Source organism: Carcharhinus amblyrhynchos, chromosome 16 (assembly GCF_965287045.1).
Source record: "Carcharhinus amblyrhynchos chromosome 16, sCarAmb.v2.hapA, whole genome shotgun sequence".
In the NCBI taxonomy this organism is placed as follows: Eukaryota; Metazoa; Chordata; class Chondrichthyes; order Carcharhiniformes; family Carcharhinidae; genus Carcharhinus; species Carcharhinus amblyrhynchos.
The window spans coordinates 15382216-15454304 of NC_137339.1; the positions used below are offsets into that span (position 1 = coordinate 15382216).

The window sequence follows — 72089 nt, forward strand, 5'->3', positions numbered from 1 at the left end:
CATTTGGAATAGAGGTACTCCTTTTAGAGCATTTCCTTTGAAGTCATTTCTTTGATCTTTTCATTTTTTTGCATTGGAAATAATGTCCTGGCGAACAAAATCGAAATGTTTCAAAACTTTTACTACATGCTGTAAATAAAAGATTGATCTTTATAGACTCAGCGTGTATCATGCTAGTTATTTAAATATAAGCAGATTCCTGTGAATAATTTTTTTTATGGGGCAAAGAACAAGTAGAACTGGCCCAGGCTTTTCCTCATAAAATGTCAGTGACTTTACTGAGAAAGATCATTGTGATCGCTAAATTGCCTTGGAATGGGCTTTTGTCCTCAAACATTCCTTGATGAGAATTCTGGATAACCAAAGCAACTATCACATGAAAGCAGTTTGGTATAAATTAAAGCACGTATCTGCTAGCTGACGATACTGTAGTCAAAGGGAAAATTAGAATAAAGTAATCCCGATTTTCCTCAAAAATTGGATAAGCCGTTGGACTTACTCCTTAGAACATGAGACAAATTTCTCAGGAACCTTTCCATGGTTAACTCGCCAGGGACCCGGGTTCGATTTCTGCTTGGGTTGCTGTCAATGCAGAGTCTGCAATTTCTCCTTGTCTGTGTGGATTTCCCCCGGATGCTCTGGTTTCCTCCCACAATCAGAAAGGCGTGCTGGTTAGGTGCATTGGCCATGCTAAATTCTTCTTCAGGGTAACCGAACAGGCACCGGAGTGTGGCGACTGGGGGATTTTCACAGTAACTTCAATACAGTGTTAGCCAATATTGGAACAACAATGATTCAGTGACAGTCACAAGCCCAGAGTGGGATTTTCCGGCCACGCTCTCTTCAAAACTGGAGAATCTCGCCCAGGATCAATGGACTTTTCCATGGGTCGTACCCCTGCCTGACAATTCTCACGGTGGGCGGGATGGGAGAATTCTGGCGGAAATGTCTAATACCAGGGGACATGCACTTAAGGTAAGAGAGGGAAAGTTCAAAGGAGATGTGAGGGGCAAGTTTTTTACACAGAGAGTGGTAGGTGTCTACCAGGGGTGGTGGTGCAGGCGGATACAACAGGGGTGTTTAAGGGGCCTTTAGATAAGCACACGCATATGCAAGGAACAGAGGGATAGGGACCAAGGGCAGGCAGAAGGGGTTAGTTTAATCTGGCGTTATGTTTGGCACAACATCGTCAGCTGAAGGGCCTATTTCTGTACTCTTCAATGTTCTAATTCCCATGAGCTGCTAGGGACATTTGACCTCTTTGGGGATGCTTTGAGGACACCCCTGAAGTGGTCCTGCTAGTAGTCTCCTGTTGTGACTGCATTCTGAATGGAGGAGTTGATTCGGGAGTCTGGTATCAGACATACAAATGTTCTGCCCAGTAGAACTGCTTTTAAGTAATCAACACCTTGGTGTTTGCTCGAGACATGAAGTTACTGTTGGAACACCTTTCTTGCCACTGGATTAGAGGATTAGAGAAGAACCATCAGTGGAACACCCCCGCTTAAGGTTTCCAAAGCATGGGGTGCACAGGGAACACTGCTACCAAGTAATTAATGACCTTTGTCTTGAGTTTGAGATTCTCAGATATTCTTTTCCTCAAGTTAGCTGAAGGCTCAGATGGCACGTTGGAGATGATGATGAATTTCATCATCTATGTCTCTCTTTGTTGAGAAAGGGTAATGGAAAATGGTTTACATTGTCCAGGATCTCGCTGTTGATCATATTCAATGGAAGTTGTGGGATGGAGGAATGTTATGCTGTTGGAAGAGGGCCTCATTTTTCCAGGTGGTCAGTGAAAGACCCATTTTCCTTCTGACATAGGTCAGATATGGTTGTGACATTGCACCAATCCTCTTCTTCATCCTCCTTGCTTCACCCCACCTCCCGCAAACTATCTGCACGTGGAAATGTTTTACAGAATAGCAACGTCAATAGCATTACAATGACAACTTCAGGTACATGGATCATAGAGGTAGCACAATGTTCCCACAACTGGGGTAGACTCGGAAAATCTCTGTCCTCTCCTGCAGCTGGGATTCTCCAGTGCCTCTGAATGTAAATGGAATTTTGGTTAGAATATCAAATTCCCCGTTCTCACTTGCAGCAGGGTGACCATGGACAAATCAGAGAATCCCGCCCAGAATCTCTGACATGGTCAGTTTCAACTTTCTTGAAGTGACCCTGCGAGAGACTATGAAGGAGAGATTCCAAAGACCCCCATAGGCAGCCATTGTTCCATTCCTTGGAATGTGCTTTCCTTTCAAAGAACTAGGCAAAGTGAAGCTATAAAGATCAAAAACCAACATTTTGCATCAGGCGTTGGTGAGGCCACACCTGGAGTATTGTGTGCAGTTTTGGTGTCCTTATCTGAGGAATGACGTCTTTGCTATAGAGGGAATACAGTAATGGTCTACTAGGCTGATTCCTGGGATAGTAAATCTGTCATATGAGGAGAGATTACGTCGGTTAGGATTATATTGACTGGAGTTTTGAAGGGTGAGAGGGGATCTCAGAGAAATTTTCAAAATTCTAACAGGGTTAGACAGGGTAGATTCAGAAAGTATGTTCCCAATGGTGGGGGAGTCCAGAACTACGGGTCATAGTTTGAGGATGAGGGGTAAACCTCTTGGAACTGAGGTGAGGAAAAATTTCTTCACCCAGAGAGTGGTGAATCGGTGGTGAATTGTGGTGAGAGTGAATCTGTGAATTGTGGTGAATCTGTGGTGAGAGTGGTGAATTCACTATGACAGAAAGTAGTAGAGGTCAAGATTTCAAGAAGATATTAGATATAGCTTCTTAGGGCTAAAAGGATCAAGGGATATGCGGGGGGAGGGGGGAATCAGGATATTGAGTTCAATAATCAGCCATGATCAAAATGAATGGTAGAGCAGACTGGAAGGGCTGAATGGCCTACTCCTGCTTCTAGTTTCTATATTTCTGTTTCTGTGTTTTCTGTGAGTGTATATGTTCGACCTTCCTCGAGGATATATATTTTGTGCCCTGAATCTTTAAATCTTCTATTTTTAAATAGAAAGGATTGTCCAATGTGGCAACTAAACAAACCTACTTTATTGTCATTTTTCTTTAAGTATCTTCTGCTCTTCTTTGGAAAGTGTGGACCAGGATGCATTTTAGCTGATGCATTCAGCTATTCCAAGGCTCCTGCCTGTATCTGGTCATTAAACTAACCCACATTAAGATTGAAAGAACGCAGAATATGTGCATTTCAAAACAAGTGTCAGAGAGTGCATGACTTTCTCATTAATAATCTTAAATTGTTTGTTTTTCCACTTGAATAAGGTTTGTAAATTTTTGGAGTGTTGATACTCACAAATCTCCTCGAAACGTGAAACAAACAACTCTTGTTACTTTTATTCCATTCCAGCACTACTTCCTTATGTTTTTAAAAGATCATTTACAGGATGCGGTGTCGCTGGCTATGCCAATACTCATTACCCATTTCTAAATGCCCTGAGAAGGTGATGCCTTCTTGAACCACTGCAGTCTGTGTGGTATAGTTACACACACAGTGTTCCTAGGGAGGGCGTCCCAGGATTTTGACCCAGTGACAACGGAGGAATGGAGATATATTTCCAAGTCAGGGTGGTGAATGACCTGAAAGGGAACTTCCAGGTGGTGGTATACCCTTGTGTCTGCTACCTTTGTCTTTCTAATTGGTAACAGTCGTGGGTTTTGAAGGTGCTGTCTCAGTGCACTTTGTAGATTGTGCTGCTGCTGTTCATTGGTGGCAGAGAGAATGAGTGGCTGTGGAAGGGGTTCCAATTAAGTTTTGTCTTGGATGGTGTCACACTTCTTGAGTGTTGTCTATGAATTTCCACTAAAAGTGTAGAAATTTAGCCTCTGAGAAATTGAACAGAATAGAGCTTGCATATGCTATTCACAAAAGGTGGTCCATATTGGTTTCGAACACTCATAGACAACAGGAAGAACCATTCAAGCAAACTTGTGCTAGTGCCCTTTTGTACAGAAACACTATTATTGGACAACTTCCTGGCTGTCGTAAATAACCGTTCCACTGGGAACATTTTAGAGGAAAGCTGAATGAAATATAGTTTGTCGCAACAGGATCTTCATAAATTTAAAATAAAAAATATGACATCAGACAAAAATACCACTGCTGTGTGCTGTTTACTGTAAAAATTAAAATGAACGCCCATTTGCTTTTACTCAGAATTCTGGCCCAAATTCTACACGTTCTTTGGTGAATAGCTGTGATATAACAAAACTCATAGGTTCAATTCAAAAAAACATACTGACATAAAATGCTATTGCTTCTTAGCACAATATGTTAAGTGATTACCCAATGAGCTTATCAACTGGAGATACAATTAATGCGATAGTTGTTGGAGAACACTTAGGTACAAATTATTGTTTAATGATCCAGTTAAGAGCTTAAATTAGAGGGGTCTGTGAATGGACAATATATTATTTAGATTAATTGTATGAATCGCTCCTCACAAAATCCATTGCCCATGCAGTTAAGAAAATAACGTTAGATTAATCTGATTTTACGGGATAATTGCTTGCAAATTCATAAAAATATCTTTTATTCAAAATTGTGCATTCATCCTGATGGGTTCAAGTGTCATACTGGCACACATTTTATTCCTACAAGATACCTCAGTGGAAGGGGAGTCCAGCTTGGACCCAGACTGGGATCAAAGCCTGAATCTCACAAGTCAGAAATAACAAGGATTTGTTTTGTTTTAATTTTTCAAAGTGGCCCTTTTGTACAGGAGCTGCAGAAGTTTACGTTTAACTTTATTTATTATTGTCATAAGTAGGCTTACATTAACACTGCAATAAAATTACCGTAAATAGGCAGCGAGGTAGAAATTAGTATGTTCTTGTTTTCTGACTGCCTGCTTCCAGGCTGCATTCTCCACTTTCTGCTCTCGTTTTTGGGAGTGTTTGGCAGTGGGGCCAACATTCTTTGGGGTAGACATTGAACCAATTGTTGCATCAATTAGTCTTAAAACAGTGCACAGGACCTATTTTTTGGTAAAATATTGCCTTCTGCCTATGAGACAGGGGAACATGCAACAATATATTGGCATTAGTGGAGGCCCAAGCACTTGTTGTGTCCACCTGGAGGAATTGGCATGTTAGATGCCAGTTTTAGGCCCAGAAGAGAATTTGGGCGGCAGAGTATGAAGCAGGGCTTTGTCTTTGGCACTCAACTTTCTACAGTGATTCCATTGTCAAAGCAATGGAAAATGATGACTTGTTTACTGTTAAGTCTTCCTTTATAAATAGAAGAACTGGTACTAAATAAGCCGTAATGGGTCTTTGATTGCTTCCCTAATGTAATCCATAGTTCCCTGTCCCTTGACAGTTAAATATTGTTAGAAATATAAAGTTTTATAAGCTGATTATTTTCAGACCATCTCTTTAATTCAAGGAAAATTGGAGAAGTTAAGAGGATCATGTGATTTGCTTTGAATTCTGTCTGACAACAAACCTAGGTATTTGATTGCTATATGGGGAGGCAGGCTTAGGTTAACTGAGATTTAGTGGGAGCAAGGTGTGAAAGGTTTACACCAGAAAACAAAGGCAAGAACAGCTGTGTTGACTGTGGATAGACTTTCAGTTTCTGGACCAAAAAGGAGAGAGAGGAAGAGGTCTCATGGCGAAACAAAGGTTGCAGCTGATGTGATGAGAGAGACAAAGCTATCAGTTCTTTGCAAGCTATCAGGGCAGGATGAAGGAGGAAGGGCAGTCTCTGGCAGAAGAGACACATCTCTTAGCTCTCCAAAGAGCTTTGAAAACTTACCATAGTGAAGGCAAGAGGACAAATCACCAGACAAGAACTCACTGCTGGTCATCAGTTTGGAACCTCTCTGATTACCGAGGGAAGTACCTTTTGACAGTCACTCAGTGTTACCATTTGGTAAAATGGGGTAGAAATGAACCTGTTGGAAGTTGGGAGTGGCTGTTTCCTACAACGTCATTCATTCTGTAAAGCGCGTGTTGTAATGTATATTGTAATGTACATAATGTAGTGTAATAGATAAGTATCCAGCACGGGGTTATCGGTCCTGTTAAAACATTAATAAGAGTTAACCTTTTTGTTGTTTAGAATATTCATTGTTGAATAGGTAGTGTTTAGTCAATGTTAATTTTTCTTAGTTTGTTACAGTAAAATCTTAAAATTGAAATCTTGGTATGCAATTTCTTTATGGTTAACACTGAGAATTCAAATCTCCCTCACTTAAAGTTGTGAGTCTCTGTGGGGATTGTAACAGCTGTGGCCTAAAATTTGAGGCAAGTAGACAGGCAAACTACCTCCATATGTCAAAATTCACAACCTGATTATGATAATGAGACCTCAGATCCAACTGGTGACCAGCTCCAGCCTCCTGGTTCAGACATGTGCAATGTGTGCCATCAGTTATGAGCTCAAAAATTGACCATAACGATTGTTTTATCTCTATGACAGGCTACTTCCTTTCACATGTTTGACTTCCAATATTGGTTCCCCTTGCTCTCACTTCCATGTTTTAACTTTCAGAGCAGGTCATGAAGATGCTGGAGTGAATTTTACCATCCAGCCCACCACGGGAATCGGAATGGGCAAGGGGCAGACAATAGAAATGTCCGTTGACTTGGGGTCGGATTTTCCGGTTTTGGGGCGGGTGAGGCTGGAAAATTCTGCCTGTTAAAATTAAAATCAATAGATAACGAAACATCTCAAAGTTAAGTAGGAATGCAGAAAGCCTAATTTTTAAAGCATTAATCCTTATCCACTGGGGCATTTTATTTTACATTCACAGCTATAGGTAATGAGGTGTGGATTTCGTGGGTATGCCTAACTTAACTCTTAAGGAAGCGAGAATCAGTCTCCATCCTTCAACACTTCACACAAGTTCTGGTATCAGGTTGCAGATATGTAAGTAGACGTTACAGGAATAGCGTAAATGTATGCTTATTCTTTCTTTTCTCTTGCACAACTCTCTTTTTAAGAGGCAAAATAACCTCAATTCAGTCTCCATTGAGAGACTATTTCCATAATATTATAAATTCCTACTTGATCTGCCATTCAAACAAACTGAGTGCTCTCATCTGCAACCTGAACTCTAAATGAACCTACGATTAATTTCAAGAGTACCGAGCAATTACATCTCGTTTTAAAGGGACAGGCAACTACAGCTGATGATTTTTACAATGTGATTTTCCTTTCTTATAAAGCAATACAGTCTCTGATTTTAAAAAAGTCAGTACCATGAGATATTTTCCGGTTTTTCATGTCTCGTATGTCCTTCACGTGCCAGTGTCCCCGTGTCAGATTGTCAGTTTGTTACAAATGTGAAGTATGATTTTGGATGACTGCGTGTCCATCTTGTTAGTGAGTAGGGCACATGATCTGCTAAACGTGCATCTTTGCTTATACTGTCTCCGTTTTCCTTAGTATAACAGGAAATGAAAAATTTGCAACTACTGGGGTTAGGTGGATTTGCCATGCTAAATTATCCCCGCCTTTAATGTCCCAAGTTATGGTAATTAGGTGGATTAGCCATGGTAAATGAGGGGGGTTACGGAGATGATTGTAAGCCTGGGTAGGATGCTCTGTCGGAGAGTTGGTGTAGACTTGATGGACCGAATGGCTTCCTTCTGCACTGTCAGGATTCTATGAATCCATGGTACCAATTCCAAACTCTTGAGGCCATGTTCTTGGCCTCCAGTAATTCCAATTCTTTTCCCGTATCTAGTGGTGCATAAGGCAGGTTTTCATCTATTTCCACAGCTAGTTATTCCTGGAAGAAGTCGCTAATCTGTCACCAGAGGCTTAAAACTTGTGGGGACCCACAAGCAAGAGTGGCTGACCAGGAATCTTTCCCGCTTTTACCACCAGCCATTGGTGTGCTGGAAGGATTTGCAGGTTTATACTCAACCTGTTTGATCGTGTTATGAATGCCCCTTCCTTGGCCATCAAGCCCTGAGGTGGGGCTCGAACCTGGAGCTTCTGGCTTAGAGACAGGGATGTTACCCACTGTGCCACAAGACTTGGCCACCAGTTAGCCTGATTTCTACCCCTCCAGTAACCTGGATATCAATTTTTTCCTTTACCTCATTGAGTGTTTTTGAGGCAAAGATGGATAAATTTTTGAAGAGTAAAGGAATTAAGGATTATGGTGAATGGGTGGGTAAGTGAAGCTGAGTCCATGAAACGTTCAGCCATGATTTTATTGAATGGAAGAGCAGGCTCGAAGGGCCAGATGGCCTACTCCTGCTTCTAGTTCTTATGTTCTTATGTTTTCGTGCAGAAGCGGTGGAAGCTGTGGAAATTCTGGAACTGGCTTCCAATTCTTTTCCAGGTGGACACTGAGATTTCCAGAGCCAGACAGACTTTTTTCCTCCACCACTGCACCATTTGCTTTACATGCAAATGCGCTCTAGGCCCCAGGGACCTTACTTGGAATACATTTCATAAACGTATGTTCAAATTCATTCAGCTTCTTTCCCTCATCACCACATCCTTGCACCTCAATAACTCTCCGCCACCCCTATTCATCATTTACAATCCAGGTGACATAGAGTCTTCTGGATTTCCACCCTTTTCGGAATGCTGACTGGGGAACCAATTCCCTAATTGCTGAACTTTGCAATGGCTCTTTGCCAGAAGCATAGCTTTATCATCCTGTCTCTCATCTCCCCAACCAATCAGGGAGGGTGGGTGTAGAATGGCGGGTGGATCTTCTGCTCCTGCCAATGCCAAAGGGTTTTCCCATTGGCTGAGCCTCATGCCACTGGGGAACCCGTGCCAGGGGTACGCCATTGACTGGACCAGAAGATTCTATCAGCATGAAGAGCTGGAGAATTCTGGTCATGGAAAATAAGTTGCTGTCATTGTTGTTTCTCACTGCCTCTGTTAACCGTAGCCAAGCCTCCTTCGGGTCAATAATAGAAGCTGAAGTGACAAGTACAATGTCTTTGTTCAGTAAGCGTCCTTTCCGTATGTATCACAGCTTACTATGGCTCCTGCTGTAACCAAGACCGTAAGAAGCTACAATGGGTTGTGAACGTAGCCCAATCCATCATGTCAAACAGCCTCCCATCCATTGACTCCATCTGCACTTCCTGCTGCCTCGGGAATGAAAATGTCTGAAGGCATGTACCAACAGACTCAATAACAGCTTCTCCCCTGCTTTCCCTACTTAGGACATTTGAATGGTCCTATCACATATTAAGCTGATCTTTCTCTTCACTCTACCTGTAGCTGCAACACTATATTCTATCCTTTTCCTTTTCCCCTATGTACTCTATGTTGTACCTGTATAGTGGGCAAGAAACAATACATCTCACTGTATCCCAGTACGTGTGACAATAATAAATCAAATCAAATTCATTCAAATTAGAAGAAAGTGTGCACAAATATCAGAGTCTCATCTGGTAACCGGAGAAGTCTAAAGAATGTAGAGATTAAAAAATGAAAGGGTTTCACAAATCTTTTCAACACAAGAATGGCTCAAGTTGTTTGGTAATTAGTTATTGCATCCTTGCTATTTGAAGAAAAGGCAGCAATCCAATGTAGAAACCACCAGCCAGTTTAACTTTAGCTATTGGGAATCTAGGAGGCAATGGTGAGAGATGCATTCTGCAGACATTTGTCACAACTCATTTTGATAAAGAGGCAAAATGAATTTAAGAAAGGCTAATCACTGTTGATGCCTCATCAAATGTGAATAAAGGAAGATTTGGTGAATAATAGTTTTACTTAGAAAAGATTTGATGGGACTTCGCTCTGGACTGTTGCCAAATTGCTGGGTAATACATGATTGTGGAATCTTCTGTCATGAATAAGAAATTGTTGAGTTGGAATTTATGAATCGCTTGCCTTGGAATTTGTCGAAGACTTTCTGTCTCTTCTCGCCCAACAATAAATTTACATTTCCTCCATGAACTGTCTCATCCACTCAGAATCTAAGCAAGAAAGATGATCAGCAAAATATAATTTAGTTAGGAGTAGTTGGACTGAAAATTAGGAAAATATTACAGTGAATCCAATGACCTGGGTTCCAGGTAGGTTAGAAAACTCAATGACCTCTCAACTGTAAATACTGAGTTCTCTGCCTCAATTATAATAATTAATGCTAATTAATAATAATCTAATAAAGAAGGAATAGCACAATATGTTGCTCAGATGGAGTATACAGAGATTACCGAGCTCTTTCATGCACCATGAGCTCCACAGGTAATGGATCGCACATCAACCACCTCAGAGCCCATCAAACTGCAACTGAAACAAGTTACCCTCAATCTCAAGGGACTGCCTCAGAAGGCAAATAGAATGTGAATTTGAGCTTAAAGTTTATTTATTAGTGTTACAAGCAGGCTTACATTAACACTGCAATGAAGTTACTGTGAAAATCCCCTAGTCGCCACACTCCAGCGCCTGTTCAGGCACACTGAGGGAGAATTTAGTATGGCCAATGTACCTAACCAGCGCGTCTTTTGGACTGTGGGAGGAAACCGGAGGAAATCAACGCAGACATGGGGAGAACATGCAGACTCCGCACAGACAGTGACCCAAGCTGGGAATCGAACCTGCTTTCCTGGCACTGTGAGACAGCAGTGCTAAGCACTGTGCGCCTTTAATACTGTATAAAATTGAGTACTACAGGTTCCACCTATTTTGAAAGTATAAACTTTCCAAATCCACTTTCAGAGTAAGGTAATCCATGTATAATATTCTTTGACATATAATAAACCTTGCTCGGTTTATTCAAATTGCCTTTGGTGTTGAATTTCTTACCTGACTAACTTTCTTAGATAGGTAGCAGATCTAGCACATAGCAGCATTGGGTAGGTGTCTGTTTAAAAGGTTGAAACAAAGAATAAATCTGAAAAACTTTTTCCAAGATGTATTTGAAAGCAGATCAATTTATATTATAGGCTGGCTGATCTCCCACAATAGTAATTAGCAGGAAATGAACACAGATACAGCTATAGAGAAAATAGGAAAGGACTGAGGTGGGAATGCCTGTTTCATTCTATCCTTGAGGTGACTCTGGGTTGGATTTTACATGGAAATGTATTTTCCGCTCCCCACCCCCTCAATGGAAAAGTCCATTTTCAGCCAGCCAACTCAGAATCCTGCTGCCCTGCAGTGATAACACGTTGGGAGCAACCTTAACTGATTGAGGGCTGGACTTCCATCCCCATCTGGGAGGAAGTCCTGTCCCAGGCAACTGTTCACCAATCTAATTGGCCAGCAGTGCTGTAGCCCCAGTTACACCAGATCAAGCGATGGCCATTATTGGGATTAGAAGGGCAGGTTCCGAGAGAGCAGGATGATGGAGACTAGACTAGACTCCAAGGTAAGTTGTTTATTTTGAACAGATCTGACAGGGAGACCCCGTTAAGAGTGCTGAAGGGTTAGGGCTGCAATAGAGAGGCTGGGGGAAGGTTCATAAGGAGGGATTCTAATCTTGGGAGTGGGGTACCTCTGATGGGCACAGGGCTGCCACTCCAGAAGATATCCTTCTTGCCCTCCAGTACCTATGCAGTGAAGCTGCTGGGCTACCTGCCATGGCGCTGCCTTTCCCTGACTCATGTAAAGCAGCAGTAGAGGTTCTTCAGTGGTTATCAGTTGGTTACTTAAGAGAAACAATAGGCAAGTGGGTGGGTTGCCTGAAATCTTCCCCACCCACAAGAATATGAGATAGAGGTTGGAGTTGGGTGGGAAGGTGGGGCAAAGGCCAGCCACTTCATCTAATGAGCTACCCCACCTTCAAATACATCAGCTAACAGCAGTTAAATCCAGTCGACTGGATTCATTCCAGTGTTATCATCCCAAGGAAATCTAAGACATCTTCCCCTTACAGCAAATAAAATCCAATCCTACTAAAGGAAATAAATGACATTTTTCTTGTACTGACCGTGTACTTCAGCCCCTGCAGCACCCTTGGTCATGGACGGTCTCATTCTACTGGTGTGCGCCCACTCCATGGACAATTGGGGTGAAGGTAAGACCTTCGAAGAGAGGCAGTAAACCAGAGCAAGCACCTCTGTGCATTGCTTCCAATCTAAATCAAGGGATGAGCACCGTGGCCAGGCCCAGAAGCAGATGCACAAGTTTCTGGGTGGGGTCTTTTTATTTTGCAATGCATTTTATTGATATTTCTATTCTGAGCACAAGTAACACTGATCGCCTGATTAGCTTAAGTGAGTTTGGTTTTTGTAAATTGTTTAAAAATTAAAGTCCTGTTAATTTACTTAGAGTTACAGAGATATTGAATAATGAGGAAAATGAGTTGACCTTTAATTTTAAAATGCATTTGTCTCTAGAAAAAAATATGCAAAACATGTCAACGTAAAAATAATTGTTCCAAATATAACACCCAGCGGAGTTCAGTAAAAGATCTGTATTTATTGTCAGCCTTACAAGGATGAAACATTTGACAGCAAAAGTACTGAAAGTAATAATTTCCTTGTCCATATTAATCATAAACTAATTAGACTTTTGAAATGTGCACAATACTCTACTTAGATAAGATGTATAAAAACGTGCGATACAGTCAGTAACTTGAAAATCAGTACAGGAGTCATATTGTGATGTTCAAATCACTTCATCAGTTAATGCATTTTCTAAAACTAATCATCTCTCTTCAGATCTTTGTAGTTAGTTTATTATATGGTTGAATTATGGACGCAATTAGGCACCATATTTTGTGTAATTAAAAAAATACATTTGTCATATCATTCATCACCGGTAATCCAAGAGAACACATATTTTAACTCAGTACTAAGTCATCATGTTATTGTAAGTTGATAACCACAGTTCAGTATCTCTAACACATTGCTGGGGAATCAACTCCACCAGTTATAGCAACCGATTCTGTAATATTCACCGTTAATTTACCATGGCAACTTTGGTTTCTGCGATTTTCAATTGGCTAAATAAATATTCAGAATAAACTATAAGGCGTGAAGGAAGAATCACGTAATTAAGTTATTTTTAATGCAAATGATCAAGAATGGAGAGTAACTATCTTAATTTCTTTTGAGGTATCTTGTGTACAAATCGAGATTATTGTCTACCGTTTACAGAGTGAGTTCGCCATTGCAACTCAACTTAAAAGGTTTGTGAATCGATAAAAAACACCTGGTCATCTAGTTTGCTTTATAGCTTAGCTCTTAGAGAATAATTGCTAAAGACTGCGTCAAAATTACATTTTTATTCACAACATATTTTACATCAGCATCTCAAAGGCAATTACAGCTCATGTGTATTATTTTGGATACGCAAAACATTAGCATTGTTAAAATAACCTTTCTACAGTGTAATATACATGTCAAATGCTGTTTGATCCTTTCTTCTCATTAACCATCTATGTATATTTCTGCGTAGAGATTGGAAGCCTTGATTTTTTTAATATATATTTATAGATTATAGATGAATCAATTCATCTGTTTTCAAAAAGGCAAAATATTTTAAAAGTTCTATAACAAAAAAAAGGAACAGGCTACTTTCTTGGTACAGCATAACATTAAAATACTCCAAAGCAAAAGTGAAATATCTGTCCATCGAAAGAACCAATATTTCAACATAACATACAATAATTTCTGTTCACACTTTCCCTTTAAATTATTAAGTTATTCAGCCTTACAAGATCAGTCATTACTGCTGATCTAATGAAATTAATTGCACTCACGAATAGTTCACAAGAAGTCACTTTAAAACGGTTATGATTTCCTTCACGTTTGAGATGAAGAGCATATATTTCACTTGATCGCTTGTTGCCAGGGATGTTGAAATTTACTGATTCACAAATAAAGCTTGTACCTGAATCCGGAATCAAGAGATTTTTTTTGCTGGGATGATTGGATAACAAAAGTTTTTGTGGCATTTCACCAATTAGAAATATGCAATACAAATATGTGGGTTCAAGTTGCTTCTTTCAACTCCTTTGGGTAACTGGGTAGTCCACTCAGTGATAAAGGTAGAAAAGATGGACCAATAATTGTAAGACCACACTTTATGCCAGTGCCAAGGCACACCAAGAGTCTTGTCTGAGTGGAACATTAACTCCAGTCTGTGGGATCGCAGAGGTTGAGGTATAAGAATAATCTTCAGGTACATATTTCAGCTGTGAAGGACCACGGTTCAAGTCTTCTCGGCTTATCATAGCTGTGGGAGGAGCCTACAGAAGTAAGAATCATTAAACATGTTCCAATAGTGATATAAGAAACAATTTACAAAATATGCTCTCATCCCCATCCAACCAAGTTGTGTTCTTTGTATTTTGAAATGTAAGTTCTGCTTGTTACATCATTATTAAAGTGTTTTTCTGTGATCACGTTTTCAAGGATGTCCTTGCTACAGAGGGAGTACAGTGAAGGTTTACCAGGCTGATTCCTGGGATGGCAGGTCTATCACATGAGGAGAGATTAAATCAGTTAGGATTATGCTCACTGGAGTTTAGAGGAGTGAGAGTGGCTCTCATAGAAACTTATAAAATTCTAACAGGGTTAATAGATTCAGAAAGAATGTTCCCGATCGTGGGGGAGTTCGGAATTTGAGGTCATCTTTTAACGATAAGGCGTAAACCTTTCAGAACTGAGATGAGGAGAGATTTCTTCATCCAGAAAGTGATGAATGTGTGGAATTCACTGCCACAGAAAGTAACTGAGGCCAAAACGTTGTCTGACTTCAAGAAATTAGATATCTCTCTTGGGACTAAAGGATTAAGGGATATGGGAGGAAAGGGGGATCAGGATATTGAATTTGATGATCAGTCATGATCAAAATGAATGGCAGAACAGGCTTGAAGGGCCAAATAGACTACTTCTACTTCTAGTTTCTATACTTGGCTCTCATTTGTACTAAATCCATAAATGAAATAAAATTCAGTAATGATAATAAGATCTTTTCAGTTATGTGTAAGGAATCCGTGATTACTTATTTTACTCCAACTTCTATGCTGTCAATGTATCTCTCTACAGAGGCCACATGCTTAATTAAATTTAATACTAAAGTGTCATTACTTTACCTGAGAAACAGATACCACTGTTTGACCTGAATATGGAGATGAGGCCAGATCAGATTCAGTTTTGATAGTTGATGCATTTTCAGAGTTCGACATAGAAGATGGTGAGTTGGTTCCAGAAGCCATGCCTGGAGAAAAACAGAAATTGGTAATAATCAGCTTCCTATCAATATGATCCATATCAGAGACAATGAGATCTTGTTCAATTATTGAGATATTGGCCTGAACTTTTAGGATGGTGGTGACTCAGCCCCCTGCCACCTGGAGAGTCATTGACTCCAACAGCCTCCAACACAGTCATTACCACCAACTCCATCAAGCCATTTCACACTTAATAAGGGTTGATTAGCAAAAGGCGAGACTTCTGTTCTCTCTTGGGTGAAAGCTCCACCTTGGAGAGCTGCCAGATAATCTGATCGGCTGGCAGCTCTCGAGCACCCACCAAGCACAGCTTTGCAGTGGTCAGAAACAGCACTGCAGCAACGTGCCTGGGACTAAGTGCATGGAAACAAAGAGAGGAGGGTAGGGGACCACTGGGGATACCAGAGATAAGCCAAGGTAGGGTAGGGGGACATGAGAGATCCAGAGATCTCTGGGCCTTGAAGGGAGGGCACCCACAATCTGAAGGGGGCTTTTGATGGAGTTGCCACCACCTCCTCCTATCACCCCTCACCTTGCTGCCACAGATGTAGATTTGGTCACTTTTCTGTTTCTCTCCTGATCTGTCATTCAGCTGCTAATCTAAAAATTCATTCTGAGTGGGTAGGCCCACAAGTAGCCATCAAGTGGCAGCAGAGTAATTAGGGCAAAGACGGACTTGGGCAAGCTCCCCTGCAACCCCCTCACATCTGCCACCCCCACCCCCCGCCCCGACTGGTGTGTTTTGAGGTGGGGTGAGCACGTAAAATACTGGCCATTATTTCAATCAATGTGGAAATAACTTCTGCTGCTTCAGTAGAGACATGTTGGGTGATTAAATTGGTCAATGGCTGGAGTGCAGAATTAACTGGATGGTGAACTGGCAGTCTGTTTTACACTGTGTCCAATTATTCTCTTATCCACTGTGGAAAAGCTCTTTCTACCCAGTGAGTTGTTTTTGAAGTACACATCAGCAACCAATCTTGCATATAGCAAGACACGATAACCAGCAAGTGGGATGAATGATTAACTTGATGGCATTGGTGGAAGCAGGAATCTTGGGCAGCGCACCAGAAGAATCCCATGTTCTTATTCAAATGGTGCCCAGGAAGAAAGTAACTTCAACAATTCCCCACTCCCACTGGCAATCGTACTGAAGCCTTAGCACAGATGATGTGCTCAAGTGGGATTTAACTGCACAACTGGCTGATTCAAGGCGCAAAATGCTCGCAATGAAGTCAACCTAACGATCCAACAATTAATCAGTAAAGACGTCTAACTTTTTTCTTACTCAGCTAAAAGAGTTAACAGTAAAATGTTCCCTGAAGCAGTAACATGACAATCTTGGCACTATCATAATGTGAGTGTGATTTCTAAACTTATTGCACATATTGGCTGCCACATTCTTAAAGTCTTGTCACCTCAAGCAAGAAAAAAACATTTTACTCCTGTCCACCGACAAGACGGAGAGATTCGCCTGTCTACACATCCAGGTGTTCCAATATTTACTCCAGGAAATGTGCAACAATCATAACTATGGAGGGACTTTTATGGAGCCCACCAAGCGAGAAACATGACATGAGTTAATTAGATGGGACGAGAAATCTCGATTCCCTGAAGTCAGGTTGAGATGCAGAGATGAAAGTCAGTGGTGTGTTTGCAACGTGTCGACTCTCACGCTCGTACTTGCAAATACATTTGCATTGGCGTGAAACAGTTTTTAATAAAGTGCTACCCTCAGGGTAAAGTCAATGGGCGCACCTGAATCTCATGATTCCTGCTTAAAGATGACCTGCAGTGCAGTGGGCGTAAGGTCAGTAGTTCGGTGGATTGGTTGTGGCAAATGTGGAGTGGGCCTTAGATAGAATACTCTTTCGGTGAGTTGACTTCGGTGACTTGATGAGCCAAACAGTATTCAACTTTGTAGGGGTTCGATGGGAATGTTCATTGTTGGATTATGCAGCACAGTGGAAGAGGGCAGCTTGTATGGAGGCTTGGGATCGGTAAAGAGGCTTGGGATCGGTAAAGAGGGAGTCAGTGGTGCGGGAGGCTTGTGGAGGGGGGTTGGAGACATGGAGGAGCAGGGGAGTGATCTGGGAGGCTGGGATAAGGGGCGAAAATAGAGAAGTGATGTGGGAAGGCCCTGGCATTTCCTGGGTGTTTCGCAAGGTAATGGAAACGGTCATAAAATTATTGGGTAATAGAACACTGAAAAAGCTCTTCAGCCCATCAAGTCCGCACTGACAATAATTACCACTAATGATGTGCTATTCCCATTTTTTTGCACTTGTCCCATATCCTTAAATGTTATGCTATTTCAAGTGCCCATCCAAATATTTTTAAAAGTTTGTAAGGTTTCCTACCTCCACTACCTTCCCAGACACTGCATTCCAGTTCTCACCACACTGTCTGAGTAAAAATGTTTTTTTTCTCTCAGAATCTTGTGCCCCTCACTCTAAAACTATGTCCCCTCGTGATTGACCCCACAACCAAGGGGAACAGCTGTTCCCTACTCAACCTGTCCATCCCCTTTATAATCTAATACAACTCAATCATGTTCCCCACTCAGCCTTCTCTGCTCTAAAGTAAACAATCCAAGCCAATCTAGTCTTTCCTTATAGGTCTGTTACTCCATCCCAAGCAACATCCTGGTGAACCTCCTCTGTAGCCCTCTGGTGCTAGCCCCCCTCAGTGAAGGTAATGAGGAGCCTAAAGAATAGTGTCAGTACTGTCTAAATATGCATCTACCTTAGGTTGTTGGCTGACTGAGGATTACAACATTTCAATTATTATTATGGAGAGTGATCTCAGACAAAGTCCTTTACAATGCATAGAAGGGGGGGATCAGCTGAGCCTCCAAGTTTAGCCATGACCGCACAGTGTGGTGAGTACAACACTGGACATTAAGAAGAACATTGAATGAAGGGTGAATGAAGAAAGAAAGCATTTTCTCTTCGACCACAAAGAAATTACCTCTAAATCCCCAGTAATTATCAATGAGTTCCAACCATGATATGTGTCAGTACATTTAGTTCCCTGACTAAGCTCGTCTCAACAATTAATATGAATAAAGTAAAACCAATGTAATATGACATACTTATAAGTGACATTTAATTTTGAAAAACACCTATGCCTCCTTTATGCTTGTAAGTCTTTGGTTAATTCCAATGGAGTTGGGCAGGAAAGTTGTGGCAGTGAGACAGAACCTACCCATTTGACCAGGTGGTTCTTTTATAGGCCAGCTGTACGTGTTATGTTGACAGTTAATGAAAAGCTTCCCCTGCTGCTGAGTTGGCTGCTTTTGCCATGCATGCTACCTGCACTCGAAGTTTTAATTGGAATTGCATGGAAAATAGGAAAAAGCAAGAAAGTAAAAGTGGCAGTCCATGGACAGTGTGCTATTTGACAAAACCTTAGCCAATAGCAGGCAGGTTTGTAATCATGTTTAAATCACAGTGCCTATCTGGTGGTATTTGTAAGGTTGTAAATCTAATTCCTGTTTATTGATTGGGGCTCTCTTGTCAAATCAAAGGATATGAAGATATTTATCCTTGGTTTTCTAAGTTATTAGAATTGTATTTTCCTGAGGGATGTGTACATAGGGTGGCATGGTGGCACAGTGGTTAGCACTGCTACCTCACAGCTCCAGGGATCCAGGTTCAATTCCAGCTTTGGGTGACTATCTGAGAGGAGTCTGTATGTTCTCTCCATGTCTGTGTGGGTTTGCTCACTGCATATTTTATTTATATATATAAATATTATATATATAGTATATATATGTGTTTATATAATATATACATATGCCCCTTTCCGTACCTATTATTTCGTTCTTCAACTTACAAAAATATTCTATATTATACAAGCATAAGAAGTAGGAGCAAAAGTAGGCAATTCAGCCCTTAAGCATTCTCCGACATTTGATAACTTCATGGCTAATCTGTTTATGTTTCAAACAGATAGAAATAACTCAAACATCTACTTAAATGCTTGACATAGAAATGCAACTGCAATAAAAGCACTTCGGTTTAACAAACATTCCCAGTCCTTACTCTCTTTTCAACACATTAACAAATATCACATTATTTCAGATTCTACTATCCAGGAAGGTGTTGGGAGGTTGAAGGGAAACATGGTTCCAGCTGTTTTTAACACGCATCTGGGGTTAGGGGCAGCATTAATATGGAAGAATGAGACATTTTCTGCACATATACTATAATGTGTTAAATATTATTGGATGTAGCCTGAAAACACAAGAGGAATGGAGAAATTGAGATCATTAACAACAATTCACTTTGGAGAGGGATACTTGGGGAAGCATAACTCTGAAAATAAACATATTTTTAAGTTTATTTAGTAGTCACAAGTAGGCTCACATTAACACTGCAATGGAGTTACTGTGAAAATCCCCTAGTCGCCACACTCCTGCACCTGTTCAGGTACACTGAGGGGGAATTTAACATGGCCAATGCACCTGGGGTAACAGTGCTAATCACTCTGCCAGCATATTGGGCTGAATTATCTAGTCCTTCCTGCCAGGGGGATTTTCTGCTCCCTTCGAGGGTAACCCCACTGGCGCAGCTGACGAACGGCACATAATGCCATTGGAATTGAAAGATCAGCCTATGGTGAGTCGTCTTCGCCACCAGAAAATTTGCCACAGGGCGATGGAATGGGGTTTAAAAATCTCGGCCTTTGTAGTACAATTTTATTCTATCAGGCAAGGATAATGCAGCAGTGTAAAGGCACGGTTCATGCTGCATCAATATTTGGTACTTGTCTTTACAAAGTCAAAACTGTCCGGCTACAATCCCTTATATGCCTTAAGGAGGCAAGACACTTTGCCAGTGCACAAATCCAACTGCCTAGTAACCACTGGCCTGCTATGGGACTTTGGACCTCTTTCTTTGTGTTAAAACAGGATGAGATAGCACAGAGAAATTATTTAAAGTATGAGTACCTGAGGAACCTTTCGATTTGGTAACATTCTTAGGTTTTCTTTTCCTTGTCTGGATACTTTCCTTCTTCATGGCCAGTGGGCGTGGTACCTGCAGGATGTGAACACCATAATTGTAACTTCAATTCCATGTAAAACATATCGTAGGATTTTGCTTTGCAAGCTGCACCAAGTATAACACTGAATCAAGATTAATACCAAATATGCTGTAGTTTTCTTTTATCCGGAGTGAAATACACTCATAATTGTCACTCCTGGATTGTTCTCTTTTGTGATCTGAAGACATTAGGATTTTCATGTCTATTAATGCCACTATCAACACAGGTGAGGAACAATAGAGTGTAGAACTTGTAAATGTAACTGTCTTTAAAATCAAAATGTGTTTGACTTACAAAAATGTTTAGTCACATTCTGAGGCGTATTGCACTGCTGAAAATGTGATATAGATTCTGGTTATAAACACCTATATTTAATGGGTACAGTTGGTGCTAAGTTCTTCCAGCTACAACTGTGTCCTACAACACTTCAAATACTTCATATTGCAGCAACTGTCATTGCACTTCTTGCATCCCGTTTGCCTGTGATATTAAAAGTCATTCATGCGGTTACTTGACGACACGAACAAATTCTATTGACGAAACGGGGGAGCTGTTTATTACAGTTTTGTATAATCTATATGGGACAATAATGCAATTACACCTGAATAACATTGACAATTTTCAATAGCACTTGAACAAGATTTGCCAGTAAGAGCATGTGAGTATGAGATGGGTCAATGTTAGGACACCTTGTTGGAATGAATGGTTGATTTTAGGGCAGCATTTACCCAACCCACCTGTTACGGGAATTGGATCAGGCAGGACAGGACCATGCAAAGATCTGTTGACCTCGGGTGGGATACTCTGGTCTTGAGGCAAGCTCGGCTGGAAAATCCCACCCTCAGCGTTAAATGATTCTATTTTGAGTATAACATTTCTTAATATTTGAGAAATATTAAGAAATTTCTTAAATCTATTTTGAGGACTATATGTTGAAGTATTCTGTTTTCAACATAAGGCTTAGGGAATAAAGGGCAAATTTTCTGTACATTGCCTTCATAGGAAGGATGTGTATTATTCAGTTCAAAAATCAAAATAAGCCAGGTTGAGTTTAGATAACACCTTATATTCTATGAAATGCATAAAACAAGTTGTCATGTCCAAAAGAACATGCTTTAAATTCTATTTCAAATGACTGCATTAACTCTTGCTCTGGATGATCAGTAGTGAAATTGGTCCTTACGGGAATGGAATTACAGACTTCAGTTATTAGAATCAGTGGCAGCACTCTCATCTCTGAGTCAACTGATTACAGGTTTAAGCCCTGCGTCAAGATATGAAGATATCCCTTCAATACTGCATTGCATGTAGTGATGTTTTATGCATAAGATGTTCAGTGAAAACCTTGCCTCCTGTTCCAATGGCAATAAAAAATCCATGACACATTTTGAAGAAGAGCAGAGATTTCTCCTGAAGTCCGAGCTAACATTCACCCCTTCACCACCAAACTAGCCATTTATTCCATTTGCTTTTGATGGATAAACTGGCCGATAGTATTTAACTATGGAGTGACTATACTTCACAAGTAATCAATTGCCCTTGAAGCAATTTGATATATCACAAGGCATGTTAACATTCTAGATTAATGCAAACTTTCTTGTTTTTTTTTCTCTGTTGAGGTTTTGACACATGCATATCCTTTTCCCAACACTTTGACCACATTTTTGCTTGCTGTAAAATATCAAATCACACCAGACTGTTCCTACCAGCCTGAAACCAACAACTATGCCAATCCTACAAGAAGTACCATCAGTATTGGTGCCACTGTACTTTTGTTGTAGCAGTGTTATTTTTGGAAGGAGGTCATTGTTTTTTCCTTCTAAGTCTCCAGTTTCCTTACTAGGATTCTGAAACAAATAACTCTCTTTCTCCTTTCCTAATAACAATTGATCCTTCTTTTAAACCCACTATGGATTTTTATTCCACTACTACCACTAATGATTTGATCGAACACCTACTTTAAGACAGCTCCCTAAGTATCCTTTTCTTTGTCAACATTGACTTTAAAGTATGCTCTATAATCCTTAAAACCCATGCTGAACAAAAGAACTTCCCTGGATCTAAATTCACTCTAGCCATTCAAATTTAAAAGACATCTATCAAGTCTTCCTATCCTCCTCCTCTCCAGACAGTTGAGATCCTCCCAAGACAAAATTTTCCTCTTAACTCAGCTGTGTAAAGTTCAGGAATCAACCTTGCGACCTACATTTGTTTAATATGTCTCAATTTTCCTTTTAATATGGAGATCAAAAATTGACACCATTTTTCAGCTATGCCCTCACCAAGGTCAGGTTAAGAATACTTCAATAACAGAATATATATTTGCATACTGAACACATTTGGGGTGGCACGGTGGTCAGCACTGTTGCCTCACAGTGCCAGGTACCTGGATTCAATTCTGGCTTTGGGTGACTGCGTGGAGTTTGCACATTCTCCCAGTGTTTCCCCTGGGTGCTCTGGTTTCCTCCCACAGTCCAAAAATGTGCAAATTAGGCGGATTGTCAATAATAATAACATCTTTGCATCCCAAGATGTGTAGATTAGGTGGATTAGCCATGGTAAATGTGTGGGATTATGTGCAGGGTGGGGGAGAGGGCCTAGACGGGTTAATGCAGACTGGATGGGCCAAATGACCTCTTTCTGCACTGTAGGGATTCTATGGATTATAAGCATGTGACACTTCTAAGTACACATTTTGTTGTTTTCTTTGCCTCCTTGAAATGCTAAACCAACAGTTTTAATATGTATTCCACAGCTCTGCTCCGTTCACAGTTTTATTACACAATCCACAATCTTGCTTCTTAATCCTACCTAGTCTCATGATTTCTAATGTTCATGTTGAACTCTGTGTAACACTTCTCTGCCTTTAAATCTAACTTATCTTGTTCCCTCTCTATTATCATATGTTGATTGATCGTTGCATCCAGTTTGGTGTCATCCACAAATTCTAGTAATCTGTGCCACTTAATGTAATTCTATGACATTTATGAAAATCAGGTTCGATACCGGTTTTGTGTCAATTGGTTTCCATCCTGATATCCATCATTGTCTATCTTTCTGTCACGTGTCAACCCAGCCTAACGATTTTGCATCTCTGCCACGAACACTTGTTTTGTGAATCAGTGTGCAATGCGAGCCAGTGAATATAGTACCTTCCTGGAATTTATAGGTAAAATCTTTTTCAGTGATTTACATCTAAATTTATGAAAAATGTTAATCCAAACTCTTGTGAAACTGAATTCATGAAAACTCTGCCAAGTAGCTTTGAAAACCATTCACTGAACAATATATCCATTTTGTCAATATGTCATCCCTACAGGTAAACATAGTTCCACATTGAAATGACCTTGCAATCTATCACTTGTTCAATCTATCACTGTTATCAATCTAACACTTGTTGGTTTTGCACATCACTGTTAACATTTCCATAAAATCTACAGCTTTGCTTATAACTACCTCCCGGTAGCTTGTTGATTGAAAGCAGGGTGAATCCATTGAAAACTAAAAGACAATCTAGGGCACAGTGATTATCATTGCTGCCTCACATCTTCATGGATCCTGATTCAACTCCGGCCTTGGGTGGCTCTCTCTGTGGAGTTTGCACGTTCTCCCCATATCTATGTGGGTTGCCTCTGGGTGCTCCAGTTTCCTCCCACAGTCCAAAGATGTACAGGTTAGGTGGATTGGCCATGGTAAGATTGCCCCTTAATGTCCCAGGATGGGTAGGTTAGATGGATTAGCTATGGTAAATGTGTAATAGGGCAGGGCGGGGAAGCCTAGGTAAGGTAATTTGTCAAAGAGTTGATGCAGACCTGACGGGCTGAATGGCCTTTTCTGCACTGTAGGGATTCTATAATTCAACGAAACAGCCACATAACCAATTTGAAATTAATAAACTCTGAAGACAATGAGTAGTTTGGGGATTCAATGTTACATTTCATAAAATTTACATGTTAGTTACATGAAGGAAGCAAATTGAACACTAGGGTTTGATATCTAAAGGAATAGATTTGAAAACAAGGGAAGTTATGGTAATCAATTATGGAGTCTTGTTTCAACCATGCCAGGAGTGCTGTCTACAATTCTGATCACCTTATTTGAAAAAAGGAAACCGAGGCATTACAGAAAGTAGCAAAAGAATGATTTGAAAAGATAGACCAGAAATGGTGGGGGAGGGGTGTGGGGCAAATGGGGGGAGGGGATGGTAGTGAGTGGGGCTGGAAAAGATGCTCTTTCAGAGAGTCAGTCCAAATTCAATGGCCTCCTTCTGCACTCTAGGATTTTTATGGTTCTTTCCCCAGACACTGGTGTGTTTTGCTGCACACTGCCAAAAGGACATGGCTGAGGCAAATAATATGGACATATTTAAGAGGAGGCTAAATAAGCATATAAAAAGAAATAGAGAGTTGTGCAGATAGTGCTGGATGAGGAAGGGTGAGATGAAAGTTGAGTGGACTGTAAATGTCAGTATGGACTGGCTTGCCCCAGCACTGTACATTCTGCATGATATTGTTGTAAGGGATCTTTCCAATACTGGAATACAACTGTACAGGGTGCAGCTAGCCTTCTTGTAATCAGTATTTTTCTGACAAACATGACCTCTTTGGTTTTTTTTTCCTCAATTGTGATTGAGTGAAGAGGAGAAATGCTTTGCCTGACATGGCAGCTTCCAGTTAACAAGCTTTAAATATTCCAATTGAAAATAGCTAGGGAAATGAATAGACATTAGTAGAGGTATATAGAAGAGATACTAATACCAACGTAATGTTCATATTTTGCCTTTCATCAGTTCACAGCATTGCATCAAGTCTATTAAGTAATAATGTAATTCCAAAAGTAAAGAACTATTACCCCATGAAGTTTCATATAGAGTCCACATGCGTTGCACACTGGCTCCCCTTCAGCATTCCTTCTCCAAAGGGTAGTAGTAGAGGTGTGACAGTTAGTGCAGCACAAACCAGCACGTCTGGATGATGACTGTAAAGCAAGGTAATTGAAGAAGCCTTCAATAATATCACAAAAACTCAGCTATATTTATTATTATGATCTACACATTATATTTCTTAATGGCATACCACCATTGCAAAAATGTACAGAACAAATGGAAATTATTTTTTATGATAGGACTAATGCTGGAATTTAACTTTTCGGTAATCTCTCCCCTTCAGACAGTGCCAATTTGTGTTAATATGTGCATGGTGTTATAATATACACCTTACACATATATATAAATTGAATGACTTTTGGTTAGCTGCCTCACAGTGCCAGGAACCTGTGTTCAATTCCGGCCCCTGTGTGGAGTTTGCACATTCTCCTGTGTCTGCACGGGTTTCCTTTGGGTGCTCCTTCCACTGTCCAAAGATGTACAAGTTAGTTTGATTGGTCATGCTCATTTACCCCTTGGTATCAGGGGGACTAGCAAGCTAAATATGTGGGGTTATGGGGATAGGGCCTGGGTGGGATTGTTGTCCATGCAGGTTCAGTAGGCCAACTAGCCTCCTTTTGCACTGTAGGGATTCTATGATTCTATAAAGAATGAAAGTATTTCACTCTATTTTCTCTCATTGTGTCACTGTCTCTTATTCCATTCTGAGAAAGTAACCACCCAATTTATCAAAGCGTTAAATTTGAACTTGTATGGTTGTATGGTGCTCCGGTTTCCTCCCACACCCCAAAGATGTGCTGTTAGGCTGATTGGCAGTAATAAATTGTCCCTAAATTAGTTTCCCTCAATATGGATGGCCATAAAACATTGGACAAGGTTCATGGGTGGAGGGGGGGACTGGTGGTGTTGGGATGGCGGCGCGGGCTCGTTGGGCCGAAGGGCCTGTTTCCTGGGTTGTTTTTGTTCTTTGTTCTTTATAAACTATTGGGAGCGCGATGTGAGCTAAAATAGGTTGTGCAAAAAAAATGACCCTAGTCACAACCGATTGTGTTGTTTTCACATTGAGATAAAGGATCAAGGTTCCCCTCTTGCTTATTGAAAGGCACAAGGCTAAAATAATTTATATTGCCAAGGTCTAAGTAGTTTATTCAGAATGGGGAATGGGCCTCTGAAGGGCGCCTCTTCACAACTCTGACCTTGTCAAGGAAGTTGTTGACCCCCAACATTGTGATGTAGTGTTGTTATTTAAGACATAACAATTATGAGTTTGTTTTGCAGCCCATTCTACGTGGAAGGGTGATTGAAAGGGGAAAAAAGAAGTTAAATATATTTTTCTGGAGTTATACAGCATTTAATCTAGAAGAGGCATAAATAAGACCGTGCTGCCTTTGGGTTTTACCAGGTGATGGAACATTCAGTCACCTCCAACCATCAATTGTCAATTTCTTGCCAAGATTCCACATCCAAAAATCAATGAGGGACCTGATTTATAATCCAGACCACCGGGAAATAAATCATTCCAGTTAACAAAAAAGGGAGGAGGGGTGGGATGGAAAATCACACGTTTTTAACAGGGAAAGATAATCCTCTGAAATCATGAAGGGAATGCAAAAATAAAACGGGGAAATGGCACTGGTTTTGGTTTTGGTTTTCCTTATGTGAATAGAGGCGATGTGAAGTGGCAAAGGCCGTCCTGAGTTGGTTCAGCCTCACAAAACAGTGGATTTAAAAAAAAAGGATGAAAAGGGCCAGCGCTTGTGCAGCTTTTTAGGGGCTATATATTTCTCGCTGAAATCCTCCAGGCTGCTTACCAATCTTCTTTGCGGCTTAATCAGCGGTCGGTTCATCCCGTTCATTTTGTGATACAATCCGCAGGCGTTGCAGAGATAATGGCCCGTCCCATCCCGTCTCCAGAGCGGTGTAGACATGGACCCACAGTTCACACACTCCCGGCCCTCGGGGAAATCTTCCAACATCTCTATTTAAAATAAAGAAGGTGGGGAGGTGGGGGTGGTGGAGACGAAAGGGAAAATCAGTAACATCTGGTTTGCATAATACAGAGATTTGTGACTGTCGGGAAAAATGTATCCTGTTAAAAAGTGTTCTTTTAAAAAAAATAGTTCTAGCTCCAATAAATTATCCAATTTATTACCTTGCTTTGGACATGGAGTATGTTATCTTGCATTCACTTCATAGCTGAGACCCAACTTGAGAGCGATTCCCTAACATTTAACAGGAAAACCATTTCATTTTTGATAGGACCCCCCTCCCTAACATCAGTTATAGTCGAATGTCCCGCCGGTAAATATATATTTCAGTTCCCAACACCGCTAACAAATGTAGCGTTTTTTTTTAAAACAAAGATTGGCCCTTCGAATTTGACGGGTCTCAACAAATAAACATGGGAAATTCACGTATCTTTATTTCTGGTTAACACTTTTGCTTTAATTTATATCCCCTCATTCGCCATAGATGCCTGGGATCAATGGATTCAAAACATAAGATTACAAATTAGATATCTTCTTACATTTAAAGGATAATTCGTTACATTTGGGATAGGTGTTTTATTTTCCGCTCAAAATTTCTATCGATGGATACTTCTGATGAGGAGGGGGGTCATTCTTTGGGGAATTGTGTGTAGGGTGGAGGGGGGGGGGGGCGGCGGTAAGGAGAGTTCGGTCACTGGCAAGTGTGAGTGTTCAGCCTTTTCATTCCAAAGTGTATTGGGAAGTGTCCCTCTGTAAAGCCGCCGTCCAGACATTGGTAGGGTCGAACAATATTAGGGTTTTTTTGCGTTAAGAATTGCACGTCGCGCTTTTGCTAGAAGAAAACGGGCCGTCTGAACACTTTTCCAAAATGTTTATGAGGCAGGACCGGGACAAGTTTTTGCTTTTAATGCCTGTCCGTTTGAAAATAGACGAGCGTTTGGCACAGAATGGTAGACAGCAGTCCCTTCCAACCAGCAACATGCGCGATAATCATCTCTGAAATTCAGAATTCTCTCTGCCCCCAGCCCTTCCCTCTCCCCCCCCCCCCATAAATGTTCAAACGTCCTTTTTAAATGATATGCGGGATAATAATAACCGTATATAATTCACTGTCGTCAAGATATCTATCTGACGTCAATACTGCACATATCTTGTGTATATCATGTGGTTGTAACATCCCTCTCCGGCAAACTTTGCTTGCGGGGAATAATTGTGGGCAGGGGTAAGCTTTAATAGAATGGCATCCTTTCCCCCCTGCACTGCATTTTATTTCAAATGGAAAGGCACAAATAATTTCTAAGGAGGAGAAGAAAGGTTTAACTGTAGGTATTTCTTTGGAGCAGGGTTGGTGATAGAAATCCTAATGCTTTGCCAAACTGTCCCGTTTTTCATCAAAGTGTTCTTGGATGTTGACTGCTGGCGACAAGGAGACTGGCTCACAAGACTGATGGAATGCTCATTTGTGTTACAGAACGCTCTGTGATCCACTACTCGATGTATCAATCACACCTATTCCACAAGGGTGACAAATGACAGCCTGTGGACAGAAAGCAGGTCAACGTTCTGGATTTATTCCCGCAGATGTCAAAACGTGCAGTAAACAAGACCCCTTCTTTTCAAATATGTGAAGGAGATAAAAAAAAATTGTGCCCCCCCCCCCCCCCTTCAGTTGCTTTACTTTGAGAGAGAGAGAGCGAGAAACGATTTGTCCATCATATCAAAGGATGCAGTTACAATAACCCCCACCATTCTTCCACAGTCCTAAAGCAGGGCCGCTTCAGCGGGGAGGCAGAATTGACATATAAAAAAAAGCACAGGAATAAACGGTTCCCTTACTGTTTTAAATGCGTGAATAATATCAACCTGTTTTTTTCTCTCTCTTAAATTGAGAAGCATTTCCTGCGGGCAGGAAATTTAAATCTTGAGAGTCAAGATTGGTGCAGGCGGCAAGTGCTGAGATCCCCTATTGGTATTGAAAGGACTAGCTCAGGGTTTTGTATGGGAAGGTGTCAGCGCATTGCTATGAGAGGAATCTTCACAAGTCTGCAACGCAGATCCGAAAAAATTTAACAGTATATTTGGTAAATGTAAATCATGTTTTGTACCTGCTGATAGCGTGGAACGCAATATTGATATTAGTTTACTTAGAGAGAAAAAAGAATCCTCAGTCTGTGAATCTGAATCAAGACATTAAGTACAAGATATTGATAGAGAAAGCTTATCATAGTGCCCGTTTGCCATAATGAAGCTAATATCGAATAGACTAAATATATTAAATATATCACATATATTGAATATATCATACACAATATATCACATATACTATAACCTATATACAATGTATTATATCATATATACTATATAGATCCTACATATTATGTGTAAAATAAAATTTTCCATAAACGGTCAAAATTTTAAAAAAACTCTGGACAAACCCTTCCATTAATTCTAATCTATGTCGTTTGAAAGTTGACGCTGGGTATTAGCAAGTAATGAAGTGTGTTTGATACTTGGAATGGTTGATCAAATTTCACTGTCTCTCTCTCTCTCTTTATCTGCAGTAAATAAGGGGTTGTATCTTTCGATTGTTTTGGACATGGGGGCCAGAGCACTTCTATAGACTTTTGAGGGGTCTGCCCTGAGCTAATGTGACCCAGTAAAGTGCTTAATAGGCTTGCGAACCATAAACTTCGACTGTTATTTTAAACATCCTCAAAACGTGTTCGGTGTTAGAAAATGACTCAAAGGTTCAGGGAATCGCCATTGTTTAGTGTTATTGGCCAGTGACATAAATATTATAGCCTTACATTTTTCTAAATTGAATATTTGTTGAGATTGCGTTAAACAGGCATGGGAAGCAACTGGCCAGATCGAAGTTTATTAGTCCAGCATCTCGTGTACGTTCCCAGTTGGGAGGCCGAATGAAAAGGAGGCATTAGTATTTTTAATATGCCGATGGCACAGACGTCTCCGGACCTAATGTAAGAAACCTTTATCCCTTTCCAGGCGCCGGATATAAAAATATTAAGTCCTATTCTAATAAACGCAGCTCCAGTAAGATAATCGCAACACGTAGTCCCTAAATACTAACTCGATTTCAGGCTTATTTCAATGTGAATCACAAATATTAGAATGTAGCTGGGTCGAAAGGCACTTGAAAGGGCATAGGCGCTTCCGCACTCAGCTGCAATGCTTTTAATGTTAGGATAATGTGGGGTTCGCTTTTTCGTATTGTCCTCGCAATCTCTTGAATAATTTGTATCTACCAAACGCATTATGAACTCCAATCAAATTCTTGATTAAAGGATAAGGCAGAACGGTCTATACAGGCTTTCATTTAACGGTTACAAAGTTAAAATACGAAGCCCAGTTGTTTCCCCTGGGGAATATTCACATGCTAGAAAAATATACACCTTTCCCTTTGGAAAGAAGCAGAATTCGTTAGCCCTTTACTTGGGATACACTGAAAACCGTGCAAAGCAACACTGGGCCCAAACGAGGTAGAAAAAAATTATGACTAAATTAGTTGTAGAAAGGAATTACAAGTTATAATTTGCAGAGAGATCACAGTGAAATCTGTAGAAACTTAAAGTACCAGTGAGGCCAGAGATGGTCAGAATTATTCCCTGTCATGGCGTAAATCCAATACAATTTCAAGGGTTGCAGTTAATGTCTGGTTAACTGAATCACATTTATCAAAAATATAAAATTCTCTTTCAAGTGTTAGTTGGTCAGACATTTGCCGTTATTTCTAAAAGTTCTCTATCCAATACTCATGAGATGAATGCTAATATGGTAAATTGACTAATTTGACCCGTACATGGATTACATAAGAAACACCTCCATACAAAGTCAAATGACACAATTATATTTGAGAAAAATAAATCTCGAAATGATTTAATTAATTATACAGAATAAGCTTTTTTCAAAAAAAAATTCTATCCGTTTTAACAGACTGTTAGAAACCGAGGTAAGCACGGGTTTTAGTGAAGGCATTATTAATTCCATTGAGGATCTTTTTACGCCTACAGTATGTACACGAAAGGAGTTGAGTAGACAGAGATTTATAGAAAATTGAACTTCCTTTCCAAGCTATCATTAACTGATTATCTGAAGTCATGAGTTGGAAATAGTTATATTGTTGCCCAATAATGCGTCAGTGGGCAATAGCTAGGGGTGACTGATGCGGAGTGGAAGCGATTGTTCATTGGCATCAATGGAGTGGGACTATATAGTCTGCCTAAAACGGGTGAAAAGGTGGCCCATTTTTTAAGAAGAAATGTCAGCCCAGAAGTGTGATAAATCAATTGCTGAATGTAATTTCAAGCTATTATGTACGCCGCTGCCCCGGAGGTCATGCTTACTGCTACAACCCTCCACCGTTCCCCAGTTCTGTCATCATCATCAACAACTGATCATACATGGAAGGTACTGCACTGAGCATCAATTCAAAACCAAGCCATTACCTGGCTTCGCAAGATGCACACAACCCCCAAAAGTTAATTACATTTTTTTGATTCGATTTGGTTCATTATTGTCACATGTATTGGGATACAGTGGAAAGCATTATTTTTTGCCAGTTATACAGAGCGTCCACAGAGTTACATAGGGGAGAAAGAAAGGAAAGGAGGTTTAGAAGCTAATTTGCTGCCATACGGCCTAGTACTTGTATTACTGATGTTAAAGCACCCGACCAGGCCATTTAGCAGTTTTGGTACAGCTGAAAATAGAAGTCAGTTACCTACCCAGACTGGACCTCCTCCCAGACATAGAGACTTGTCTGGCCTGTAGACTGTGAAGCATGCTGCTCTCGAAGGGCCCAGGTGGCCAGGTTGAAGTCATCTCTGGGCTCACATAGGTCGGATATGGGCTGGAGTAGGATCCATTCACCGACCGGACCAGGGCATTGCCGTATTGCTCCCTGCCACCCGCGCTGATGACTAAGGGATTGGTGTACGCCGCGTCCCTCCCGGCACCGTGGCTCATGGGGGGGCTATGAGAATAGGAGAAGGTGGTCGATGGATGAGGGCTGCTGGGGTTGAATCCGGAGCTGTCGGTACCTGGTTGCGGCCAGCCTGCGTGATTGCTCAGGTGGTGACTCTGGTGGGCCGATTCACAGTTTTGGAGATAGGGTATGCTGGGCAGCATGGAGGGGACCCTCGTTGTGGGCACATACACAGGCGAGGCCGTCGACGAGTGCATGAAATTACCCGAAGCTTCGTGGGGGTAGGTCGGTGCCAGACTCTGGTACATTTTCGAATCGATGTAACGCCGTGACCGCGTTGGGAAAAGAAGGGGACGCAGAAAGGGTTCGGAATCTACTCAAAACTGTCTTCAGATCCGGATCAATTCATTGCTGGATTAACGAACAGAGCAATTCAATCAATGTGCTGAAAGAGAACCTTCTAATTCACGCCCTTGTGCGTTCTTATGTAAGAAATTCACCTGTAACAGATAATAGATCAGTTATAAACCATTCAACAGAAAAACCCACAAACCAAGTCTTATATTCAGTGGTGCAATACAGAAAGAAAGTAGCTGGTGACGAGTTCAGTTTAATTTTGGAAATATTTATGCAAGCATCCCACTTCATTCCAACACTTTATCTTTGCAATATTCAAGTGATAATAAAAAAACAAATACTCTTGATGCCCAAGACCAAAAACTGACCTGAAACTGACTTGCGGATCGACCCGGAAACTTGAGTGAAATCGACAATTTGTTTGTCGTGCAATTTCAACATAAATAAGTTACAAGGTTATTTTAAGAAAGTAAAACGTTTCCACTCCTGTATTGATCGAAATGAGAGGCGGAACGATTTCCATTACCACAGTGACAGAAGGGATAAACCGCACAGGTATTGGAGGAAACTGATCTCTCTCACAACTCCCCGGTAACTCGTTCTCTCTCCCCTCGAGTGCGCCGGAAAATGGGAAGGATTTTTTTGTGTGTTTGAAAGCAGGCTCCGGGAGAGCCGCCTGCACCTTTTACTGGAGGCGCCCAATAAAACTTTTTTTTGCGAGTCGGCGTTCAGTTTGTATTATCTGTGATCACACAAATCACAAAACGTATCGATAACTGCGCTGCCCCGAAGTAATAGCGTTTTAGTTATAAGTCTTTACATGCATCCTCTATCTGCGAGATAAGGGGACCTGCCAGATAAGGGCTAGCGAGGGGGGTGAAAAACTACAGCAGACGGATTCATTGCCCTGAGAAGTACTCTGGACGAAATACTTACAGAATCCAGTAGAGGAGTCGCAGAGGAGGGAATGCAAGATTCTTTTTCTTATATGTTTTAACACGTCTCCAGAAGGTTGTACTGGTTTTGGGGGAGGAAGATTGCCGCTTGGCCACGCGATAGTGAATGAGGGCGAAGGAACTGGTGCTCCGGATGGTTCTGACACGGACTGACCTGTCCCCTATCTTGATCGCTGACTTGTTCCAGAAAGCTGCCTGTGTTTTTCTCCGCTTTAACTCTGCCAATTCCCCGAGCTAATTGTAGCTCAGGGATCACGTGAGGCGGGCCCTTCCCTCCCCCCTCCTCCTCCTCCACTATATTTACATAGCAGGACATTGTATTTTTAAAGAGACAGGGGCGCCTATTGGCCTTCATAATGCCAATTGCAGAAAAGTTAACGACGTGGAAATCAGGAAACCCCCATGAAGTCATGCGCTTTCCACCAAAGAAACATATATATATAATAAATATATGTTTCTTTATATGTTTCTTATGTGTTTTTATATTTCTTTATATATATGTTTTATGTGTTTTATATGTTTCTTTATATATGTTTCTTTATAAGCTTCTTATGTGTTTTATGTTTCTTTATACATACGTTTCTTTGTATGTTTTTTATGTGTTTTTATATGTTTGTTCATATATCTTATACATATGTTTCTTTGGTGGAAAGTGCGTGATTTAATGGGGGTTTCCTGCTTTCTACGTTGTTAACTTTTCTGCTATTGGGATTATGAAGGCCATAATCAGTGGCCCTGCCTCTTCAAGAATACAATGTCCTGCTATGTAAATATATATATATCATATTCTGAAAAAAGACAATAAAAGTTTAAAATCAACGGCAAAGCACAGCTAGGACTGTTGCTGAAATGAGATAAGTCTCTCAGTTCGTTCACGGCACGGCTTGTGGAAATAAAAAGTGGGGAAAACGCAAAGGCAAGCACAAGATCGTGACAATTTTACAAGGTCATTAATTGTCTAAAAAAAGACGGCAGGGTTACGATTAATAGAAGCAGCGAATATGCCTTGAAGTTGCCAGTTGTTGTTGATTCACAGTCTGCTTGTGGAGGGTTGGTTTTAATAACGCTAATATTATATTTTGATAACTGTAAGATCATTATATTTATGGACGGTTGTAAACCAATGCATTTTGTCCGGATATCCAATACATTTCAGTTAAGGATGTCCTCTCACCGGAACATGACGAACTGGACAGTCCATCTGCAACTCATTGACACGCCTGAAATTGTTACGAACTGACTTACTTAAAACCATTCGAATTAAAATTCCGCTAACCATTTTCATGTGGATTTAATTCTGGGCCCGTTCAATCAGATCACAGATAAAGTGAATAGTGAAAGCGCGCACTTTAAGAACCAGCGGCCTCGTAAAGCAGTCCCTGTAAAATACTAATTACAGAATGGTCATATTTAATAGAGCTTTAGACCTTTAATATTCGAAATCTAATATAGAGAGAGCTGGTATTCAAAAAATCAGTCATTTATGTAGCGTTTTCTGAATTAAGTTCACTCTCTTTATTGGAGTTCCCTTTCGTGTTAATAATATGATCGCATTTAAAATAGCGGACTGAATTTCAGATGTAAATTGTGTGTATATGTATCTAAAGATACAACTCAATTTTATGTAACATGATGAAAGTCACATGCGAGTATATGAATCTGTCATTTGTAATATCCCAATATTTAGGTTTAAGTATACTGGTGCAGGAACCTGCAATAAAATGTGATCGCGCGTCGGTAAATTAAACATTTCCATTAGTTTGCATGCTACTAACTCTTGAATGTATAATTCCGTTCCAAGTTCCTTATCTTAGCTAGAGAGAGTAAAAAAAAAATCCTTCCTTGCGCTGTTAGTAAGATTGCTTTGGAATCATTTCTCCGCACTGACGACAGAAGCGGAACAAATATCAGAATGAAGGCTTTAAAATCAGCAGATGTTTATTTAGAATATTGCGTTTCTAGAATATCAAGAACGGTTTGAAACCATTGTCCTGAATTCTGCAAAAATTAAAAGGGTTGTCACTTCTGTGCATATATTGTAAAACTAGGGCAGAAAGGAAAGCGTGTTACTCCACGATTGTTCCTTAATATTTAATTCCTCTTATAATGTGATCGTTTTACCCAACCAACCCGACCATTTCCTTTCTCTTCATTTCGGTGGCGATTAATTTGTTTTAATATCAATTATCCAGATAAATGTAATCTGTGTGTGTGTTCGTATGTTTGTGTTTGAGTTTCTTTGTATGTTTATGTGTGTGTGTATTTGTTTGTGCGTTTGCATGTGAATGTGTTTTATATGTATGTTTGTATGCGTATTTGTGGGTGTTTTATGCGTACGTATATGTGCTCGCGTTTATATATACATATTTCTATGCGTGTTTGTATGTGTATGTGTGTTTATCTGTGTGTTTGTATGTTTATGTTTGTATGTTTGTGTATTTGTGCGTGTGTATATGCGTGTTTGCATTTATATATGTGTATGTATTTCTTTTGTCTATGTGTTTATATGTATGTTTATGTGTTAGTATGTGTGTGTATTTGTGTGCGTTTATATGTGTGTGCATTTATATGTGTTTGTATGTGTGTGTCATGTGTATGTGTGTTTATATGTGCTGGTTTATGTATTTGTATGTATTTGTGCGTGTGTTTATATATGTGTGCATGCGTGTTTATGTACATGTGTTTGTCTGTGTGTTTGAAATATTCTTCACGGAGATAGGTTTCAAGCAGGGACAGGAGGTGAAGCAAAGTTAAAATAACTGTGCTGCCCTTGGGTCACGCTGACCCCTGTTGCTGTTATTCTTCCTTCATTCTCCGGGAAATAGCTTGAACCAAGCCATTTAACTCAGTATCAAATACGTGGTGACAGAGCGCCACGATATTAATAGCTCGTTGCAGGTAAGCAGGATAATCTGCAATCTATTTAAAAAGCAGCAATCCATCGACCTAAAAGCACTACCGGATTATAACAAAGAGTTTAATTAATGCATGTGAAAATGTTGAGGTACACCAGTCAAATGTCATTCGCCCTATTGCTGAGTGCTGCCCAGAAAGGACTGCACATTTCCGACATTGCTATAACCAGCACAGAAACATTCCAATGTAATGCACAAATCATCCCTTGCCCCATGTCCTTTGATTCCAAGTGCTCCTTGCTAGTATACCCCTTAGAGTAACCCCCCACCCCCGCTCCTCCAGCAATATCAAAAAGAATCGAAGACCGTCCTTTCTTTACATTTACCGCCATTCCCGTTTAAAACGTTTCCATTGTAGATAAATGAACCCCAGACAGCGCAAGAGGTTATCTTTAAAGGTACGTGTAGTGATTCCACTTCGCTCAAAGCTTGCCGTCTTAAGTCAGGCCCTGACAGCAGCAAGAATTCGCTGCGGTAAGTTGGAAATTTCTCCTTCCCACCCACCAACTTGTCAATTTCAGGTTGGTTTTGGGAATGCGATGGTGCCATAATAAATCCAGATCTTAATTCGATTTACCCTCTTAAATGTTAAGCCACTTCGTGTTTGAAATGAAATGCGGCCGGGCTCAAACCGAGGATGCTTATCTGGACAAAAAGTTACAACTGGACTCACCTTCCACCGATGCTCTGAGGGATCAGGATGGTTTGATTAATGGACTGGAAATATCAGGGCAAAATTGTTAAGATGTCATTGTTCCAGTGATGAGGAGTAAATTGACGCATTGTGTTGTGATTGTTTGTCCGTCACTTGGTTAATAATAACAGGCTCCTGACAGCCGACGTAAATTCAATTATGTCCAAACAGTAAACAGTGAAATCCCCGTTTACTGGATTATTTTAATATCATCTAGATCGGCTTCGATGATTGCATTAGCCGCGTCTGCCCTGTTCCAGGGCAACGATGTCCTGTTGGTGTGAGGGGGTGGGGTGGGTTGTGACCTGCTGTGGGGGAGTCTTGCTAGGAGGGGCACCCAAGTGAAAAGAGGGTGTCAGCTGACATTGTTTGTCCTCCATTGATAATGTAAATAACTTCTTAATTAAAGGAGATACAGAAACAGTGTGTGTGCGCGTGTTACAGGGAGAGAAATACAGGACGTTGCCACGGTCCTCGTTACAGCAAGAAACACAGTCCGTTTATTTTAAATGGGACAAAACCCCGAAGTGCGTTTCATGTCCATGTGTGACAGCCAAACAGGAATGTTTCCTACATTCCGAAATAAATAAATCCCGCAGCTAAAGCACAGCCACCAACCAGGTGCTGCAAGGTGGCATTAAAACGAACTGTTAGTTTTCACCCTCTTCTCTTTTTGGACCGGCGGAGACACGATGGGCTGAAAGGCCTTTTCCTGCACCGTAAATTTTCTAAAAACATAAATTGCCATTCTAGACTGAGTCAATAAACCGTTTCAAGAGGCGTATAGACAATCAGAGGTAATCACAGACAATAGATGAAAAAATAACTAATGATATAAGTTACAATATACTCATCGTGTGCTGCCCATTCAAAGATGCGACGCTGTTTTAACCATTGGTTTGTATAACTTGTAGATTCTGCAGATATCTTTTGAAATTAAAGCATTTCAGGTCATAAATGCGAATTTTAACGAATCTAAACGACTCAAGCGAAATGGTAACATTTAGCCTCGACTCTTTCCTAGTGATTCCATTGAACATATGAATATAATATTCGTTTTCCTAGGTTAATGAAGATCCCGACTGCAGCAATCAAAACATGAACCAGAGTTTCTGTTAAGCGATGATTATATCATTGTGTGAGGCTGCATTATTACTGTTGACTGATCTCAATGACTTGATTTCCACAATCGTATATAAGTGCGTATGCATGTTTAATTATGTATACAGTTCTTGAAATATAAATGCCAGTTATTTGTTGTGGTATGGTAGATGATATAAATAAAATTATTTTATTTAATAGAGATCAAACAGAGTGCTGTCATTTTAAATTTTTTTTACACTTTTACAAGGTCTATGTATTATTATTGAAATCAACTCATTCTTTTCCTTTATTATTCTAACAAAACGGTTGCAAATAATTGATATGTCTATTAAGCCTGGCCAATGTGGCAAGATGCCCATTTTAAATAAAATCAAAACATAAGTACTTGATGAGAATAATATGAACCATATGGCTAGGGTATGTTTAACAGTAAATGTTTAATGTTTCTGTAGCTGAAACAGAAAAGGTTTGCATGAACTTACTGTTAAAATAAGCAGACTGTCTACACTGTTATAATCGCTGTTTCTGTTTTGAGAATGCTCTGTAATGTAGTAACACTCTGTACCGATATTCGTAAAGTTGTTCCCTCCATGGCGACTCACTCACTGACCGTACAGTGTTCATTCAATTAATTCTCTTACTCTCTGGGTGCACTCTCTGTCGAAGGGCCACACCCCGATTCGGGTAATAATCTAGATCAGTTGAAACTGTTTTCTTTTGCACTGGCCTTCTCCCTCCGCCACCCCCACTCTATCTAAACAAGTTATAGATTACTACTTGAGGTCTTGCCCTCATAAGGTGTTTGTATGTTGAGTCAATCCGAGTGGATCTCTGGCTGTTCAGGTTTTCTGTGTAAGAATTCACACCATTGGCAGTTACATGGCTTCCACTACAACTGTTAAGGTTTATGCAACATACCTCACCCTTTATCTGCACTCTTCTTTTCTTTACATATATATTGGTTTCTCTATAATATCACAACCTTGGGTTCGCCCATTACACCGAGGTATCTGCCTCATTCTCATTACTGATGTTGGATATCTGCATGCAGATTCACTCTCTATTCCGTCACAGGGGTCATTCTATATCGGTATCTTTCATTCAAGGTTTGTGTGGGATCGCTTTGCCTATTGGAGTCTTCATTGGATCCCTTTTTGTTTTTGATGATGTCAGTAGAGATCCTATTCTCAATATTAGGCGGTATGTTGGTGGTTCCCCCCTCCCCCTCCCCCTCCGTTGGGTTGCCTTTGCGGATTTTATTGCCACAAATAACATATCACAAGAGAATCGATTTGCCCGGAGGGCCAGTCCGCTCTTAAAAGTAAATTCGGCTTTCTAACTGTATCCCAAACTCTATAGGATTTCTTCTACTGCTGCCCAAATGGGAGTCGCATTCTTTGCACAAGTGTCGAAATAGAATATCAACTTCAACATTGGGCCCTGTCCTTATTTTTGAGTTTATTTTGCATTCTTTCATGGATGAATGACACTGGCAAGGTCAGCATTTGTTGCCGATCCCCAATTGCCCTTACACTAAATGGCTTGCTAAGCCATTTCAAAGGACAGTAAGGAGTCAACCACATAGCTGCGGGTCTAGAGTCAGACTGCTTAATGGTGACTTTCCTTGAGAGACATTAGTGAACATGAAGTTTTACAGCGATTGAGAATGGTTGTCTTGGTCACCATTACTGAGGCTAGTTTTCAATTTCAGATTTTGTATTTTAAATTCTGTCGGCTGAGGTAGCGAAATTTGAGCTCGAGCATTAATCTGGGTTCTGGATTGCTAGACTAGTAAAATGATCACAATGCTACCATCACGCTCTTTATTGTAGTGTAAATGTATTCTGACTGTCACTGGTGCCTGTATGGGGTCTATTTATCTCATTGTGTATTGGTGTCTGTATGGATCTTTCCATTCTCGTTTCTTTGTGGGGCTTCACTCCCATTACTGGTGTTTCATTGGTTTTTGTGCCTGTACACGCAGTATTCCTACTGGCTGCCTATTAGATGTTTCTCCCTGTAAAGTTTTTTTCTGGGATCTGACTTTCTGCCTTGGTGTCTGCCATCTATCTAGCTATATGTACTTTGAGGATCTCTATGGTGTCTTTTTTTTATTGGTGTTTTACTGCTCTGCTGTTGCAATGGAAACCTCATTCTTTTGTTTGGTGCCTTCACTTGGTACCCTTTCTGATGAGATGGTTAAGGTTTCTCTCTATTGAAATCTGTATGGGGTTCACCATTTCTAGTACATGGATGAAGTGGGTCTTATATACGGTCTTATTCTGAATGAAGATTACACCAGTCTTTATAATGTCATGTTTCTGCCTCAGAAGCATTTATTTGGTGTCTGTATGGGATATCTTTCTGTATTTGTGTCTGTAGAGGACCTTGTTGTGGCTGGAATTTCCTCCAATTTATTGGCAATTTGGAGGTGTACTTGGGACAATTTATGAAGTGAAATAAGACTGTGAACTATTATGTCTATTCTGTGAAGAATACTGCTGCAAGATTGCATCAAAGTATCCTCCCAAACATCACCAGTCTTTTGCAAGAACTGAAGGAACTCTATCCTGCTGCATTTCAATGGTTCTCTGGCCCATTTCTTTAGCTTCCATGCAAACTAACACTGCTCAGCAGCATGTAAACCTATTTGGTGCTTTGGGGATCCTGTCAGGACTTTTGCTGCCAATTTCAATAGTACTGTAAAAAAATACACTTTTCACTGGGAAATGGAATGAAGAAGGGGAAGATGATAACGTAGAAGAAGCCAGATGAATGACTCTTAGATAATAAATCCTACAGGGTGGTCAGGGGTGAGGAGATGGGTTAGAGTGATGTTGGGGGTGGGGGGCTTTTGGAACAGTTGGCTGAAGTTCTGAAGCCCATTTCACCAGGAAAATAGTGTTCTCCCTAATCATCCACCATTGTCTTAAACTTGTTTGCAACTGGATTCTCCCAGTTAACAACTAGTCACCTATGTCATATTGGACAGGTAACATGTTACCAAATTATCAAAGTAAAAAATGCAAATTCCAAATGGCTGCACAACTTGCATGCTTTCCCAAAGAGATAGATCCAATAGACCAGCAAGGTCTCACAGATGCAAGGGGCAATTGACAGAAAGCATTCAAAGCTCTATTTGCCAACCCTCTCAATGTTATACACAGAAATGAAATGCAATTCTAACAAATGTAATTCTAATGATGCTAGTGTACAACAAGGATGGCACGGTGCACAGTGGTTAGTATTGCTGCCTCACAGCATAAGGGACCCAGGTTCAATTCCCGGTTTGGTTCACTGTCTGCATGGAATTTGCACATTCATCCCGTGTCTGCCTGGGTGTATTCTGGATTCTCCGGCTTCCTGCCACAGTCCAAAGATACACAGGTTAGGTGCATTGACCATGCTAAATTCTCCCTCAAACAGGTGCTGGAGTTTGCAACTAGGGGGATTTTCACAGTAACTTCATTGCTTTGTGAATGTAAGCCTACTTGTGACTAATAAATAAATAAACTAAAAAAAACTTTAAATAAACATTAACCACCTAACTCTGCATGAGTGCTCGACACCCAGGAAGCTATCATTATGAATCCTTCAAATGACAAGCTATCACACTAGTTGGCATGACTTGGAGCTACGCATGAGGATGGTTTCTTCACTAAGGCTTCTACTTACAGAATGAGACAATAGATCTATGGAAGTCCATGCAAGGATAAGATGTATCGTTCTAACCATTTATAACTTAATTTTAGGTGCTTGGGTAAACCTATGAATTAAAACTAAACCAATAACATCAGAATCATTGCAAGTTGCGACATTCCACACAATATTGCAATGCAGAAAAGGCTTGCTGCTCCAGAAACTGATGAAGATAAATGATGTAGGGAAAAGGATGGGGCACCTCCACCTTCTCTGAAGCATGAAATGGCTGCACTGAAAGGGGAGAAGGTAGCCCTGCACTGCCACCAATCAGCGAAATGTCTGGTCTACTACTATCAATAAATCAAGGTTGACACAATAAATTAAACCACTTCATGTCTATCCATTTTCAATTTACAATGTTTCTTACTTTCAAAGACTTCAGACAATTTTCTTCAGAAGACAGTTTTTCAAAGGGACCCTAGTCTTCATTCTACTCTAAAACTTTACAGTGACTCATAGAATTGAACTCAGAATGTAATCTACTTAAACGATATCTTTCTTAATTAACACTGTGTCCAGTATTAGTGCCATTTTATTTACTCGGAAGCGCTCCCAGTCCACTAGCTTCCTCAGTGAGGTGAGATTTGATGGCAGCTGACCTCTTACAGGCCTAAGCACCTTGGGATGTTTTACTGTATTAGATGTGCTATATAAATGCATGTTATTGTTGTGGAGAGAATCAGGTTGAATGCTAATCTCTGGAGAAATGACAATATTGGCAACAAATGCTTATAAATCACTGAAATTGAGCATTTGCTCAGCTTTGTTTCCGGTAGATATCATTGCTGAAAATTGTTTCAATCAGGTCTTAGAAATTCTGTGTAAATAAGGTTTTCAGGCTGGTTCTCAGGGGTCATACTGAAAGTTGTAAAATTTGTCACATTGGACGTCAATTCTTCCTGATGTCTTGTTGCTGCAGAGTATTCCTCGACTGACAATCTCTCCAGGTTTTGAAGGTTGTGAGAAAGTTCCTGCAATCTGTTTCCTTGAAGAAATAGTGGTTTCCTGTGAAGGCAATGTGAAATCTTGAATAAACACATTTATTACGTGTGATGAGCCATTCCCAGCTTTTACTAACTTTGTTGCTGCCTCATGTCCAACCTCACCATTTTGTACAGCCTCTACCTGATTTACAATATTCCTTGCTCATGCAAAATTAAGGCTTTCTGTTATATATTTTTTCCCTGATTATACAGCTCCATTATTGGTTATAGGACAGAAGTTCCTTTGGAGGGAAGGATAGCAATGTTCAAAGCATGCGAGTGGGATAGACACCACCCCATATGAATATGTGCATCCATGATGATAAGAGGTGGAGGTCCATTGCCATCTTAAGAGTTTCTGAAGAATTGCAGAGGCCATGTGGCATGCACAATGTGTTATCAGAGTGACTTTGAGTAAAGGTAGTGCCTCAGTGTTTTTAGAGGGTTCCTTTTGCATAAGTGAGTTTCCTTGACACCTTGTTATTGACAGAGTAGAGGAACATGAAGGCTATATGATTGGGAGATGTAAATTGGCACAAATGCTTTGACCTCCGTGGCTACCTTTGAAAGGTCACTGAAGCTCTTTCTGAACAGTATTGGTCTTGTCCTGGTGCAGAATACATTGATAGTTGTTTAAGCTGTATAAAGAGAGGTGGCAGAATCTGTGATTTGTTTTTTCATTTGCTTACGGGGTGTGAACATCACTGGCAAGGCCAATGTTTATTGCCCATCCCTAATAGTCCCTGAGAAGGTGGAAGTGAGACCTTTTGAACTGCTGTAATCCATAGTGCTTTTAGGAAGGGAGTTCCAGGTTTCTTACCCAGAGATGGTGAAGAAATAACAATATAGTTTCAACGCAGGGAACTTGCAGTTGATTGCTTTCCCATAGGTTTGCTGCCCTTCCAGGTGGTGTGTTTTTTGAATAAAGCTTGATGAGTTTTTGCATTGAATTTATTAAACGTTGTATCTCGTGGTGGAGGTCATGAATGTTTAAGGTGGTGGATGAGACATCAATTAAAAATGTAATTTTTCCTGCAAGCTATCAAATTTCTTTTGTGCTGTTGGAGCTGCACCCATCCACTCATTCAGGCAAGTGGAGAGTGTTCCGTCACACTCTTGACTTGTACCTTGTGGATGTTGGGTAAACTTTGGGGAGTCAAGTGTGTTACTTGCTATGACATTCTCAGCCTCTAACCTGCTCTTGTAGTCACTGTATTTATATGGCTGGTTCAGATAAGTTTCTGGTCAATGGTAACAGAAACTTGTTGATGTTGATGATAATGGGGGGAGGGGGATATGGAATTCATGATGGCAATCCCATTGAACATCAAGGCAAGATGGTTAGATTCTCTGCAAATGGAGATAACAATTGCCTGGCATTTGTGTGGTACAAAACATACTTGCTTCAGCCCAGAGCTGAATGTTGTCCAGGTCTTTCTCTGTCCAGGCACAACTGCTTCAATATCTGAGGAGTTATGAATGATGCTGAACATTGTGCAATAATCAACAAATACTATGCTTCTAGCCTTATAATGTAAGGAAGGTTATTGATAAAGTGACTTATGGTGGTTGGGCCTGGGACACGATGCTGAAGAACTCTTGCAGTGATGTCCTATGGCATCTAATAACTACAAACACCTTCTTTGGTGCTAGGTATGGTTCAAGCCAGTGGAGAGTTTTCCTTCTGATTGCAGTTGACTTCAATTTTTCTAGGTTTCCTTGATGCCACATTACATCAAATGCCGTCTTATTGTCAAGGGCAGCTGCCCTCACCTCACCTCTCGAGTTCAGCTTTTCTGTCCACGTTTGCACTAAGGAGATATTGTGATTAGGAGATGAGTGGTTTTGGCAGAACTCAAACTGAGGATGGGTGAGCAGGTTATTGATGTGCCAGCGCATTGTTGATGACGCTGCCAATATTTGCAGATGTATAAGAATAGACAGATAGGGTACGAATTGGCCAGGTTGGACATGTCCTGGATTTTGTAGATACACCTACCTGGGCAATGTTCTACACTACAGATGCCAGTGCTTTTGCTGTAATGCAACAACTTGTCTATGGGTGTAGCTAGTTCTGGAGGGCAAATCATTAATACTACAGGCAGAGTGCTTTCAGGATCCATAGATCCAGAACTGATGAAGAGTCATCCAGACATAAAAAGTCAGCTCAATTCTCTCCACAGTTGCTGTCAGACCTATCGAGATTTTCCAGCATTTTCTGTCTTTGTTTTACTGTGATATGTTAGCTGTGAGATTGCTTCGTTCCATCTACCACATGCTGCTTCTGCAGATTAGTATACATGTAGTCCTGTGTTTTAACTTCAGCATACTGGCTCCTCAGCTTTCGGTATGACTGGTGATGCTCCATGCATGTTATTCTGCACTCCTCATTGAACAATGGTTGCTCACATGGCTTGATTGTGATGGGTAGAATGAAGGATATATCAGGCCATAAGATTGTGGTTCAATGGAATCATTCTGCTGCTGATGGTCTAACATGCCTCATGCATACCCAATTTTGAACTCTTAGATCTGTCCCTTCTCCCATTTAGCATGATGATAGCAGCATACTACCCTGCTAGATAGCTTCCTGTCCATTGTTCTGAAGATTCTATCCCTTCTAGCCCAGCTTTAATTTGCAGTACATAAGAACAGAAACAGGAGTAGACCATACGATCCAAAAAGTAAAGTTTATTTACTTGTCACAGGTAACGTTTATATTAACACTGCAATGAAATGACTATGAAATTCTCCTAGTTGCCACACTCCAGCACCTGTTCAGATCAATGCACCTAACCAGCACATCTCTGCCATATGACCGTGGCCAATCTTGAGCTTCAAATCCATTTTCCTACCTGCTCCACATAGCTCTTAATTTCCTGAGGGACCAAAAATCTGTCTATCCCAACTTTAGATGTGCTCAGCGATGAAACATCCATAACTCTCTGAAGTAGAGAATTCCAAAAAAATCACAACTCTTTGAGTTAAGAAATTTCCACTTATCCCAGTCCTAAATGATTGATCCCTTTTCCTGCGTGTCCATGTATTTTAGATTCTTCAACTGGAAGAAACAATCTCTCAGAATGTATCGAGCCCCTTCAGGATTTTGTTGGTTTCAGTAATCTTAAGCCTCTTTCTTCTAAACTCCAACTGCTGCCTCACAGCACCAGGGACTGGGTTCAATACTTGGCTTGGGTCACTATGTAGAGTTTGCACTTTTTCCCCAAGTCTGTGTGGGTTTCCTCCCAAAGTCTTGAAGACGTGCTGGTTAGGTACATTTAGATCCAGGCACCTGATTTGGTGACTAGGGGAATGTCACAGTAACTTCATTGCAGTGTAATGTAAGCATTACTTGTGACTAATAAATAAACGTTAGCTTTTAAAGCCCACTTCACTCGGTCCCTCATCATAGGACAAACCCTTCATCCCAGGGATCAATTTAGTGAATGTTCATTGCACTGTCTCCAATGCAAATGTATCCTTTTTTAAACATCCAGACGAAAACTGCACACAGTTCCAGACAAGGTCTCACCCAAAACCTATATGATTGCAGTCAGACTTCTTTATTCTTGCATGAAATCCTCTTGCAATAAAGGCCAACGTGCAATTTGCCTTCCTAATTGCTTGCTACACCCACATGCTAACTTTTTGCAATCTTGTATGAGGTACCCTAGTCTCTTTGAACATCAACACTTACAAATTTCACACATTTTTAAAAAAATTCTGCTTTTTGATTCTTGCGACCAAAGAGATTACCTTCACACTTCCCTACATTAGACTCTTATCTGCCATCTTGTTGCCCATCACTTACCCTGTCCATGTCTCTTTGCAGTCTTTCTGTGAGTTCCCCCAGATTACCAATCCATCTATCTTGGCATCATCAGCAAATTTACAATATCTGTCTCTAAGTCATTAATATGGATTGTAAATAGCTAAGATCCCAGCACTGATCCTTGCAGCATTCCAATATTCACTGGCTGCCAACTTTAAAAAAAACTGTTAATGCCCACTGTCTGCTTTCTATCCACAGAAGTGTCTGACAATCTGTTTCTGACCCCCAAATCCCTCCCGTCTCCAAGGCTGCTGGGTCTTGAGAAATGAGGTACATTCTGCTGGAAAACTGACAGCTTGGTATATTAATATTCCAATCACACTTTACATGGCAAATGATGAATTGAAGTAGAAAGTATAACGACTTAGAAATGCCTACCTAGCTGCTAAATTGCCAATGGGAGGAGAATCCAGCTCCCCCAACCCCCACCCCATCTCATGTTAGTATGGCATCTCACTCTCAGCATTCATTCTTACTGCCTGTTTTGGTAACTGAATCAAGTATGTCCCTCCTTCTTCCTCTGTGAGATGGTGATTTTTTGAAACCTTACTCTCTTGTCCTGTTGTCTGTATTGAGTCTCCATCTCTTCACTGGCGATCTACCAGGTATTTTTTGCAAGGGTATCACTTTCTGTACTGCTTTCACTCTGGGGATTGTTTCTCCTTGTAATGGTGTGTGAATTTCACAAGCTGTACTGCACTGTTGTGGAATCTTTCTACGTTTTACAGTTTTTGTGAGCTTTTAGTCAAATAAAATATCCTTCTCCTTCTGTCTAAATGGAATCTGTTTACAGGTATTTCTATGAGACCTCTCTACTCGTCTGCTGAAATAGAACCCCCTTCTCGATTTGTGTTGGTGACTGTGATATCTCTTTGTGTACTGATGTATGAATGGAGCCTCATTTCACTGATATTATGGGGTGCTATCATTTGTATATGATTATCTTCTATTTGGATAGGATCTGCCTGGGATCCTCACGCTGGTGTCGATGGATCACTCTCTGTTCTATTTGTTCTCTCACTCAGTTTAGTAAGTTTATTTGTGAAGTTTCATGCAGTATATTATGATCAAACCTTTGACTTAGTGGATGCCTCTCCACTTTGGAGTTAGCATTCACAACCTGTCCAGGCAGGGGAGGGAATTGGATACTGGCCCTTCAATTCTAATTCTGCACTGGTACACTCACCCCATGAACAGCCTCATACATGTGAAACTTCCTCATCCTCTTTGATGGGCTGTGGTGTCCATAAAATCTTCCCACCATCTTGGTCTAATTACCAATAGCCATGGAAGAAACCATCACTTATAATAATCTCAATTTATGGCATCCCATTCTCCAGGGGAAGGATGTGAAGGAATAACAATAATGACTCTTTATACTATTGTGTATGTGACGTTTTTGTTCTGCTGATTATTTCTAAGCTGGTGGCGCAGTGGTTAGCACTACTACCTCACAGCTCCAAGGACTTGGGTTCAATTCCCGGCTTGAGTCTCTGACTGTCTGGAGTTTGCACATTCTCCCCATGTCTGCATGGGTTTCCTTCGGGTGCTCCGGTTTCCTCCCACAGTCCAAAAGATGTGCTGGTTAGGTGCATTGGCCATGCTAAATTCTCTCTGTGTACCCGAACAGGTGCTGGAGTGTGGTGACTGGGGGATTTTATCACTGACTTCATTGCAGTGTTAATGTAAGCCTACTTGTGGCTAATAAATCAACTTTATTTTATTTTACCTCTGTCTCCCTCCTGGTGTCTGTATGGGATTTCATTATCTGCATTGCATTTGCAGATAACCTGCGGATACAGAGCGTAAGTTTGGACATCGCTACAGTTTAGGTGCATTGGCCGTGCTAAATTCTCCGAACAGATGCTGAAGTGAGGCAACTAGGGATATTTCACAGTAACTTCATTGCAATGTTAATGTAAGCCTTACTTGTCACTAATAAATAAACTCTATCTTCACACCGTATCAATACTTCCTTCTTTAGATAAGTTCATCAAATGCAACCATAACAAAATACTTTGGACAAATGAAGCAAATTTCAACTCAGTCAAAGGTTTCTTTAGTAGCTTCAATCCGTGTGGTTTTCAGTCTGAATGAAGACATTCAGATTCCAAGGATTGTTACATGCCTGTTTTAAATCTCTCTACTGGCACAACATTCGATGACCGTCAATGGTCTTTGAAAAAAGATAGGTTGTATATATTATTTCAATCCTATGCATTTATGTTATCTGTCTAATCCTCCGGGTGTTCGGGGAGAAGAGTCGAGGACATCCTTACAGGATAAATTTTGGATTTTACAGGCCATGTTTGGGAATACTATAATCTGGCTCCCTAACAGATCCCTCCCCATTCTCCGAACATCTCCAGCTGAATTTCAGCAAGTTCCTTTGTCTTTGTCGGATTGAAAGGAGGATTGTTTTATGGAAGATGATGGTTTCTAGAAAACTCATCCCACTTTCGCTTTTCGAATTTAAATTTCTAACGTGAATTAAAAAAAACACACATTCGCAAAGTCTTCCCGCCTGCTATACATTTAAGGTTTCGCTGTTGGGTCCCGACCAGAAACAAATGCAATTCTTGGGCCCTGTTTCATTTCAGGATGAAGAATCGACTTATTGGCGAATCTCCCACGTTAGCGGCTTCAAACTGTTAGCTATGTTGATGTATACACCGCAGGCTCTTAAAAATACACGGCGGGGGGGGGGGGGGACGCGGGCAGGGGGACGACATTTAAATAAAATGTAAAAAGAAGCCGATTTAACTGAAAGGGACTCTGCAGTAGCAATGATGTGGCAACACATTTTGTACGTTAGGTAGAATCCATAGTTACATTGCGAGAGCGTTTTTAACCGGGAGGTGTTAAATTATAAACTGATTCTATGTAAATAAGCTAGATCGCCGTTCGTTTCAATGCGACACATTTAGCAATATATTTATTACTGGCAAATTAAAAACAGCATCGAACTAAATAATTGTAAAATACTGAGAGCCGAATGGGAGCCGAAGAGCCAGTTATAAAATTGAATGTTATTCAACAAAATGCAATGAATGCTCCGTGCAGGAATATCTGAATACAATCGTAATGTTTGGGTCAAAAGTGATCATTTTGAGATCCATTTTGCAAAGAGTTTCACAGAAGTGACTGAGTGGATGGAGTGTTGGAAGGCACATACAAAATGCAACTTTTGAAATTAGGTTAAGAACGACCATGTAAGTATGTCCCTTTAGAAAAAAAAATCCATATTCTCCTTTAGGATTCACCAGTGGCTGCCAGTTTCATTTGAAGTTTATAAGTACACATACGGCTGGGGACCTATCACTACATTTAAAGACACTATATAGCAAGTTGTTGATGTACATGCAAATAAACTGAATGTACTTAAACTCGCAGCAACTTTCTGAAGTTTTTTTGCAAAAAAACTTTATTCATGTAAAATCCGAAAGACATTGCAAAACATGTCAAATTGTCGTAACAGTGAAGTGCAATGAATGATATTCACATTTTCTCCAGCGATCAAGATGCTCTCTGAGGCTCTTCGGTTCAATAATGAGAATATTACAAATATCTCAATATTTTCATTATAAGGAATACAATTTTTTACAGACAACACATCGGTCAAGTTGCACTCGGAGGTGTTTCAGTTCAGTAATGAGAATATTACAAATATCTCAATATATTCATTACAGGGGATACAATTCTTTACAAAGCCTACACATCGGTCAAGGTGCATTCGGAGGTGTTTCGATGTATTTGCATCGATTTAGGATTAAGGCACACAGCCTTCTAAAGAGTTTCTGGAATGGGTTGCAAGCGTCCGGATCATTTTCATGTTCGGCTCACTCCCTTCTTGTCGTTTAATTGTTTGTTTGCAGGGCACCCATTTCATTTCAACCTATCTGTAAATATCGAAGGCTTTCTGACAATCTCACGGGCCTCTGGTGAAGCCAGTGTCGACCATCAGATGACTTGAATGAATCATTCCCACTGTATTTTCCTGAACCCTGGATGTAGGCAGGGAAGCTAACTCATGGCTATCGTCCATGAGATGTTCCCAATGCATTTTGCACTGGGCGCATTCGATCCAGCAGCCTCGGGGCCGCGATTGAAAAATAAGCCTGGATCAAACACATCATCCCAAAGCTCTCATGCATAGATGGCGAGACAGGCCCGATTTAAAAAGTGTCTTTTGGAAAACAATTAGGCAGAACAAGCCCAATCTCATTGTTGACAACGATTTACGTAAAACACAGGGTCTGAGACACTATAGACGCCAAACTCTACCCCATTAGCGTCACAAATGTCCCACAGCTGCTTAAGATCAAACTTTCTCCTCGAAAACAAAATTCTACTGCTTCTATATATTTGCCCCAAATTTGACAGGTTCGTCTAACCCCATTTTATTCGATTGTAGGACACCGCTGAGGACGGTCAGGGTTACAATAGGGAAATAAGTAAGGAGTGACTATTTTAAATGTATATTCCCCAGCGGGGTGTTTTTTTGCCCTTCTCACAGACTTGCCCCCCCCCCCCCCCGCCCCACACAGGAGTCGGTTTTGTACCATTCTCCTCCGTTTCTTTAGATTTGTAGGTATTGACTAATAAAAACAAGAGAGACATGTGAGAGCTGAAACCATTTGAGGGTTTAATAGAGCAACTCGCCACTGGAAGCGAAACTTCCAGTCACCTTTCTGTAAAAGGATGCCTCCCTCACTGACAATTCAAAACTTCAAAGAATGCCTTTATAATAAAGGAGTCGTTTAAATTCTATCACATTGATTCAAAAATACAATCATATGTTTGGGTCAAAAGAGATCCTTTCGAGATCCATTTTGCAAAGAGCTTCGCAGAAGTGACCGAGTGGGATGTGAGAGGACACATACAACAAAAAATGTTTGAAAGTAGGTCAAGAACGACCATGTAAGTATGTCTCTTTAGAAAAAAAATCCGTATCCCCACATTGATTATTAATTCTATCAAATTGACCCTTGTGTCAGGGAGATTAGCAGGGTAAATATGAGGGGTCACGGGAATAGCGATTGGGTGAGATTGTGGTCGGTGCAGACTCGATGGGCCAACTGGCCTCCTTCTGCATTGTAGGGATTCTATGATTATTATACATTACCTATTGAAAATAGATGCTTTGTAGCAACGACCGTAAATTGAATTGAATTACAGTCTTTCAGGAAACAATCGTGTGCATCATGGCCAATAGAAATGCTTTCAAATTACATGTTAAAAACGAAATCGGGAATCAATTCGAACAAAGCACACACCACATCTCTACCCTCGTTCAAACACAACTTAGATATTTTCAGGATATATTTTTCACCTACAAGTATTTTTTTTGACAACATTGAAAGACATACAGAATTGGAAGAGTTGTTATGGAGTCACAGCTGCAGATTTCACCGAGTGATGTAAGAGGTGCATGTTTGAGTGAAGGGGTTTAATTTAACAACGAGTTTAATTTTGGATGCTTCTCCCACCGTTCTCGGCACGGTGACCGAAGCTTCCGCCGTTAATTCGAGAATTTCGATAATAAAAAGACACAGACAACATGTCGCCGTGAGCGTGTAAACGAATTAATTTGGAAACATCCGCTTTGTCCTCCTGTAGATTCAATGTCAATTTGGGAGAGAGAGAGAGAGCTCTCTTACACGATCAATGCATTCAGCGAGGAGTGCTCCAATACGCTGACAATACTCACTCGATTACCGCGGTTGTGTACACTTTCGCGGGGGTTTACGACTGATAATGGTCACCGCTGTGTGTAACTCCTGCTTATTGCCCCAGCCCCCAGGGATATCAGGGGAATCACCATTCTAGACCTTTACAGGAAGACGGAATGAAGTTTATTATAACGAGATATCATTGGCATCAAATCCGGTGAGATTAGTATCGAAAATTAAATGCAATATATAGAGTGAGTAAAATCGGACATGAGAATCACTCTTGGATGACAGATTTATGATTAGGTTAATTTAGAATGATTATGGATCCTATCTGTTAATATTTATATCATGGAAGCGTTTGCAGTCCCACTTCACTATTTTGATTTCGCAGTTTCAGTTGACCTATGAAACCGACAAGAAATTGATAAACCAAAAGATGCAGATTACATTCCGGACCCAATAAAAATTGCGGGAACACGCGTTTATATTTATTAAATGGTGCTAAGGTCTCCTGTGTAAATTAGTATTTAAACAGCAACAGAACAGTGCAATTATTCAAACAGGAGAGATTGTGTAGAAACAGAACGAGGCGGCGAACCGCGGTGTCACCTGTAACTAGGTTAAAATCGGAATTATGGTCAATTTGGATCAAGTTAATATAACATTGCAAGGGCAATTCTTTCATTCCGCCTCCGGAGAATTCGCTGTTTATAGCAGATAAATTCGCCGTGTTGCGATTAAAAGAGAATCATCTTGCTTTGTGTTAGAGGGACAGTGCATTTGCCTTACGCGGTCCCCATCCTGAAACCAAAACTAGAGATCATGTAAATACAACGGTCTCTGTTAAATAGTCACCAAGTTCTAATAATCAGCCCAATGACAGCACAACCAGCACAAAGTACAGGATTACCGAAAGGTCCCCACCCTTGTGCTGTTTCCATGTAATGAAACTAGGAGGGGAGTTTAATAATAATAACTTTTATATTTAATGTAAATTGTGTTTACTGTCAATAGAATTTTAATCGATAATTTTGGAACAAAATATTCTGACAACAGCTTTTCTTGTCACCATCAGGAAATTATTGAATATTTACACAACCAACCAGCTCCTGACTCACAAACAGAGCCTGGATTTGTTTTTTATTGTTAAATGAATATGTTCAAACAACCGTTGAAATGTCATTAAAACTTTACACAAATGCCACCCAAATTCCGCACCAGCGCAAGATTGAGTGCGGTTTTTTTTAAATAGAGCAAATCCGTCGTTATAATAAATTAAAAAAATCCAAAAATGTGCAGATGGTAAATGAATACATAATAAGGGATACACCAGTCTTACGACCCTTGGTTCAGACATCGCTTCACCCCCCGCTGTCGAAGCCTTAGCCAAATATTGCATTTTTAAAATATAGCTTTTAGGCAGAAATGTGCCATTTTCATTCGGGGTTAGTTGGTTCACCTCTTCACACGGCTGGGCCCAGGAGCTCCTGAGGCTGCAGTCAGTAGCTACGTTCCCACTTTTGCACCCATACGAAGTGTTTTTGGGATGCGCTTAAAGGATGCACGTTATAGCATTGCTGGCAAGCCCACTTTAGAGTCCACTTCAGAGCATGCTGCATGGCACATTTCTTAGTTATCATATGGAGCTCAGCCTGAAGACAAAGCCACCCCCAGCATAACTCAGATCTGCCTGTTAAGAGCATCATGCCACAGGAAGCTATGTTATCACGGGAACCCGTGGGTGCATTGACCCACTGGTCGGAATTTTACCGCCACGCCCGCCCCGGGGCGGGCGCGGTTGGCAGAACAGAAGGCCGCGGGCGTGAGCCACGCCCGAACGAGGTCATAAAAAGCGATGTACAGCGAATGAGGAGCAAATTGCTCCCAAATTTTGGGGCAAAAACCAGCCATTTTCAAGGCTCAGTTCCTCATTATAAAGCTGGTGGGATTTTTTAAAAAATTGTTTCTCAATTATCGGTTGGATTAAAAGCTGGTGTTGTCAGACTTTTTACTGTGTTTACGCCAGTCCAACGCCGGCATACCCACATCGTGGTAACACACACAGCGTAGTGCCACTGTATTCTACTGCAATTGCTAAAACTGGCGCACCGAAAATTCTCTTACAATTAAAGTTAAACAAAATATTCCATGCCCAAGAGTTAAAGGGATATGGGGAACAAGTAGGGAGTTGGATTTGAGACCAGGAAGAGATCAGTCATGAACAGATTAATGGAGGAACAGACTCAAAGGGCTAAGTTGCCCACTTTTGCTCCTAATTCCTATGTAAAATTAAATCTACGTAAATTAATTATTCTGCCATCAGACAATTTTATTGTCCCATTTTAGTTGGTTCAGAAACAAAAAAGGCTGAAAAGAAATCCCAAGTTGTGATGAGAAACAGAAAATGGCTGATTAGAGACTGATTCAGAGCTCTTTTCATATGAGCCTGGAGGATGCCACACAATGTTACCCAGTAATAACGTGTTAGCATGATGCCAATATGCAAGATTCTGTCTACCTGATTTACTTACATAATAACTTGACTCCAACCAGAGTGTTTGAGTCATGAGAGATTCCGCTTCAGTTTTAGTACTTTTCAATGAGGTTACACATTTATAGTACAGTTACACTAAAACATTCTCATAAATATAAAATAGTTCAGGTTGAACAGCAGCACAACCGTGGCAAGATAAATTGGACATCTAATTAATCAAGATATTAATTTGGTTGCAGGAAAATTATGATCTAAAATGACTTAATTTCTGTTGCATGTTACAAGCTATTATAAAAGCTCTCTCATAAGAGGCCAGGAGGAGTTGGTAATAGTTGCAGTATGACTCCAGCGTGGGAACAAGCCACCATTTCAAAGTATCAAGAGTCTAATGTACCCCATGTAAACTTATATAATTTTGTAACTGTGGGGCAGCAGTGGTTAGTACCGCTGCCTTACAGCACCAGGGACCTGCGTTTGATTCCTGGCTTGGCTCACTGGCTGTATGAAATATTCTCCCTGTTCCTACGTGGGTTTCCTCTGGATGCTCCGGTTTCCTGCCACAGTCCAAAGGTTTGTGGGTTAGGTGGATTGGCCATGCTAAGTTGCCACTTAGTGTCATGGGGACCAGCTAGGGTAAATACGTAGGGTTAGAGCCTGGGTGGGATTGTGATCAGTGCAGATTTGATGGGTTGAATGACTTCTTTCTGCACTGTAGGATTCTATGATTCTAAAGACATCATTCACCTTGACCTAATACAAACATTAAAAACTAACATCTTGGATAGCAGCGTCAAAGCATGCATACACTGCATTACTGATACTGCACATTGCTGCTGTCCAGATAGTACATGGTTAGCACAATGCCAGGAACCCAGGTTCAATTCCCAGATTGGGTCACTGTCTGTATGGTGTCTGCATGCTGTCCATCTATTTCCTCTGGGTGCTCCGGTTTCCTCTCTCAATCTGAAAGACATGCTAGTCTGGTGCATTGGCCATACTAAATTCTCGCACAGTGTACCCGAACAATGTACTCGCCACAGAGTGTGGCGAGTAGCGATTTTCACAATAACTTCATATCAGTATTAATGTAAGCCTACTTGTGATATTAATAAATAAACTTAACCAATAGTATGACAGGTATTGGAATATTGCATTGTACCGTACAAAAGCCTCAGATCATCAATTCAATTTTTGGAAGATTTAACTCGGCTGCAAATTTCAATTTTATGAACTATTATTTATAATTTTTCTATACTGTCCCAAATAGGTAGGACATAATTCAGGAGTGAATGCATGAAACACTTCTTCACATAAAATATAATTGGTATCTGGAACTGTCTTGTCCCAGAAAGCTTTGGATGCTGGGCAAATTCAAACTTTCTGGACTGATATTGATAGATTTGTGTTAGGCAATGAAATCAAGTGATGTGGAACAAAAGTGAATAAATGGGCTTGAGCATGTATCAGCTATGACAAACTGGAGGGGTTGAATGTCTTACTCATGTTGCTATAAGATATCATGTCCCCTGTTTGCAGAGAGCTGGAAGTGTTATCAGTACTTTAAAAGTTTCAAAAATAGATTTCAGTGCTTGGCTAAATACTTCTTAAGCTGAATTATTGCATTCTCTAAAACTCAGGTTTTGTGTTGACAGGTCACTGAAAGTGACAATGCAGGTGGAGAAGGTAGTCGAGAAGGCATATGGCATGCTTGCCTTCATTGGCTGGGGTTTTGAGTTTAAAAATTGGCAAGTCATGTTGCAGCTTTATAGAACCTTAGTTAGGCTGCACTTGGGATATAGTGTTCAATTCTGGTCGTCACACTACCATAAGGATGTGGAGGTTTTGAAGAGGGTGCAGAAAAGATTTATCAGGATGTTGCCTGGTATGGAGGGCATTAGCTATGAGGAAAGGTTGGAGAAACTTGGTTTGTTCTCACTGGAATGACGGAGGTTGAGGGGAGAATTGATAGAAGTCTACAAGATAATGAGAAGCATGGACAGAGTGGATAGTCAGAAGCTTTTTCCCAGGGTGGAAGAGTCAATTACTAGGGGGCATAGGTTTTAGGTGCAAGAGACAGGGTTTAAAGGAGATGTGTGAGGCAGATTTTTTACGCAGAGAGTGATAGGTGCCTGGAACTCTTTGCAAGGGGAGGTAGTGGAAGCGGTTATAGTTGTGACTTTTAAGGGGCATCTTGACAAGTACATGAAAAGGATGGGAATAATGGGATATGGTCCCAGGAAGGATAGGGAGTTTTAGTTAAGTTGGACAGCATAGTCGGTGCAAGCTTGGAGGGCCGAAGGGCCTGTTCCTGTGCTGTAATTTTCTTTGTTCTTTGCTCTTTGTATAACCAAGACTATTTACATCTATGGAAAAACTGTGACCTGAATGTGTTGTAAAACATTGGAGAAACAGTGGTATGCAGTCACAACAGATCATGTTATTGGGATATAGTTTGGTTGCTGGGGAAGCTTCCCATATATTGCTTATATTGTACAAAGCTCATATTGATTTATGTTTAATTCTTGCCATGCTTTATGACACTGCTTTAATAATTATCAGAGTGTAATATGTGATTCAATAAACTGTGAACATTCCAATAGGCTGCTGGCTATGTGTATACAAATCATTTTACAGCAGAAACGACAGTTCTCCAGTTAAATTTACCAACCATTTGTATGCTTAGTAGCATATTGGATTACTTACAAAATATTTTAATTTGTTCTATTTAATAACCACAAAAATAACAGCTATTCTCAGTCCAACTGATAACAGAGATAAAAGGCTTTTTGTGTGACAGAAATCAGTCTGTATCTAAATGAACACATTGTAAGGGAATTCCCTACAGGGCAACTTTGAATCAGCAAGTACAATTTGCCATAATTGGCATGCATCCATAAGGCTTTTAACATTTGATTCTCAATAAATTTACTATTCATGCTACTTGTACATGCATTTATATGGGCTGCGTGCTTTCTAATATTGTACTGTAAAAATCTTATACCTACTGAGGGCAAGTGATGTCAGTTGTGGGGCATAGAAGGCTTTCCTCTTTTGAGGGAAATCCTTCCATGTGATAGGGGGACTCGAGAAAACAGTTGGACCAAATGTTTAATAAAGATCTGAGGAAAAAAATCCCAAATTTCAACTATAAAAAAGCATCTCCACTGTGAATTTAAACCTTTTCCACACCATCTGTTCTTGAGAGCTCTGTATGATACAATTCTACCAAATTATAGGACATTTGTTTTGTAAATGAATGCTCGTTACAGACTGTACTGATCTCCATTAATTTCTCTAAATATTCCTAGTCAGCAATGAAAGAGATATAACAGAGAATTTTCCATTCCATCAATCTGTGTGGAATTAGAATCCATTGCCCAACTTTTATCTCTTTCCTGAGCGTATTCATTCATCTCGGAAATCCCTGGCTAACAGCAGTTTTTCAGAAACTGCTTCAAGTGGCCCTTCTTCAAATGTGAGCTGAGACACTAAGTTTAACCAGACTGTTTGATCATTGTCCCTAACTGATTTTCACATCATAGAATGCTAACTCATGAAGGAAATGCAGGGAACAGCACAGGGTGAGCTTGTTGAGTTTTTATTCAATTGTGGGACATGGGTTTTACTAGCCGGCCAGCATTTATTGCCCATCCCTAATTGTCCTTGGAGGGCAGTTGAGAGTCAACCACATTGTATGTTCCATATATTTTGCTGTCTAATTTAAGCACTTAATTGATAGTTCCAAAGTTTCTGAATGTGATTCTTTCCTTTATGCCTTAAATACACAAAGTAAAAATCCTGAGAAAATAAACTGTTTTACAATATCTGACGTAGTATTTACCCAGACCTGATTTATTTCCTACAACCTAAAATATATATCCAACATGTTACTTTAATTATTCTGTGCATAATGACACAAAGAATAAAATACAACATTACCAAGAGCACCATATTGAGTTAATATTGTACTATGAATTCTTAATGTCGGTTGGAACTTGTGCATTTATTAACTGCCGGAAAATGATTTTTCCAAGTATGTATCACTACATTGTGCCAAAGAGTTTGACATCTAATATTATGCCATTGATTGTTTTGTTATGTCAATAGGATTGTATGATAAAGGGTAGCTTGATGAGCCAATAACACTACTATCTTAACTTATTATATTTTTTGGTAGCTTGGTACAGCATTAAGACATTTGACAGATGTGTATTGTTGTAATCTATAGATGAATTTAATATCTCATATGTTAAGAAGTAATGCCCATTTTTAAATTTTAAAGTACATCTCATTCACCTTGCAATTATAGAAATGAGCAGACATATGCTTAACATTTTCTTAACTTCTCTTTTCAAATTTACTTTTAAATGATAGTCCAAATGGTAATTGAATTTGAGCAAGTCTTTTCAAGTATTTAGAATTCACAGGAGATGATTCCACCCATTTCTATTTTACACAAAATACCCTCAAGCACAAGTAAGTATTTTCAGAACATGTGAGGCATACACAACTAGACTGTAAATGAAAAATTGTTCGGTATTATCTTTTTTTCAGAATAATTCAATGTCCACAATTTTAACCCATCTTTCTCTTTAACAAAATAGTAATAACTTCTTGTGTATTTCCAGCATTTTCTATTTACTTCAGATTGCCAGCATCTGCAATTGTTTTCATTTCACAAATCTATGCATGTTTCATTTGTGTTTTATTTTTTTAACCCCCCCCCCCCCCCCACCCCACCCCAAAGTTTCACTGGCCATGACAGTGAAAGACAAAACCTCTAAGTTTCCATTGTGTTGACTTTATGTGAGGTGTGCATTCTGTCAGCCCGCTGGCAGTCACTGGACAACTCCCACTGATAAACTTGACAATTACTTAGTAACGCAACTGAATAGTGAGACAAATTGAATGGAGATTGGGTTTGCAAACAGAACACATGAAAAGTTAACAGTGTGATGTGTGTGTACTGAGTTAACCCAGCGTCTCCAGCTGCAGAGCCAATGCTGAGAACATTTTAGGAGAGCAGTTTAGGAATCCCTGCACACCTAGAAATGGAACATATGGAGACAAGTCAAATTTAATGTAATTTTCAAGTTGTAATGTTTTGTAAAGTACTTTTACAAATGTTATGAATGGATTATATTTTTGAAAAGAAGCTTAATTTGTTTCTATATAGAATCAGCATCAGAATGGACCTCAGTTTTCTGTAACAATGCAATTGAAATGGTTGTATAATAAAGAATACAAAAGCTTTCCAGATGTAATGTATTCATATTGCATCACTTAATTGAAATGTTGGGCAGGATTTTCTGGCCCTCCCCACTGGTGGGATCTATTGGTCATACCGAAGACAACCCATTCCCTGTGGCAGCTTCCCCAGTTGCAGGATGGGTGAGTCACGCAAAATGGTGTAGACATCGGAGGGACCAGAAAATCCGAGGCATCTCCACTGCTGGAAAACATGCTGTGGGTTGGGCGGACCAGAAAATCCCACCCACTGGGTTCTAACTTAAACTGAAACAATCATTAAACTAGTGTTACGATGCATGCCAATGTTGCATAATATTGTCATTAATATTAAAGTTTATTTATTAGTCACAAATAGGCTTACATAATTCATTGTGAAAATCCCCCAGTTGCCACACTCCGGCACCTGTTCAGGTGCACTGAGGAAGAACTTAGCATGGCCAATGCACCTAACCAGCATGTCTGTGGGATGAAACAGGAGGAACCTCACACAGACATGGGAAGAATGTGCGAATTCCACACAGTGACCCAAGTGGGGATTGAACCCAGGTCCCTGGTGCTGTGAGGCAGCAGTGCTATCCACTCCACCATCGTGCCAACCATATTGGAGGATATCATGATCATATTTGTCACGACTGTCTACAGTAGTGTAGGGCAGTGCTCTAAAGCCATTTATAGAGATATGGAAAAAAAATTGCAATTTGGTCTCAGATGTTGTCTGCATTTACTGACAACTTGTTGATTCATTATATCCTTGTGGAAGCAGAAATCCTTCAAGTTTCTCTGAAAGAAAATGTTTTGAATGAAATGAAATGTTTTAAAGTAGTTTTGCATCTTCTATCTTGAAATGCTGCCAAAATTGGTTCATTTATCTCGATTTTCAATTTGACCAGCCTGCTTATAGCTACATGAGGGAGTGAAAGGCTTTGCAATCCGTTTTCTTCTTTAAAACATTCTTGGTCAGAGAGTCTCTGTTGGTTAATATGTAGGGCAGTGACCCACACTTTGACACTATCAAATCATTACTTAATAAAATATAATCACTGGGACTGATATATCACAACAGCGGACCGGTGATGAAAATGTAGCTAATGATTCAAAAATGAGTAAGTTTCATATAAATGCTAACTGCAACTTCTTTTCATGCAGCCAAGTCTAGGCTTGCAGTATAAGTCATTTCATACCTTATTGTGAGCAGTGAGAGCTTGTTGCTGAAATCGGATCTTGGGAGAAAAAAAAAATCAATTTTCTTAATGTTGCAAAAACTCGCTGTGCTTGACGTGAGGACAGTAAAGTATTTTTGGTTTTCTTTTTGTAAGTTTAAACATTGGAGGTTCACTGAAGAAAGGCTGGAGGCACAGCAACTCAGGCACTCACTTCACTTTGCTAAATGCCTGTTTCTGTGCAATGGATAGAACAACGCTATTTCAAAGTTGACATATTGCTGTGAGCTAGAGTCCACCTCATGCTCATGCTTCCAGTTGGAGTCAGTTGACAAAAAGTGGCAGAAAGACACTGTGTGTGTGAAAGCACGGTGGTAATTAGCTGCGAACATACATTGCAGAATTTGCAACAAAATGTCAGTAAGCAGGTAAGTGTGTAAGGACCACATGTGCAACTGAAATAACAGCGAGGTGCAGTTTTGCTGTGCACCTTTATTCACCCTTTGAACAGTAGCAGACTTAGCATGGTTCTAGTTCACCCATGCTTCATCGGCAGCTTTTAATTGTCCTCTGACTCACTAAGAGCCATATTGTAACCCCCTTTTATATGTTTTATTTTCTTTAAAATTTGTTAGTTCTCAACTAAGATGCCAACACATCCCTACCATTAATCAAAGCAAAAGACTTCTTTATGTGTGGCTCAATAGAAACAGTACTCTTTTAAAACCAAAACCATGGGGGGAAAAATGCATTGGCATTGCAAGGAATGGAAGAGTTTCCAACTCAACTCTCAACTGTCCTGGCAGAAGAGGAATTATCTCGAGGTAAAGAGTTGTGAATGCCTAAAAAAAAAAATTCTTTTGGCAAAAAGGTAATGCTTACTTTAGGAACTTTTAAAAATATTGATTCTATTTTATTTGTAATTTGTAGATTGATGAGAGAGAACTTGAAGATTATACAGTGTCAATTAATGGATCCTGCACTTTCTGCAACATGTATGTCAAGGGTTAATTTAGTTAATTTACACAAGCTTGCTAGACTACTGGTTTGCTGCCAGGATTTCAGAGAATGTGGAGGTTTCCAGCGAAGGAGTCTGAATAATCTTTAACAGGGAGAGTTAGGCTCCTGTCTGCCCAGAGCATGTTTTTAATCTCTGTGCTTTGTTTTACCTTGTCAGACGCCTATCTCTGAATTTGGGCTGAGCTTCTGTATCCCAGTGGACCTTGCACCAGTAAATGAGACAAATTGGCTGAAGGAGTAAGAACAAATGCACAGCAATTCCTGTGAAAAATATCCTTTGTGAATGAGCTGGCCCAAGAGTGATTTGCTTGTATTATTTGTTGAGGTGAAATGGAAAGTTTTGCCTTTGGCTCACCCTGAGTTTCAGCGATACGCAACTTTGTAAAGGGTTATTGGGATTGTTGAAGAAAAATACAGACCAACTATAGCTCAGCAATCATGACACTTCTTTACGGATTATAACCTTACCTGATAAAGTCACAAATATCTTGAAAACTCCTGTGGTCCACTTTGTACAATGTTGTCCACATGAACTCACTGTGCTACTTTTATGTTATCAAATCATGCATGCCAAGTCAACCTTCTTCTCCTAAAAAAAATGTTGCTTTAGTATTTTTGTTTATTCATTCACAGGGTGTAGTCATCACTGGTGCTAGACCAGCAATCATTGCCTGCCCCTAATTGTCCTTGAGAAGGTGGTGGTGAGCTGCTGCCTGGAATCACTGCTGTTCATGTGGTGCAGGTACACTCATTGTGCTGTTAGGGAGAGAGTTCCAGGAAAATCCAGCAACAGTGAAGGAACAGCGATAGTTTCAGGTCAGGTTGGTGCATGCCTTGGAGTGGTGTTTCAATCTTTCTCCAATGAGTTTTTATTTTGTATCTCTCTTAGGCTTCTCTGCATCATACTCTTTGGTCAAAGGGGCAGGCCAGCTATTTTACTACCAACTTTCTGCCAATACAACTCTTGTGCCAGTCCAACTAACTGTCCTTGTACTCCTACCTTGAACAAAAGCAAACTAATGTTGATGGTGGCAATCTGGAATTAAAAGCAGAATGTACAGGATACACTCAGCAGGACAGACAGCATCTGTGGGGAGAGAAGAACTGAGTTAGTCATAGAGTCCTACAGTGCAGAAGGAGGCCATTCAGCCATCAAGTCTGCACCAACCACAATCACACCTATTCCCATAAACGCCATGCATTTGCACTAGTTAGTCCCCCTGACACTAAGGGGCATTTTAGCATGGCCAATCCACCTAATCTGCATATCTTTGGACTATGAGAGAAAACTGGAGCACCTGGAGGAAACCCACACAGACACAGGGAGAATGCGCAAAATCCATGCAGACAGTTCCCAAGCCGGGAATCAAACACAATGTTCTCAGTGAATAACCTTTTGCCTGAGCTTCTGGCTTGATGGCTTTCTGGGCAAGATCCCCCTCTAAGAATTGAGGGTGAAGTCTACCACGTGATGTATTACTGGGCACATACTGCTCTCAGATTAAAAAAAAATTAGCTAGAACTTGCACAAGTCATGTGACCAGTCTATATTTGTTATTATACAGTAAGTCATGACCCTTAGTTTACAAATAATCCATACAAAATACCACATTTTATCACATACACATTCAATGGGATTGTACATTCTATTGCTGACAGAATTCATTCCATTCAAAAAAATATTTATAACAACACTTGTAACTCATATTTTATTAGACATTCCTCCTTGATGACATACATTCTATATTCTACAATACACACTGAAAATCTTTAGTTTAATACAAAAAATAGTTCCTCTATTACTCAATGATATGCAATGCAGCCAGTGTGCTGTGCATTGGATCCGTGGTTTGTGAAGAGCCATTAGCAAGGTAAATTTGTGGGGTTATGTGGATAGGGTCTGTGTGGGAATGTTGTCAGTTCAGGATTAATTGGCCAAATGACTTCCTTCTGCACTATAGGATTCTATGAGTCGCGTCAAAAATGGTTTTACACAATGGATTATTATAATACGGGATGCATTAACATGGGTGGCTATTGAAACCAGGTCAATCCAACTTTTAAGAAGAAACTGGAAAAATATAGTGCTAGCACTGACAAGGATGGGCTGAAGGTTTTTTGATTTTATTAAATTCAGCCACCATCCCCACATCTGATTGCTCTCTCCTGAGCATTACTATGAATTGTCCATTTGTGAACAGTGAATCAAAGCAGGGTTGACCTGGGTGACATTGTGGCACAGTGGTCAGCACTGCTGCTTCATAACATTAGGGACCTGGTTTCAATTCCTGGCTTGGGTCACTGTCTGTGTGGAACTTGTAAATTCTTCCCCGTTTGCTTGGGTTTCCTCCTGCAGTCTGAAAGACATGCTGATTAAATGCATTGACCTGAACAGGGACTTGAGTGTGATGCCTAGGGAATTTCACAGTAACTTCATTGCAGTGTTAATGTAAGCCTTACTTGCGACACTAACAAATAAACTTTAAAACCTTTGTTTTGATGCTTTCTATAGTTGAATGTCCAGTGATGCTAATTTTTGGAGTCACATACAAGACATATAGAATGCCCACTACAGAAATATGCCTTGTCACTATATAAGTTTTGGATTTTTTTTCCACATGAGCCACCAAGTTTAGTGCCTTTTTTTTACCTCTCCTCAATCCCACTTTTGTTCAAATTCCCTTTAACACAATTTACGGGGTTTTCCACTTAAAGAGCTTGGCGGAAAATTCCACATTCTAATTATCATTCCTGTCAATCATTTTCTTACATTCCTCCTTTATTAATTCTTTTAAATGCTAAGCCCGTCATTGCTGTCTTATTGAACAATATGTTACTATTTGCACTATGCTAATCCTTCTAATCTTTAAGTTCTCAATCATGTCACCAATCAATATCCTCAGCTCTAGTTTCTCAAGACTTCACTCATTGTTGAATATTTACTTGAGTAAAGTAGTGAAGAGAGGGGTTGATATCCATGAAATCAGACAGAGGGGGAAAAAGTCTTGCCACCAGGACTGTATCCACTCCTATCATATTTGTATTCCAATTTCGCTGGTGATTTGAATGTTGAAACAAATGGTAGATTCATATTCTTTGGTATACCATCTCCATTTCCGGAAACATTTTCAAATCTCACTGTACAGGAACAGCTCAGTATAACCTACCCTGAGCTTCTCGAGTGACATTTTTCAGAAAATCTAACAAAACACTTGTTTTAAAATGATCACTCATTTGCAAGTGTATACAATTCAACATTTTTTTCCAAACTGTATTTATTTTACTTTGCACAACTGTATAATACTCCACTCTCCACACAAGCACTGGGGGAGTGTTGTACTGTCGGAGGCCCAGCACTGAAGGAGTGCTGCACTGTCAGACGGTCAGCACTGAGGGAGTGCTGCACTGTCAGAGGGTCAGCACTGAGGGAATGCTGCACTGTCAGAGGGTCAGCACTGAGGGAATGCTGCACTGTCAGAGGGTCAGCACTGAGGGAGTGCTGCACTGTCAGAGGGTCAGCACTGAGGGAGTGCTGCACTGTCAGAGGGTCAGCACTGAGGGAGTGCTGCACTGTCAGAGGATCAGCACTGAAGGAGTGCTGCACTGTCAGAGGGTCAGCACTGAGCGAATGCTGCACTGTCAGAGGGTCAGCACTGAGCGAATGCTGCACTGTCAGAGGGTCAGCACTGAGGGAATGCTGCACTGTCAGAGGGTCAGCACTGAAGGAATGCTGCACTGTCAGAGGGTCAGCACTGAGGGAATGCTGCACTGTCAGAGGGTCAGCACTGAGGGAATGCTGCACTATCAGAGGGTCAGCACTGAGGGAGTGCTGCACTGTCAGAGGGTCAGCACTGAGGGAGTGCGGTACTGTTGGAATTGCTATCTTCACACAAAACATTAAACAAAGGACTTGCCTGACCTCTCAGGTGGATGTAAATTATCCCATGGCTTAATTTCAAAGCAATGATTATCCCAAAGAACTGGCTAATGTTCATCCCTCAACCGATATAAGCAGATTTTCTGGTTATGGTCACATTGCTGTCTGTTGGAGATTGCTATGCACTAATTGGCTGCCATGTTCTCTCAATCTCAACAGTCTCAATCAATAATCTCAACAGTGACTAGATAAAAAGAACTTCATTGACTTTAAAGCACTTTGGGACGTCACAGGTGGGATTTTCCATGCAACCACTGCACGTTCTATCACAGTGGACATAACCCGCCATTAATCGGCTGTGGGATATTCTGGTCCCAACATTGTCAATGAGGTTTTCCATTGAACCTGCTGGGAGACCTGTGGTGGGGGTATGCTGTTGGTGTGACCAGAAGGTCGCGGAACGTGTGTCTGAGAAAGACACCATATAATTGCAAGCGTTTCTTGTGTCTTTTTACAATGTCACAATTCCCTCTTCTATTCAGCTAAGAGACGTAAATGTGCTTTACTATATGTACAGGAAAACAATAGAGCTTTAAACACTCATTCTTGAGCTCTTATGTTCTTTTCCAGCATTTTACTCCCCATGGTGCAGAGAAGAGAGTTTTAATGGTAGATGGCTTAACCTTTGGATTTACGAATCTAATTCTTGGCATGATTCTGTGTAACAAAAGGCCATGCAGCACAAGTTACACTTATGACTCAATGGCTCCACAAACTAACCCTAACTGATAGCAGCAGCTGCACAATCTCTCACAGGCTCCACACGCTGTCCCTAACTGACAAGAACTTCAAGTATAATCAAGATCTCACAGTGTCTGCGCACTACACACAGTCTGGGCCCCATGTATTAAAACTCCAAGTATTAAAACCCCCTTTATAAATGTTTAACAGAAGCATATGCCAATCTACTACAGCATCAGCATTGCAATAAACTTGCATGGATACATTCACTTAGATATGGATTACTAATTTATCATTCAACTCAAAGTTGAATTGGCAGACAAACCAGAGAAATTTCTTACCCACCCTGATACGTCCCAGGTTGTGACAGCAATGAAATCCAAAGCAAAAACTTTAAATGAATGAGAAAAAATGAGTTCTAATTCAGTAATAAAAATAATAGGCAGAACACCCTGGTTAAATCAAGTTATAAATTTAAGTTGAGGCCTTAAGGATTTTATTTGATTTGGTTTGATTTATTTTTGTCACATGTATTAATATACAGTGAAAAGTATTGTTTCTTGTGTGCTATACAGACAAAGCATACTGTTCATAGAGAAAGAAATGAGAGAATGCAGAATGTAGTGTTGCAGTCATGGTTAAGGTGTAGAGAAAGATCAACTTAATGCAAGAGAAATCCATTCAAAAGTCTGACAGCAGCAGGAGAGAAGCTGTTCTTGAATCGATTGGTACATGACCTCAGACTTTTATATCTTTTTCCCGAAGGAAGAAGGTGGAAGAGAGAATGTCTGGGGCTGTGGGGCCTTTGATTATGCTGGCTGCTTCGCAGAGGCAGCGGGAAGTGTAGACAGAGTCAATGGATGGGAGGCTGGTTTGCATGATGGGTTGGGCTACATTCACAACCTTTTGTAATTCCTTGCGTTCTTGGGCAGAGCAGGAGCCACATCAACTTGCACATCGGCATGGAACACTCCGAGGACAATTCTCCCAAAAAAATTCCCTGCAAGAATGCCCGGACCCAGCTATAGTAATATCTATTGGAGTGAACCACTCTGACAAGGGGGGTAGATACTAGCAGGCCCAGAGACTTCAGTCCCGGGCTTACTAATTGTATTTAAAACACATGGAGATGCTTGTTTAAATAGTTCATGTGCCTTCCTGCTGATTCCCAGCTCGGAGCCAGGAGTTACTAATGGAGATGGACACCCGGCACGGATCCTGCAGATCAAGCACTGCTGGAACCTGCCAGCCCGTTGTGCTAAAAAATTAGCAAAGTGGAATGGGGGATGGCCCTGCCCCCCACTCCATTTTTCACACCACAACCAACACTCTGCCATTTTTTGGTAAGATTTCACTCCAAGTCAATTTTCTGAGCATTGGGAAGACAGCACTTGCTTTAAGAGAATAATTGAATCAAGCTGAGGACTGGAAGCAAATCAAGGGGTAGCTGGGTATCAAAATGGAGCAGTCAGAGGGCATCGATTTAAGCAAAGGAACCATGAGGTCAAATTATTTTTTGTGCAATGAGCGATCTGGATTTGGAATACCCTACCTGAAACTATTAGGGATATTCTTTCAACAGTGGCCTTCCAAAGGCAACTGTTGAAGAGAAAAGAATAGAAAGAATATGGGGGAAGAGCAAGGGGGAAGGGTGGGGGGGGGCGCGAGGTGGAGGTGCTGGAGGGGATAGTGTTACTGACTGGATTGCTCTTCAGAAGAGTTGGAGCAATGTGAAAAATCCTGAGAGAATGAATGAGCTCCATACTTCTCCTAATAATTCCTCCGCAAGTTTCTCCGGTAATAACAGAGCTTTAAGCCATTGATCATTGCAATTCTTATAACTGGAATCAGTTTCATAGAATTTACTTTCACAGAATCCCTACAGTGCAGAGGTAGGCCATTCGGCCCATTGAGTCAGCATCGACCATAACCTCACCCAGGTCCTATCCCCATAACTGCACACTTTTACCCTAGTTCGTCCCCCTGACACCGAGGGGCAATTTAGCATGGCCAATCCACCTAACCCGTGCATCTCTGGAATGTGGGAGGAAACCGGGACCCCTGGAAGAAACCCACGCACAGAGTTCAGGCAATGGAAGTAAACAAAACTGTAAAGAGAGCAAAAAAGAAATTTAAGACATCAAAATTAGGAAAAAATACTCAAAAGAATATTTTATGAAGGGGAATAAATAACTAGTTATTCAAAACATTTTATGTTGGAGCTGAATAATTGCAACAGTTAAGCAACAGTGCGGGAGATAAATTTCCACCGAGGATGCACAAGAGGAGGAAATGTCTAAACAAAACTACCAAACAGCCACTGATGCCAGCTCAGCCAACATAAAAAATTAATTAGTTTTGTTAATATTAGCATATATATTTGTTACAGGATGAAATCTAAAAACTGACTACAAATGCAATAAAGGACCGACCTCAAGACAAGCAAAATAAACAGAGATAAGATTGCTGTGATAATAGTTGATCCACATGGTTGATCAATGCCCTAATCATCATTTTATTATTTGTATGTTATGAAGTCAGATTCATGAGTGGAATAAAGATAGACAAGTCAAATACATTGGCACAGTATATTAATATTCCAACTAACCATATCATAGATTGGTTGACTGAGGTTTATGTCTGTGATTATGTGGTGGTGATTTTGGTATTGCTGTCAGAATGGGTGCAGTTCCTCACATCAACAGAAGGAGGGAAGTAAACAGGTGATGAGGGGTTTACGGACCTCCTCTGATCAGTGGGATGGGGTTGGGCGGTGGGGGTGGGGTGTGGGGGGGATTGGAGTTGGCAGTGGGTGGGGGGGGGTGGTGGGGGCGATGGAGCGGAGCGGGGACTCACCATTTCTGTTGTGGGGGGGACGGGCTGTCTGTCAGTGTGACAATAAAGGACCCTGTAAAGCCCTGGTGCAGGTATTAGGCACAATGCATAAATCTGCATCTTTGGTTTTCCTGCTGACATGGGCACTTAGATTCAAAATGGGTGAATTTCAGGCAACAAGTGGGCATCTTTGTTAATTTTTCTTAACAGATAGTGGATCCAATTATAAGCACTCCCTACCCTTCCGTGAACTACCATTCTCCCCTCACCTATTTCTGACCCATCTGAGATCAGCTTAATAGCACAGACACTTCCCTGGTCTGCATGATTCAGTTAGTCATTATGTAAGTCTGTTGAACCTTCAGGGAAACATAATGGTATTTTAATGTTGAAAGCACTAACATGCTTTCATATTATTAAAGCGACAAATGTAATATTGAAGAAAAGACAGCAAGTTTTTAAAACCACCTACCTGCTATCATTACTTTGTTTTGATCTATTGAGTGACCAAATTTATGCACTTTAATAGCAATTGTTAAAAATTATACATTCGTAACAATTAACTCTGATATAATTGATGCTAAATAACATGAGTTAGGTCAGTATGGTGGCACAGTGGTTAACACTGCTGCCTCAAGACACGGGTTGATGGGTTTTTGAGAAGAGAGGGGATTAAGGGTTATGGGGAGAGGGCGGGAATGTGGAACTGAGCCACGACAGATCAGCCATGATCTTATTGAATGGAGGGGCAGGCTCGAAGGGCTAGATGGCCTACTCCTGCTCCTATTTCTTATGTTCTTATGTTCTTATGAGGGACCTGGGTTTGATTCCAGCCATGACTCTGTGTGGACTTTACACGTCCTCCCTGTTGTCTGCGGGGGTGTCCGCTGGGTGCTCCGGTTTCTTCCCACGGTGTGAAGATATGCAGGTTAGGTGAAGTGGCCATGCTAAATTGCCCTTTAGTATTCATAATCTATGGATTAAATAGATTATCCATGGTACATTTGTGGGGTTACAGGGATGGTGAGGACAGACCGGGGTAGGATGCTCATTCAAAGGGTTGGTGCAGACTTGATGGACGACATAACCTCCTTCTGCCCTGTAAGGAACTCTATGGTGTTTGAATTATATTAAAGCTAGTTATGTTCAAGCATCATGCCAATGTTTGTTGGCCTGCAACATCGCTCAGTCCACTAACACATCTGTTTTAAAGTTCTAATCCTCGAATTCCAACTCCTCCATGGGCCCTTCCTATCTCAGTAACAATCTCCTTCTGGCCTACAACCCCACTTTGCTCTCTTGTGCATTTCTCACTGCCTTCACCTCAATCTTGGCAGCTTTGTTTCTGCTGCCTCAACACTGCGCTCTTGAATCCTCTTCCTAAGTCTCACTGTCACCCCTCCCTTCTCTATTAAATCCTACTACTTTGACCTATCATTTGATCATCTGTGCCAGCATCTCAATCTGGCTGTCTAAATTCTTCCCTGACTGTGAACATACAACATAGAACATAAAACATAGAACATTTACAGCACAGAACAGGCCCTTTGGCCCACGATGTTACGCCGACCAATTAAAAAGCAATGACCTTCTAACCTAAACCAATCTCTTTCCATCCATAAACCCATCCACGGATCTCTTAAACGCCCCCAAACTAGGCGCATCTACAACTGCAGCAGGCAGGGCATTCCAATCCCTCACCACCCTCTGGGTAAAGAACCTACCTCTGACATCCGTCCTATAACTACCACCCCTTAATTTAAAGCTATGCCCCCTCATGCTAGCTTTCTCCATCCGAGGAAAAAGGCTATCACTGTCCACCCTATCTAAACCTCTAATCATCTTATAAGTTTCAGTAAGGTCCCCCCTTAGCCGTCTTCTTTCTAACGAAAACAACCTCAAATCCCTCAGTCTCTCCTCATAGGGCCTCCCCTCCATACCAGGCAACATCCTCGTAAACCTCCTCTGCACCCTCTCCAAAGCCTCCACATCCTTCCTATAATGTGGGGACCAGAACTGCACACAATACTCCAAGTGCAGCCGCACCAGAGTTTTGTACAGTTGCAACATGACGCTGCGGCTCCTAAATTCAATCCCCCTACCAATAAACGCCAAGACACCGTATGCCTTCCTAACAACCTTATCTACTTGATTCCCAACTTTCAGGGATCTTTGTACACATACACCTAGATCCCTCTGTTCATCCACACGATTCAGAGTCCTACCGTTAGCCCTATACTCTACACATCTGTTATTCCTGCCAAAGTGAATTACCTCACACTTATCCGCATTAAACTCCATCCGCCACCTCTCAGCCCAGCTCTGCAACTTGTCCAAGTCTCTCTGTAAACTATGACACCCTTCCTCACTATCTACCACACCTCCGACTTTGGTGTCATCAGCAAATTTACTAAACCACCCAACTATACCCTCATCCAGATCATTTATAAAAATTACAAACAGCAGTGGCCC

General features: G+C 40.6%; 1 protein-coding gene across 1 annotated transcript; it reads right to left on the bottom strand.

Annotated features, from left to right (window-relative positions):
* Positions 1-14003: 14003 nt before the first annotated feature.
* gata5 (GATA binding protein 5) lies at positions 14004-32330 on the bottom strand. The gene is made up of 6 exons (XM_080204402.1): positions 31823-32330; positions 26901-27067; positions 25056-25181; positions 20110-20197; positions 15018-15142; positions 14004-14168 (listed from the first exon to the last, which is right to left on the bottom strand). Exons 1-6 carry the CDS (start codon positions 32328-32330, stop codon positions 14004-14006), a joined length of 1179 nt encoding a protein of 392 aa, XP_080060528.1.
* Between the last annotated feature and the right edge of the window lie 39759 nt (positions 32331-72089).

Bases quoted from the DNA above. Each gene is read 5' to 3' on its own strand.
- gata5 (XM_080204402.1), bottom strand. From the start codon at position 32,330: ATGTACCAGAGTCTGGCACCGACCTACCCCCACGAAGCTTCGGGTAAT. The intron at 25,182-26,900 runs GTAAGCAGCCTG...CTTGCTTTACAG, and splicing joins TTAAGCCGCAAAGAAGATTG to TCATCATCCAGACGTGCTGG. The intron at 20,198-25,055 runs GTAATAGTTCTT...CACATCCTGCAG, and splicing joins TCTATATGAAACTTCATGGG to GTACCACGCCCACTGGCCAT.